Source organism: Pollicipes pollicipes, unplaced genomic scaffold, assembly GCF_011947565.3.
Source record: "Pollicipes pollicipes isolate AB1234 unplaced genomic scaffold, Ppol_2.1 Scaffold_7231;HRSCAF=8579_pilon_pilon_pilon, whole genome shotgun sequence".
In the NCBI taxonomy this organism is placed as follows: domain Eukaryota; kingdom Metazoa; phylum Arthropoda; class Thecostraca; order Pollicipedomorpha; family Pollicipedidae; genus Pollicipes; species Pollicipes pollicipes.
In genome coordinates, this window is record NW_023597034.1 from 29,123,916 (window position 1) to 29,193,636 (window position 69,721).

Here is a 69,721-nt window from a genome sequence, read left to right on the forward strand (position 1 = left end):
AGTCGGGCAGCACAATCTGAGAGTCCGACGGGGACAGTCTGAGAGTTCGTAAGAAACGGGCTGAGGCCGGCGGAGACGGACTGAGAGCCACGCTGAAAGTCCGGGGGACAGGCTGAGGGCCCGGCAGGCGCAGACTGGCAGTTCGGCGGGGACAGGCTGGGATCCCGACGGGAACGGGCTGAGAGTTGGGCGGGGATGTGATAGGAATCCGACGGGAACAGGATGGGAGTCAGGCGAGGACGGGCCAGGATTTCAGTGAACATGGACTCGGAGTACAACGCGGACGGGTCAGGAAGCCCGCGCGGCCGGGCGCTTAGATGCTCACAGTTTGGAAATTCACGAGTCATGAAATCAGTGCGCATGCACGGGGGAAGTGGAGCGCCTTGTGGTTGGGAGCCCTGACACTGAGCTGTGCAGGCACGGATTTGGGAACGCGACACCTCATGTACAGAGCTTTTGATGTTGCGTGCATTGCCGTGCGTTCTTCCATCGTGATCTGTACTTCTTCTCTATCTGTCGCTGTTCCCTGCTGTGAAGCACACAATCTGGGACAACACGCGGTTGTACGTGCCAAGATTTTCGAGGTATGCAAGTGCTTTGGATTCTGCGCTGGGTGACCACCGGACATTTGGTCGTTACACACTTCAAGCACCACGTTGGGCTCGGCGTAGGAGACATACGGCTTCACACAGTCATCTCTTACAACAGGGGCTCATTTGAATCCAATCCCTGCGTCGCTGGAGCATATTCAGGCAGCATGCGTACGGCGTAAGTAGGTGAACGTGACGAAGTGCTGCAAGGTACGAACTTGGTTTGACCAGTTCCATGTTTACACATGACAAGATCTCATTTTGCCTCTTCAGCCGGATCATTGGCAAGCTGTTGTATTATGTGCACTACCTGCAGGTAACCGGTGGCGCGTATAACACTTTTGCGATGTTCTACATTCCTTCCACTGTAGTGAGTGGCAGATCGCGTGTGCTTACCCGCTTACGGCTTTGCTAAAACTGCTTTCACGCTTGCTGTTGCTTGCTTGGTTGTTTTACGCTTGCTGGCAAGGCAGGAAAATGTTCGCAACTCCCGAAGCCCCTTCACACCTTGCTCCCGGCCACCCGACGTTGTCTATCCACGTACCAAAACTTACCCTAGCCATGAGGGCACCCCACACATATCCCACGCAGCCCACACTCCATGGTATGGTGATAGTCAAATGAAACAAGTTATACGTACCGCGAGCACTCCAGCCGCGCAGACGCTAGTGCATACGAACCAACAATGCGCAAGGAAAATCGTACAACTCTTTCTTGATGCAGGTTCCGCCACTAAAATCGCAAGAAGTTAAAATGTCAATGCAAACCTCGCTGAAGCACTTTCATCAAAGCTCTACTTATGCGTGTCGCTGTGCACAGCAAGTGCCATTTTCCAGAGCAAGACAACGAAACGATGGCTATTTCAAAAGACGAGTTACCATTTTTTCAAAAAGATGGTCACTTATATGTTACTTTATAGATACTATACCATTACATTTGTTCAACAGATACCATGCCATCGTGCGGCACAGGCCACTCATTTCCAAGCGCCAGATTTGCATTCTTCTGACCGTCATGGAATACGTGACACGCGCGCTGTCACAGCCTCCTTGCCTTGCCTGCTGAGCTCGGTCCTACCCTCGCGCGCTCGCGCACCCCCAGCCCGCCCTCACTGGTCAGGGTCTCATCCGTTATCCTTGCTACACATCCGCGCGCTCGCGCCCCTCAGATCGCCCTCACTGGTCCAGGTCACGTCCCCCTTCCTTGCTACACACCCGCGCGCTCGCGCACCCTCGGCCCGCCCTCACTGGTCCAGGTCACGCCCCTCTCCCTTGCCACACACCCGCGCTCTCGCGCACCCTCGGCCCGCCCGCACCGGTCCAGGTCACGTCCCTCTTCCTTGCTACACACCCGCGCGCTCGCGCACCCCCAACCCGCCCTCACCGGTCAGGGTCCCATCCGTCTTCCCTACTACACAGCCGCGCGCTCGCGCACCCTCAGCCCGCCCTCGCTGGTCCAGGCCACATCCCTCTTCCTTGCCACACATCCGCGCTTTCGCGCACCCTCAGCTCGCCCTCACTGGTCCAAGCCCCTCAGTCCCGCCCTCACGCGCTCGCGCGCCCCCAGCTCGCCCTCACCCGACCAAGCCCCTCAGTCCCGCCCTCGTGCCAGCGCACCCTCAGCCCGCCCTCACCGGTCCGGGTCCGCTGCTGCTGTGCTCGGCGTGACCGGCCACGTGACCCGCTTTCAGTGACGAGGACGCCCTGATGCCGCGACCGGTGAGCCGGTCCTCCGTGGCGCCGTCGCCCGACTCTCCCGAGCCCCACCCCGCCGCCGGTCACCCGACTCCCGAGCCCCAGTTCACGGCCGAGGCAGCGCCGTCGCCTGAGCCCGAGCCCCCAGCGGAGGCGGAAGGCGAGCCGGATCACGCGTCGACTCACGTGGCGCCTCGCTCGGCGGCCGAGCTGGCGAGGGCGTGAAGGCCCGTCCGTTGGCGATGTCGCGGGCCGGCTGACACGGGAGGCGCGAGCGGTGGTGTGCTTGGCTGCAGAGACACTCGCAGATCACGTGTGTGTGCGCCCTCCGCAGCACAGATTTGCACGCCGTAACGACACGTAACAGAACGTTGACACCTGCGACGAGCGTGCATTCGCGGACACAGTAGCACATATCCAGAGATTGTATCTAAGTAGCTATGGCGCAGCTGGCACCAAAAACCAACCAAGGCACGCTTGTGATTAGTGGTAACATGACAATAACAAGACGTGAGCGTCAATCACTATATCAAACATCAGCGTCCGCTTGATCCATTGGAGCCACTGACGTGGCGCGAATATGCCCCTTCCTTAAAACGAAGCTTGGTCTACACGTCGCTACCAAAACGGCACGTAAGTACGACCGCTTCCGTGTGCGCAACGTGCGTGCTCTGCATCGTGACTGCCCGGCGTTGGGTGCACTTGCGTGCAGTTGGCGCTGGCACGGAAAACGGAAACAGCCCAGCTGGCTTTGCATGCCACACAGCCATGTCTACAGTAGGCTACGGACGAGGGTTACGGGCGAAATTACCACAGTCGGCAGTAACAAAGCTTGCAGCTGTACATGCGGATCCCTGGTGGTGGATCCCCGTGAATCCCTGGTGATTATCACGGGATGTCGGTATTCTGCAGCCGAACATGCGGATCCCTGGCGGCGGATCCCTGTGAATCCCTGGTGATTATCACGGGATGTCGGTATTCTGCAGCTCACGCAGCAAGGGGCATGGTCATTCTTCGCTTTTTAATGAGCGATTGGCCTGGTCGTCGACAATCGAAAACCAAGATGGTGTAAATTTCGCGACCATCGCAGTCCATTTGCCAGACTTTTTGTCCTTTGCCTAGCAGCGATATCCCGCCGCACCCAAAAATTGTTCTGCCTGCAATACCTTACACTTGCAAGCTGACCAATGGTTATACACCAATCAGTTATGCATTTCATGATTTATCTTGGCACATTCATGACAATCATTGCTGAGGATCCACCGTTGGCTATGATTGGAAGTAACTGTTCGCGAAGTTTAAACGACATGTCGTTTGTTTGACGATAAATTGAAGTCCCTTAGAATTGATTGGGAGTGGCCCATTAAACACCATTTGAGACTTGCCCCAGCGATCGTTGGAAACAGCTGTTCGCAAGCTTTAACGACATATCGTTCGCCTTACGGCGAATTCAACTCACCTGGGACTGCGTGCATTCTACCAGAGGCCAAAACGTTTGGCGGCCTTGTACGCTCCCAGAGCAGTGTAATGTGGTAGACTTCCGTTTACCATCGCCACCTACAACCGTGACGTGCCTCCGTCACCGTATACGGTCGCGTGGGACGTGCTGGAAAGTTGGCGAGTTGAATCAATACTAATTAGGTGATAATTTACGAAATGAAATGAATAAGCGTTACGAACAAAACTGAATAAATATAAGGAATTGAGCACGGGAAATGAAAATGGAATCCCCTTGGGAGGGAACAATGATAGGATTACAAACATACATAAACGTAATAAAACACTGACAAACATGACCAAACATAAGAGTTCTAGGGTTCATCTTTGCCTGACTTCCACCTAGCTGACAAGGAAATTTTTTTACAAACGATTTTAACTCCTACCAAGTTGAAAGATTTCCTTAAATATTTGAGCCACATCGCCAGACAAACCAGCGTCTTATGTCTTGACATTCGATAGCAACTATCAGGTGTTGAGCTTGCTTTTCACTAGCCGGTTTTTCAGGCTGTTTTGAATGGTTCAGGCCACCCTCATTGGCAACTGTAATGACCCTATGACTCCCGATATTTTCTGGGACAGGTCATTGTTAATGAATGGCATTTCGCATGTGTTTCGCGAAGAACTATCGTCGCGCACCCCGTTTCGTGCGCAGCTGGCTGTCTGCCGCGCATGCGCCTGACGCGCCCGCCCGCTGCAGACTGGACGAGTCCTCCGAGATGGAGCTGCAGCTGGAGGAGAAGGGTGCCACCGAGGTGGCTGACAGCGGCGCTGGTGCCGGCTCCGCCGCCGCGCCACCGCAGGCCGACTCGCCGGAGCCGCAGTCGGACGTCCTGACGGCGGTCCAGACGACCGTCCAGCCGGCGGCTGCCTAGGCGGCCACGCACACGAGCTTACCAATCGACTAATCTAAGACCAGAAACCCAGATCTGGAGCTGCAGGAGCTTACGCCTCCAACTCCAGGAGCTTCGGTTTATGAGCCCAGCACTGTAGGTCAAAATGTCTCGAAGCTTAGGCCCCGTAGCCCAGAAGTTTGGACGCAGCAGCTCATCAGCACTGAAGTTTAAGACATGAAGCTTAGTTCTGGACGCACCCACACCGCCTGCAGAGTCACTGTCTCGCACCGCTCTGCCGCAGAAACGATGAGCTGGAGCTGCTGGGCGCTGCACCGGAGCGGGAGCACGGGGAGCAGGGCGCTGTCCGACCGAGCGGCCCCGAGGACACACGCACCAGCACCGTGGTGATCCAGTGACGTCACGCGCGCGCCGGCGGTGTTTGCCGACGTGTCGCGAGCGGGATGGGTGGTCGAATTAAGCAAAATGTGAGGCAAAGTTTGGCGGAAACTGACTCCGCATGAGATGATGGTGAAATGGCTGGCCAATCAGTGCACAAGCGCCGTGAAAGTATTGTTTGACGCCCCCAAATCAAGACAAAAAGATCATACGCTTAGTCATTTCAAGACCACCGCTGCAAAGTAAATTTTCGAAGTGCGCTAAAAAGTAAAATGCAAAGTAAGTTAACTACGTGCCGACCGCAGAGAATGAGCAAAAGAACTACTTAGCTCGGAACCAAAGTTAACTGTTCACATCGCAGAGGCATGAGTCACCGGCGCTGTTGACGCTCTTTTGGCTTCGTGCCAAAATCGGCCGTTGACATTACAGGGACATGAGGCACAAGCATTGTTAGGCATGGGGTGCACGCATATTGACACCAGCCACCAACTGACCACTGCTCCGGGTCGATGTAGACCAGCACCGATTCCGTGAGTGAAGTTTTCTCCACACTAATCTCTGTTACGAGAAGCCACAGATATTTTAATTATACTGGACAACAATAAAGCGTGTAGTGAGTCGCGTATTCGAAATGGTTTTGGATGCCTCCGTACGCAAAATGGGAGCCTCAGCTAGCACAACCAAGCCACGGGTGGTTTGAGACCCCAGTCTTATCACACTTTAGTGTACTACTGACCACAACACATTAGTAGGCAAGACATAGCATCGACTGTGTGTTAAGAATTCGTTTAGATCGCGGCCTGTGCAGTTCATGGACAGATGCACTGGTTCCTACATAATCCGTTGCCATGTTCTTCAGTCTGACACCAGCTAATGGACAAACACCATCAACTGGTGAATATGTTTTGGCCTTCAACATCTCGAACAATGAAAAAGGAGATTCTCCGCCTGATATTGGAGGATTGACAGTCCCATACCACGCGTGACACAAACCGCTTTTGCCAAGTGTAGTACCAACTAGGTCGGAGCATCCTTACTGCTCGCGATACCCTCTTTTTCACAATGCGTCGCTTTAGAGCATGAAATCGAATGTTTCCGGACAAGTGATATTGCCACGAGGTATCATTAAAGGACTCTGCATATTTTTTCAAGAGGTCTGATCTAAATCTGAAATGGGACGACCTGCCCACAGACCAAAATGTTAACAAAGAGAGGAAAATTACGGGAAGAAAATATTCCAACAGAAACCTCAATGACGCAAGAAGTGATAACACGTGGCTCCTCCTACTGATCGCTGCGGCCACGGATAGCTGACGGACACTGTGCGAGGCTTGCACTGCAGGGGTGCCGGTAGTGCAGCGGTCAAGGCGTCTGCGTTAACCACTGCGCGTCTGGGAAACCAGAGGTACGGGTTCGATTCCCCACGGTGCCCGCCCTTCCTGCCAGGGTGAGAGGCAGGCGGCGCCATATAGCCTTAGTAGCTGAGTGCGTCGTAAAGCCCCAATGACACACGCACGCTTGCATTGCAACCGACAACGCAGGTGCAAAACCGCCTGAGAAATTACACGTATTCAATGTCTGCAAGAATTTGAAAGAAGTGTGAGGTGGACCACTATTTAACCTTGTCATTAGGCTGCTTGTTTCATCGTTTTCATTGCCCAGCCATTGAAGAACAATTATTTGCATTAAGTTAGGAACCCATTGCATGACAGTATCTGCCAACATCTTCTGCACACGAGTTTAAGCACACTGCTGGGAGATGTTGAATCCACAGATACATGACAAGCGTAGGCCGTACGATGAATGATATGGCTTAGTTACTTGGGCAACGGGAGATAGCGAGGGAAATAGTGAGAAAAGAGACAAAAAATAACACATGGTTCCGTTGTCACGCATTATGGACACTTTCAGATATATTCTACGTTGCTCGTTAGGTCTCCACTTCTTGTCTGTCCCGAGGGGTCAGTTTACCAAAACGTCTGCCTTCCGATCCACACACACGTTGCAGGGTGGGTTCGGGTCGTTTTAGACGCTCGCTATTCGCCCCTGGCAGACATGACCTGCGTCTGGAGCGGCTACGCTAAAGGTGATGTGGCACTGGAGGGCAGGAAGACCATGCAGAGCATTGTGGCACGTTAAGCACCAGCCGCAACACTCTGTTATTAATCCGTTAACCCGGAATATCACGACCGGATAGTCGGGTCAGGACTCGCGTAACAAGTGTGATCCCATAATGCATCCGATCGCGAGGTTGGGACAACATATTTGAAAAGGTCCACACTCCTCCCCGGCTATCCTGCACCAGAAGTAACGCCCGGCTGTGCAGTCCAGTCGCGTGCCAGTGACGGCCTCGCCCGCACCAGCAGCACACTCAGCCGGAGAAGAGTCCTCGGCACCACGAGCACCCCTGTCTGACCAGTTCACCCGCGCGCCAGCCCCGCCCGCCGCTGACACAGCAGCACAGGTCGCTGACTGGGCTTCCACGGCCTCAGTTGGCGGGTCCAGCCCCGTGGTCGCAGCCGACGGCTCCGGTTCCTCGCGGGCGGCCGGCTCCCCGCCGCCGGCCGCGGCCGGCTCAGCCAGGTCGGCCGGGTCGTACACCACGTGCTGCAGGTAGAGGCCGTGAGGCGGCGCAGTGGCGGCGCGCGGGTTCCAGCTGTCCTTGCTGGGCACGTCGAGCAGGTGTTGCACGTCCTCCAGCGAGAGCCGGCCCTGCGCCACGGCCACCAGCACGGCCACCGTGCGACGCACCTGTCCAACGGAGCACACGGGTCAGCTGCCGGCCGCGCCGCTCCACCGGCTGCTGACGACCGCTGCACAGCCCGTGCCCCACGACCGACGCTGGTGAAGTGGACCGAAATCTGGGGTTCAGTCACGGGGAAGCGCCAGGAGCGCCACCGACGCTGGCGAAGCGGGCCGAACTCTGGGGTTTCACTTACGGGGGGAGCGCCAGGGAGCGCCACCGACGCTGGCGAAGCGGGCCGAAATCTGGGGTTCAGTTACGGGGGGAGCGCCAGGGAGCACCAACGACGCTGGTGAAATGGGTCGAGATCTGGAACACAGTTATGGGGGGAGTGCGAGGCAGCGCCGCATCCCCCACCCCCAAATCGAGCGGAGTGTCTAGTTGTAAATATTTTTCTAATCACCAGGCTATGTCATGAAATTACCGCCATTGCGTAACATGTTGGGCCAGTCCTCCGGCAGGATCTTGGCAATCCGGGCGTTGCTTCAGAACTGGACGGGTAGCTATGGACTAGAGCTGAAAGTTTTGAGCCTACATGCCAGCAAGCGCGGGGAAAACCCGCAGGACGTTAAGTGGGCATTGACAACGAGGTTACGAATTTGACGGGGCTTTCGGCAATCAGTCAGGACGAAATAATTATTTTTAGATCCCTTAAATCACCTTACATTGTTTTCACAAACTTTAAATAAACCGGTGAATTACACCACCCAGAAAGCTTCAAATCCCCTCAGCAACGTCTAAATCTAGCACAATATCCACGCTGAGCGACAGCCAAGTAATGAACAGCACGCTTATCACTCTTGGAGTGACACCTTCTCAATGAATTGATGCATTCCACAACAAAGATAAGCACGACGTGACACGTGATATGGTCATAGCCAGGAAAGCAAAAACTAGAGCAGGTAATGAAAAATAGCATGCCTGAACAAACAATAAACTTAAATGGAAAGGGCAATGCTCCACATTTGAAGGCATCCAAGCATACATCAGATGTAATTAAATAGGCTCACTTAGACCTTTTGGTATACTTTTGGTGGCAGAACTACTTAAAACAGTACAGTTTCTCCATGAAGTAAACATGCTCCTCAATACGTCGTTGTTTGACCGCATCATGGGGCGTTTGTATGACGTTGAGGTGCTGCCAGGCTAGCCGTGCGAGCCTGCCACCAGTGCACTTGAAAGAGAAGTACTTCAACTCGCCGAGAGATGGCAGTTGCAGTGCTGGAGATGTTCGCTGAGCCAAATATCGTTGTGTCCGTGTTTAGCCCTTTCTCGTAGTGTTCTTGCATATCTATCCGTGAGTTTAAGATGCTCGCTTGTATTTACATCCTCGATTGTGACGCTATTCTTGAGTTTTTCGATTGTAAGCCTTATTTCCGTAACAACTAGCAGTCCTATCCGACTTGTTATATTATGTATTACAAAACATGCTTAGTGGTTGCAGCAAGCACAGCTTACACAACATCAGTTGAAAGCCAACTGATGTTCACCACATTTGGGTATTGTGCTCACGGACGCTAGATCTGAACGGCTCGACATCACTTTTATTTGCCCTGAGGGCTACATGGCCTAGGGGTGGCAGGGTTTTAATGATGTTGGTATGTCATCATACATGCATGAACACCTTAAAAAAGTCTGCACGCAATAGTCTGCACATGTTCGCAGACGTGTAGTTTAGAAGCTAGAGTTTTCGGTCTTACGAAGGGCAGGGTTGTTAACTGCACTGAATGATCTTCAACTCGGCTATTTCAACGCAACCCCCCCTCCCTTCCCACAAAAGTGCCACACTCCCTTTAAATATGTGGTGAATGCTAGGCAGAAATACCCTGGTAAAGACATGTTCACAGGCGTCAGCATACGCATCTGACCACATAGCAATTGAAGGCAACGGTCCACATTTGAACACATCAAGCAAGCATCAGATACGATAAAATAATCCCTCTAAATATAAGATAATAATAAGATAACATAAGCTCTAAAATAACGCAAAAGAATGCTCTAGACAACACTATTTCTTTGTTAAATGGACTCCTCAATATGTAATTTTTTGACTAAGTCAATGTACCTAACGGACATTATATATAACGGACGTACCTAACGGACGTACCTAACGGACGTTATATCTAGAAATTGTGCTCACGAACACCAGATACAAACGACTCGGCAACGATATTTTTCTTGACCTTGATCGCAGCATGACTAGTGGAATGGCAAGATTTGAATGACGTTTTTATGGCACATGGATGCCTGAGTGATGTTGAAAGAGTCTCCCGAAATAGTCCGCACATCTTCGCGGCGTGAGGCTCAGAAACTAACAGGGTTTAGGTCTTAAGAAAAGCAGGGCTGTGAACTGCGCCAAGTGACCTTCAAAACGGCCATTTCAGTTCAAAAGTTCATACAAATATATAACGCTTCCTTTAAAATATGTTCTGGCAACATTGGCACGTGCGCGACAACTACACAAATGTGGCTGACAAACAGCTATGCGCGTCTTCTAATATGCGTCAGATTTTACTCTTAATTACCGAGACTTTACTATGACATGACCATGACAATCACCAACCAGTTTTGATTGCTCAAATGATAAAATACCTCCTCAGTTCTCACATCCCCACTACAGATAACCGCATGCCGTTTTCGCCACAAGTCTTTTTCACTTTCATGCTTAGTATGCACCGTTCTGATAGCCCCAGGTAGGCAGCCAGCAGCTGTACGATAAACTAATCAGAACGGAGCCCGGCCTGGATCAGTTGGCATTGACAGCATATCAGTTTTATGGCTATGAGTCAGGCTGATAGTCGAGGGCTCAGGCACCGGAAGAGCGCGAGGACGACCACCGCTCCGCAGCTTCTCAATTGCCCAGTATTAGCCCTATGGCGTTGCACAGTAAGAAATCATCTTTGACTGAACCAGAAGATGTTCCTTCCCATTCCCCTCACGCCGAACGCTGCGGGGTTTCCACTCACGCGCTCCCGGTGTTGAATTACACGTCGCTCCAGATTTGCAGCGGCAGCACGAAACTGCCGCTACTGACACGCAGACTGCGCCGCAAGGACTTTGTGTGATGCGGCACAGCCTACGCACAGACATATTTCCTGCGGCCTGCCCGCCGTGCTTCAGTGCCTCCGGGACGGGAGTAGTTATTCATTTAGATGTCATAGAGATGACCCTGATAGAGCTTTATCGAGAAACTATCCAGACAAAGTGATAGCTGATCACCTGTAGTGAAGCCACCAAACGGTGGATTCCAACAGCGCCGCAGCTACTCGCCTGGATTGAGTGTGCTAGGCCTGAGTTGGCACGCACAGGTGCGGAGCGAACTGGGCCGCCGGGGAAGAGAAGAGCGGACCAACAGTGCAAGCCGGCAACACAGGCCGTCAAGTCAGTGGGCTCAATTACGAACAGCAGGTTCACTCTTGGTCAGTTCGACGAGGAACCTTTCCGGTTATCTTGGTCATTAATCCTGTCTCACTCGTATGTTGTCCATCTGATATGCGGTATTTGACTCCTCAACGACAGCACGGAGAGCAGCCAACTTGACCTGCTTAATCAAATTTTCATACAGGCCATTTTGTGAGTTCTTCATGAATCACACTACGGGAGTGTCCCACATCTGTATTGGATTTTGTACTGAAGTAGCCATCTTGAGAATAATTCGGTGCTGTTCACAGTCCTGCCTTTCTTAAGACCTACACCCTTCCAGTTTTTGGGTTACACACCCGCGAAGATATGCAACTTTTTCGGGGAATATATGTCATGGCCACCCAGACATCCACGACGCCATCATAACGGCCTTTATATCCTGCCCACTTGAGTCGTTCATATCTGGCGCTCGTGAGCACAATGTCCACGTATCATGGCCGTCAACTGGCCCTCAATCAATGTTGAGCAAGATACAATGGCGTAATCAAATAATGACGCATTGAGGACCATATTTACTGAGCAGAGAAATTGTGTTGTCTAGAGCAGCCTTTTCCACTTAGAAGTATACCAATGGTTATAAGTGAGCTTACTTACTCGTATCTGATGCTTTCTTCGATATCTTCAAATGTGGAGCATTCCCTTTGAGCAATTGGCACTACAAATCAGCGCGGTCGTCTGGTATTTCCACCGATACAGAATACACGCTGCGTGCTCATTGTGGTCCAAAGCGTATAGAGCAAGCTGACGTGGTTTCCCAATGTAGTCAGCTCTTTGTGGCCAGTTCAGTGTCTGAAATTTGGGTGCTTCCTAGCGTTTTGTTTTGCCCCAAGAGATTTTTGCCTCCACAAATATACGCTGGAAAGAATATCAAAACTTGCCATTTGTGTACAACGTGAGATGTAAAGAAGCCGTTCCCGAAACTTCGACAGCATCGCGTGCCACACTCACCACGACTAGACGAGGGATGTTGCTAGCAGGTTTCAGCCGAATCTTGTTATCATATCACACACAGTCCCTTTCAATGCACTCAGTCCTTTCAATCCACCTTGCTCACCAGCACAAGCATAACCGACCTACTGTCCACCAACGACACCACCGCGCTCAGACGCCGGACCACGAGCGCCGCACTCCAAACACCAACCGCCTCTCCTCACAAGGCGAATAGCCAGCGAGAACGGAGAAAACAGAGAGCATCCCGTATTCGTCAACGTTTTAGATTGCACACCTAAGTCATTGCAGCACAACAAAAATTGGTGTGAAAATACATGACGTCACACTAGCATATGCATATCAATGTAACGTAAATTGATTATACATTGGGTGAACACAACTCTAGAATACATTTTTAATGTTACCTTTATTCAATTCCCATTTGAAGCCGTAAAAATGAAGATTGTATACAAGGTATAACAGTGACGTCAAGTGTCATCCTAAACACTTGCTTTGGCACGTAAAACCCGCGGCTCCGCAAGGCTCCGGTTCTTGGGGAGGAGTTAGCAATGGAGAGAAGGCACACTGCCCACCATGTAATCTGAGTTGAATACGGAATAAAAATCCACAAGAATACATTAGATCAAGGCGCACCATTCTTTCTATCCATCTACGAAGCGTGGCCACTAGATTGTGGCGTGAGTGTAAAACTACAGCAGGGTTTCTTGTTCCGCGTTGGGCAGAGCTTTTGGCGTTATATCGACGTAGTTATTCGGGTTTATTAATGTAACTTACATCGGAACTGGCTTTTGCTATTAATAATCTATAGAGAATCATAATCATCCCAAATAAGCAAAAGCAGAACTGATAAATAATTGACGGCGGCTCTGTTAAAGACTGCTTCTGTGCGCGCCATTTGTGCAGCATCCTGTGTTTCTGACGTTTTTAAGAAGAGCCCCTTGCGGAAGCCGTGTCGGGTAGCGACGGTGGGATTGGTTAAGACTATAGATAACATAATATACAAATTCATCCCAGCGTCATACACTGAGGACAAAAGTGCATCAGAAACGACATCGGTGGGTGGATGAAGCGGATGCTTACTATGCAGGGCTGGCTTGCTCTATGAGGAACTAATTTCCCTGCGTCTGCTCATTGGACTCCAAATGACGACCGCACAGCAGTCCGACGTCACGGACGGTGTAGGTTTGCACATAATTTTGGGGAGGAGGGTGCGCAGAAAAAATGGCCTAACATAGAAAATACAATAAAAATTCAAATAATGCTTTCCCTGAATTTGACCGAATGTCTTCTCAAAGTTGGCGGGAGGGGGTAACGTCCATCCAACTAAATAGGAAACTACGCCCTCGGTACCAACTTAAATGTCTAGGTCAGAAGGAGCCTAAGCGGGTATTACAATACCCCAGCATCTGCCCCTTAGGTGAGATAGATTGCACCTTGCATGAAAGGTAGCTGCATTAACGACTATGTGCCAGATGCTCCTATTTACATTATAGTGACTTGCACGATATTTCAATCACAAATAATGTGTAGTGTAATGTAAATAATGTGTAATCATAATGTGCCCTGAAAATCATGCAACAGGTGCGCAACATTTTACGCAATGGTCTGTATTGGTCTTAATTGAAACTCACAACGTCAGAATAGAATTGTCAATGAAAACAACTTTCTATCACTTCCATAGCTTCAAAAAGTACGGTAGGCATGGTAGGAATGCAAGTAGCCAATCTTCAATGGTCTTTGGCAATCACTGAAACCAACTAGCGCATGGAGTTTACTGCCGACTACCATCAAAAACTTCCCTGCAGTACCAGTTGTGTACACCGTGCAAATTCACCTGAACTATTTTGTTTTGATGCTCAAAACCCGAGATGCTCAAAACCATGTTCAGAGCTTCAACACGAGAAATCGACGGGATCCACGCCACGTCTTAGCCGTGCGTCCGCCCATCGTGCATGGTTGGAAGCACCGCACTGCCGTCGCCGTGGGGGTGACACCACCACACCTGACGATAGAGGAAGCCCTTGCTGCTGAAGACGATGTCCCAGAACTGGAGGTGAGGTGCGTCGACACAGGTGGCGCCAGGCCGGAGCTCGATGTCCAGGTGTCGGCGGGTCACCAGGTCCTCCGTCAGCCCTTTCCTGGTGCCCATGAAGGAGCGGAAGTCGTGTTCGCCGGACAGCAGCTCGGCGCACTCCCGCAGCCGGTCACGCTGAACGGCTGGCTGCAACACCGACCACGCTCAGCCACACACTGCAGACGTGCCGCAACACCGACCACGCTCAGCCACACACTGCAGACGTGCCGCAACACCGACCACGCTCAGCCACCACTGCAGCGCACAACACCGACCACGCTCAGCCACACACTGCAGACGTGCTGCAACACCGACCACGCTCAGCCACACACTGCAGACGTGCTGCAACACCGACCACGCTCAGCCACACACTGCAGACGTGCTGCAACACCGACCACGCTCAGCCACACACTGCAGACGTGCCGCAACACCGACCACGCTCAGCCACCACCACTGCAGACGTGCCGCACCACCGACCATGCTCAGCCACACACTGCAGACGTGCTGCAACACGACCACGCTCACCAGCAGACGTGTGCAACAAACACCCGCTCACCACACACTGCAAACGTTGCAACACGACCCGCTCCCACACACCATGCCACACACGCCACGTCACACACTGCCACGCACCACCACAGCACAGGTTTGCATGGCCACTGTTTTGGCGTGGCGTGTTGTGATAGAACGAACACCTTACGAGCTTCTGACACCAAAAATGGGATGTGCCAGATGAGATCACCTGACAAAAACGATAGACAAAGACTGGCAGTATCGTGACACGTCATGGGAGAGGAGCCTGCGTCACGAGGCCGGGCGGCGCCAACAGATGGCCGCACACGACACACAGGAATCTCGAATTTTCGCACTACGCTTACGAAAGGGCATGGAAAGCATGAACTTAACCTGCCCACTATCCCTCCCTGTCCTCAATCGGCCCCAGCAAAATGGCCCTTACAGCCGAAAGCGCTCGAAACGTCAACTGTCACCGCCTTCCCCACGTGATTGACCGGTGCCGCCGGCGCCAGCTCGGGCCCGGCGGTGCACGGACCCGACAACCCAGCTGCGTCCGAGCTCGGTGATGGGCGTCAAGGGTCCGCACAGGCGGTGCGGTCGGCGTCGGGTGGCCACGCCTCCGCACGCACCACCCCCAGCCGGAACAGATAGGCGCGACTGACGGCGCTGAAGCGCGCGTGGAACGTCTCCGGCACGCAGAGCACGCGCTGCACGCTGCCGGGCGGGGCGCAGCGGTCAGCGGGCGTGAAGCAGTAGCGGTAGCAGTAGCGGGCGTGTTCCAATTTACTATCGGATGACTGGTTAAAAGACGACAGTAACAACTGGAAGCAACGCCTCGCTGCCGCCGGGACGTGCGTCAGAACAATGCGCTGATGTATTAGGTGTAAAGACTGACGTATGACATATAACCACTGACGAACTGACACATGACGTGCAGTACAAATTCGTATTTATCGAGAGCGTAGCATTGCACTTTGACACCCAGCGGCCTTTGACACCACGAGCACAACCACACACCCACACAGAACTGGTCAGCACCGGGCGACTCTGGTAGCCGGCTCACCTGATCTCGGTGGCCGTTTTGTCGAAGTAGCGGTTGAGCTCCCTAAGGAGCCGTGCCGGCCGAAAGACGCGGCCCTCCTCGTGGTACGGGTGGGCCAGGTCCACGTGACCGCTGCTGGAGAGAGCGTGCACGCCCGAGTCCGTCCTGCCCGCAGCCACGAACGCCGTCACAGCACGAAGGCAGCGCGTCAACTGGTGACGACGCGCGCGCACGTGACTTCCAGTGAAAACATTTTGTTACTGTAAGGCGGAACTTACATTTGACTTATATCGCGTGTGTACATTGCTTTGTTTTGTAATGTCGTTCCTATTACCACCCCCCCCCCCCCCCCCCCCTCTATCTCTCCCTTGCAAGGCCTTCCTACTTTGCATAGCGGCCGGGTAGCGATATTTAAGACGGAAAGCCAGCGACCAGCTAGCCGGGCGAGGCGTCTGGGCGCACAGGCCGTGCCAGAAGGACAACGGCGGGCCCTGTCTATAACACGATCATCAGGCGGCGAGACGTCCCGGCCGAAACGCAGCATGTGTCCCGGGATGACTGCTTCATGCCCGAAGTGTTAAAAGCATGTCCAGAGCATGAGGCCACCGGGCTGCGGGGCATCCGGCGGAGTCGCGTCCCACGCCGCCTGCGTTTCCGCCGCACCGGGGTAGACACACCACCAGGGGACGACCGAGAAGGGTCCGTGTAGAGCCGCGCAGCACACCAGAGTGGAGCCAGGTGATGCAACCACCCGCCCCACGGCTAAGTGCGGAGCCCGAGCTCGAGCCCGAGCCCCAGCCGATCAGCACGCAGCAAAACGCCACAACAAAACCAACGGACCAGGCACCACCCGGGGCATACCGACGCTCGCCCTCCGAAGCCTTGGGCCTGCCGCTGGCCAGGAAAGAACGTATGTACAACGGACCTGAACATGGGCACGAATGGGGGCGAGCTTAGCTGATGGTCGGAAGCTGGAAGGAGGGATTTGTAGAACAAAGCCGGCAGGAGGGTCACATTCAGGAGGAACATGAATAACCCCTCACGGGGGACAGAACGACAGGACAACAGGAGGGCAACGACTCACGGGATCAGCGCAGACTGTAACCGGCGACCGCAGTCACCAACACGTCAGTGGAGGAGCTGCGACGAGGGGCTGAGGAGCTGCAGTTTGCTCTCCGTTTCCATCCCTCCCCGGTCATGTCTCCTTACCTTCTCCTCCCCCCCCCCCCCCCTTGCTACATTTGTCTGACGCCAACTAAGTGTGAAAACTATCAGGAAATCGCCGGTTTAAAGGGGAATTTCGTGGCCTGCCCGACGGCCGAGGATTTGGAAAATTGTTCCGAAAAATTACAATGTCGCAAGAGTTTTACGGCCAAATGAGGCAAAGTAGCGCCCCAGGATCACCTTCAGTGTTCTTGTCAAGTACAAAAACTCCTAAATGAGAATTTAAAGACTGTTGCAAGATTGAGGAGCGTTGCAAAAACACTTTACCTTAAAAATAAGCACCCTAGAACTCCAGGGCCACTTCCATTGTTATCCCCAAGGCCAAGAGCCCGCTAAGAAGCAGGAAAGCTTAAGCTGCAATTTTTTTTAACTTGCATTGCACAGTACTTGCTCCTTTGCAACGCTACATTACCATCTGCATAGCCCTGCTCAAAGCAGAGCCAGACGCCAAACGTAACAGTGTCTGGTACTCACTCAGGTGCTTAGTTTGCGTGTCTGACCATGTTAATGACTGCATTGTACTAATGCGCACGCAGCCGCGTGCAAAGCAGTCCGCCGTTCCGCTCCAAAGAGGAGGGGGCTGAGTTCGGACGCCCCGTACCATTTCTTGCACCGAAGAACTAGACAATGACACGGTGCCCCTCTCTCACATCAGCATACGTACATCAACTTGTCGGTCGCTCGGGCCAATGCTCTCAGAACATGCAGTTAACTTTAATCCAGTTGTTCCCGAACGGCCTCTCTACCTTAAAGGTGTCAGTCGCCCATGGTTCTGTCATCACCCGAGAAGCACACTCGAGTTGGCACTGGAATCATGTTCATACAATGGTGTTGGTGCCCGATGGTGGTCAAATAATGGTGCGCATGGCGTTACTGTACAGTGTGTCGGTAACACTCGCCAGCGTGTTTGAAAAAGCAAAGCGGAAACTTGGCATACACGACCCAATGGCGGTTCAAAACGGACAGCATTCGTAGCAAGGGAAGATAATGATGGGTCACCGATCTTAACATGATTGCAAATGTAGGTTTTTGGACAACATTATCCAGGGAACGTCGGTACATTTGCAAGCTATCGAGCGATTCCATAAATAATTGCGTCATATAAATGAATTAAATAACTGTAGGCATAAACAAGAGCGGCTGTCAGCGCGGCAGGCAACATTTTCGGTCTGTTTGTGACCAGCTTAAACGCTACCCGTTCTACAGATTAGTGTTTTAATCCCACAGTCAACAGCTGGTAGCAGTGCTGTGTAATTTGGTGCCGTCCCTGCACGGACACGCTGTTGAACACGACGGCGGAGGACACTGTCACTGCGCACGTCATTGAAACGACGACGGCGTCCTCAATAACGAAGTGATGGATTGGCAGCACAGCACTCTCAGCACTCTCCGACCTACGAAGCGGAGAGCGGACCAGCTGATGACCTGTCCCGCTGATGACCTATCACCTGTAACCTCCCACAGGTGACACGTGGGTATAGAAACTGGCTGAGCAAGGCATCAGTCTTATTCTTCCAGTGGTGGATATGGAACAAATAGAAACGATGGTCATTTCGACCCCAACTGCAGACAGCGCACGGACTCCAGGCACGTGACCTGCCTGGGAACTGGGAACGAACAGACTTGTGTTCGGTGTCGGGCTGGTTCCGCGTTCATCCCATCCCTTCGCAAAGAGGTGCGAGGGGTCGGGCCGAGTCGACCGAGATGCCCGCTATCCCATGCAACACCTCTATATGCTGGCATGTCTTGGCTCCATGTGGACTAGTGTCTTCACCAATGGCTTGGGGTGATACTCTTCGCCCCCTGCCCCCCCCCCCCTCCCCCCCACCCAGTCCGCGAACGGTTCAATACAAGTGGGGGTGATGCGACGGCGTTACGCCACAGGCCAGTAAGTCTGAAAATAAGCAAAACAACTATATCCCTTACCGGCTGGAGAGCACGAACACAGGTGTATTAGCCGATCTAAAATGGCATAGTGCCAGATTGAACATTCCCTGTACTGTGCTTCTGTCTTCGTAAGGTTCAAGTCGTGGGCCCGGTGGCAACTGGACTTGGGCGCCCCTGAAACAGAAACAGGCGCAATTTTTGTTAGCCCACATGATTGGCCCCCTTCGCAATTCCGGAGAGACCAAATGCGACTGTTCGTCGCTCAATACATCATGTTATAACCACTTCATTAGAACGGCTCATTAGCTCAGTTCGACCGCGAGCATTTCCATGACTCATTTGTTCATTAAAAATAGTCTGTTGCGGCAGCCCTAGATGGCTAGGCCAGACGAGGCAATCTTACATTGGACAAAGCTTTTTAATTGTCCGCAGCGTAAATCCAGCTCAATTCGGCGCATCCTATTGTGGTGCGACGGACTTTTATCTATGGACTAGTGCGCCAGCCGGTGTCTGGTCGGAACTAGATTATTATCCAGCTGAAGGGCCGAATATCTAACCTTGCGCCAAGCCTTTTATGGTCGGCCATCGAAGCGAGTTAACAATTCAGCCTTGCACAGCAGCTCTCGGACACTCAGAAAGCTGACATTTATCGATCCCACGTGAAGGACCGTTAAAAAGTAATGGGAATGAAGTTAATGCTAAATGAAACCAGTTTGTATAAACTACTGAGACAGGGTACCGGCAGATGTCTATCTCACACATTGTGTCCAGGTTCTTTGGATGTTAGAGCGACTGGGTAAATTTTACCATACAGTTTTAAAATATATAATTATCCGTTCTGAGCCAAACTCGAGAAATTAGCTGGGTCGTGAACGAAAGGGCCGACGACCAATGCTTTACAGTCATTCTCACAGTTTATCCTCAGGGCTTAATCGTGAATTTAATATCCGGTCCTGATGGCCCCAACTAACGCGAGCCCAGACCCCATATGACCCAAGTCCAACAAGAGGTACAATGGGCGGTTTTGGGTATGCGTTACGGCCATTCATAACCCCGCAGGTTCGAAAGCCGCCTGATTTCCGGATTTCCTGCAAACAGTGGCGTCCTCCGGATTAGCCGCAGCCTTTAACCCACTGGCTGGCGATCGTCAGATCGACTGGCGACCCGATCTTGTGTCAGTTATGGCCTGTCGCTTCAATCGGACCCGGACTGTCGCTATGTCGGCGGAGTACCGGAACAGTCGCCTGGCCGAATGGACAGCGGCTTAGGCGAGCACGGCAAGACACGTGTGCGGGCGCTTGAAATAGACGCCACAGGGATAGCCATTGCGTGTGCCTCAGCCTGATAATGCCGCTTTTCAAGCGGGTTAGTCATTTCATGCAATAATGAGTACGTTCGTTTGAAAAATATTGTTCCACGGGTCGTCGAAAACAGTGATTTAATTTGCGACGCATTTCAAAACGTTGTCATTTCAGCTAGCCTTCGTACACCTGGGCAAACATTTCTGGGCATACGGCTTTTCTGTGTTCGAGCTTACCTAGCCACCCGTCCTCCTCATTAGAGGTGCGGCCGTTCATTTGTATTTGGCTGGTCAAGGGCTATTTCAATAATATGCGCCATTTCATCCACCTATTCAGAACTGACTGTCGTGCTCTGCTATGTACCGACTTGCGATCAACAATATTCAGGCATGATCCAGCGCGGATGCTGGGAAAGGGAGGCATCTGTCTCACTGGATACGGGAAAAATGCTAAATTCGTGCCACAGAAGGAGGTGGCCTCATCCACTGCGCTCCACGTCCATTCACAAATCCTGCCGCAAATCACCAAAGTAGTTGACGCGTCCTAAACCACCAATATATATATATATATATATATGCATCTATGCATGTATATACATACGTATGTATGTATATGTGAAGATATTGTCTGAAACCCTCGCACGCGCTGCTTGCGTTGCCGATCAGTGTTTTATGCTACGCTGCTTTTTCTGAGCAGAAGCATTTGTTACCGCCGCCATACATCGTGCTGTGTGATTCTTGCCACATGCCTTCAGTTTGTACATGGATAACTATAATTGTATGTACCTGTGACGCTTGCCCTGACAACCCGTTTTTGCCAAAGAGGCAGGCATGAATGATGATGCTGATGCCAATCACATATCGACCGGTGGTCGCACCGCACCCCGGCCTTGAGTCCCACGCGCTTCGCTGGCGGGGGCTGGCGGGAGCCACAGCGAGGGTTGGCTTCGCTTCCGACGACACCGCTGAGCGCATCGGTCGTCCAACTGTACTCCGGTAAAAACACGGCCCTCGCCGCCGCCACCTGTGTTTCGGTGGCGGTATCCGCCTGTCCAGGTCGCCGGGGTCGCCCGGGTGTCCCGGGTGTCCCGGGTGTCCCGCTGCGACGGTGGTGCTGCGTCCGACGATCGACGACGCCGCCGTGCCGTGCACTCCGCGCGCCGGCACCCGTGCACTGTGCAGTGGACACTTCGCTAATGGCGGCCCAGTGCACGCTATCACACTCATATGACAGCGTTGCCAGCAGCAAAAGCGAGCTGTCATTCCGCGGTGTTCCTGTCACGCACCCATGGTGACGTCATGCCGGCCCGAAGTTGATGGCCATCGCTGCAGGGCAAACGTCTGAGCGTACCACGGATGTGCCCCCTCCCCCCCCCCCCCACACACACACTTGTGTGCGCCTGTGCGTCAAGACCACGTAGTTCGTGTTTTGATTCGTGGCAGATGGCTTGCGGCGCGTTCAGAGCGTGCGTTCACTTAATGACGACCAAAAGTAAACCGACGACTCACACTGTGCAAGAATATGGCCACAGTGTGGGCCGACGTCGTGTCGTGTCGGCGACCATGCCACCGACCAGCTGGTGGTCGTATCAAGCTGTAAAGCCGGAATGTAATGTTCACAAGCCACGCAAGCCCTTTTCCTGCCATGGCACCGACGGTAGCGCCACCTATATCCCCAGTGGGAGAGAAAGTAGCGCCCCTGCTGGTGGTGCCGCGGGTGGAAGTGACGGAGGGATTCAGTTCATGATCTAATCCAATACTGACAATATCTTTCATATCTTGCGCGGGCACCGATGCACATGCCAGTCTTCATTCTTCCATTATGCTGCCAGATAGCACCTTTCTGAGTTACTTATGCAGGCCATTTGTGTATTTTGATGTCTATGTGCTCAATAATGGCTGCAAATCATAGCATCTACAGATTTTTTTTGCTTTTCAGAATCATTACATATCTATCGTAAACTGTTTCAGTGAATGCCTATTTATACAACATTTGGTTACCAGCACTTCAAGGTTTGAGGCAGTGCTAGTCTAGTATGAAGAAACCAGTTTATTACTTCTGCAAATATCAAGCTAACCTGACTAGTGAGTCTACATGTGGTGGCCAATGATAGGTTGCAAGACAGAAGGACAAGGCTAATTGGTTAAGGCTTTGACATTAAATCAGGTGATATCACTTCATAAGTGAAATAAGAACTGTAGCACAAAACATAATCAAGAGGTGTTTCTGCATAAAATACACTGTGTCAACACAAGATCAACCAAACAGTATTGGGTAGCTCAGCAGTACATTTCAATATTTCAATATTGTTATTATCATGCATCAGTAATTGCCTAGTATAACAGATGTTTATTTTCACTCTTTTTAAATGTTGTGCCCCTGCTGTTTGGTCTCCCTGCCAAATGAAAAGTAGTGTGCATGCTTATTAAACATAGCTAGGAAACTGGGTGTTGATCGGGTGGAAAATTGCTCCCATTATCTAAAAAACAGCACATAACATGAAAATGTGCAGGATTTCATGACACTATGGCACAACCCAAAATGCTTGACTGAAAACCCATTGTATCATGCCAAACACACACACAAATCCCTGCATGATGTCCTTGATCACAAGTTTTTGTTCTACCAATTTTTATATGGTTGATGTCTACATCAGCACAAGACAGCACTGTCGATCTTCCCTAGCTGCCAGCTAATGCTACTGAGCATTGATGCATTGTTATTTGCGGTATGCTGCAAGTACAATATACTATAGATAATGCTACAGTACACCGTGATAGTATATCTGCATTAATATTCAGAATGCAGAAAAAGTCAGGTTCCGCGAAATACACAACCAACGGAGACACCCGCTATGCTTGGCAATGGTCCTTGTAATAAAATTAGGCACTCCTGTAAAAGAGGCATTGTCGATTGATCATCAAATGACAGTGGCCAGAGCTACCCACCGAAACCTGGTCCCAATGTAGGAGAAGAAGACCAGATATCTCTGCATGGCGAAGCAGGGACTTCACAAAATCGTCGTTTCCAAAAGGAATGCCTTTTCATTTTACCGGCCTTCACTATCGTAGTGTCTGCGCCATATCACCCCCAATTAGAGGCTACCAAACATTTGGTATATACCTAACTTGCAGTGTGTAATTGAAATCTAGTATATTTTTATTCTTTCTTCAGGAAATGTACTGATTTTGAACCACTGCAGTAGTTCAAAACTGCAAAATTGTCGAACCACTGCAGTGGTTGCACGCTGCCTCGTGTACAGTGCACTGGACCCAAGACAGCAGTGAAACTAAAGCCGCACAAGAAGAGCGAGACGGTGTTGTTTTACGACCGCATCAGTAATATTACGTGCATGGGGCGCTAATACGCATTTGTATTCGGCCGAACCCATGGCGTCCTGACCTTCGTTCTGCGCATCGTCGACAAAAAAAAAAATTGTTGGAAATTTCTTTGAATGCGCACACCTACTGAAAAGCACACCGCAGTAGTGACTCCAAACCTCCCTTTGGTTTATCAACTGTGAAAGAGTCCGAATAAACGTACCATGCTCGAAAAATGAGCGATATATGCGGGGCAGTGACGCGCATATAATTACCCGGCTGATCAACACGATGAGTGGCGCAACACACATTTATTCACAGCGTTCCAGTAAACAAAGCCAGCTGGGGACACACCTGTGGCATGTGTGCATTAAAGCAAACACTAACGGTAGACCGCGTTTTTCACCCTGACGCTAAGTGTTGGGAAATAAGAATGCCTAAAAGCACAAAAAATGGGTCACCAAGACACAACACAGAATCCCGAGCCTAAAGAGCTCCTCAATAAACAACAGAAAAACAGATAAAAAAGACATGAGCGAAGGGAGGTGGCCCCTTTTGCTAAAAGAATCCATATAACCCGATTCTGCCCCTTCTGAAGGGATGCTTGGCTTCGGCACTCTGAATGCAGCGCATACATGTGTTTCCTAAAGGAAGCTTTATATTGCTTCAAGGCCGACGGCATATCAGTGACGCACTATCTTGCCTCTAGCGATCCCGGTTACAGCCTCAGCCAGACCACCTACCTTAGCACGTGGGTCATGGCGTTTCGGCACTGGTCAGGAGCCAGGCCAGGCCTGCCTTGATATCGGTGTTCCTGCTCTCTCAATATGGATTATCTAGTAGTGGTTGCCGATCAGGGGCGCCACTTGATGTACTTTCAGGGGGGGGGGGGGGGGGCTGAGTCACCCCAGTGATGACTTGACCCTCCCCTCGCCGTGCTCCTCTTGACCAGCTTTTTGCTTTCAATACATATAACCAAAGAGGGAATGCGAGGCCAAATAAACGCAACAATTTTTTAAGTCATGGGTATATTTGGTAGAAGGTAACTAAACATCATTTTTAGGATCGCGCATATTTTGTATCAGGCCACATCCTGTAGATGCCTAATATTTTGTGTCGTGCTAACTCCTTCACACGCTAAGCCAGTTTGCAAATATTTGACGGATTTTCAGAATAATGGCGCGTGGATCGGGATAAAAAACAAATAACTGGAGAATATGGCAACTTTTAAAAGTACAGGGCGGCAATGATAAGAGTTAAGGCATGTTTTTGTCCAACAGTGGCAAGCGTAGTTGTCAAATAATCGTGGCTGTGGTGGCTATACAGCACGATCGGCGACAGCGATAGTCATGTGCGATTTTGTATTAAATCTTGCTGAAATGTCTTTTTCCTGTAAACTATACCGCATTGCAAGCTTCTTACGAAAAGGCGGCTCGCATTCACCAGCAATGATAAGTCATTGCTCCGCAGAAAAACAATTTTTGGTCTATGAAACATTAAAAAGTTATTTTCTTAAATTCCGACATCAGGGAAGGAAATGACCCGAATCCAGGAAGAAATGAGGTTTTCGGATAGGTCGGGTCAACCTTTTTGGCTGACCTCGCCTCCAAACCGATTTTAGAAAGTGATCCCTCTGCTTCCCATGAAGGTAGTCCTTTGATGAAACCTCTGAAGCTTGGTATCTTTTTTGACCTAGTTACAAAAGGCATGATGGTTTGATCATTTCATTTCATTTTTTGAAATGGTAAGCTAAAAAGCGAGCAGCAGGCAAAGGATAGATGCCATATGAATCAACACGTGGTGCCTTATTTGCATCCCTACGTTTGTAATATAAAGTTATTATTTTACTAGAATAATTATATTGTGATACTTGTTTGCGCTGAATGTGTGAACTTGTAGGCCAGCTACCGGGCATTTTATGAAAATTTTATGCATGAACATCCATCATGTTGCATCATGGTCAAAATGGAACTCAAGCTTGTGATCTGACGTAACTTTACCTGACCGCCCACTAACAGGGGCAGGTTAATCACCCTTCTGGTTTATGGTACACATTTGCACTTGCTTACGTTCGTAAGGGGGTTGTCATTACATTACGTTATGAATTTTGACGATTATTCAACCGGCCCTCCCCCTGGTTACGCACTGGTTACACAGGATCTTCCCCTGGTTACACTGTGTTGGGCGATAAACGTAACGTCCAAAAAAGCAATGTCCGTTTTGTCTCTAATTGAGCTAGAGATAAGAAACAAATGAAGTGGATGTTTTCTGTCATAAAAGAAAGAAAATAGAAGCTAGCATGAAAACTTTATTTTGTTGTTTCTTATGAAGCTGTTCGCATGATTTCCAGCCACACCTGAACGTAACATTACCCTGTCCGATACCTTACCCTCCCTCTCTTGTCACACCTCCGCAACACCCCATCATCCCACCCACTCTCCCCACACGTGTAACATAATTTATGGACGATGCCTCATGTTTTTAATTCGTATCGTTCCTCTATCGCATAAGCTATGACATCATTTTTGTACGTAAAGCGACATTTAACCTGAAAACTCGCATTTTGTGGATGGCATGTGGCTAAATGATGGTGGACGGTTACTGTAATTTCTCCAGTCCATGGGAAACATGTATGTTATAGGAATCAGCCAAACTTACGGGACGACTCCACCGGTGACGTCGTCAGTCAACCCTGGATCAGCAAGGTTTTTTTCTCCTTAGCACGCGCCCGGATGGCCGGCTAGATACCCTTTGCTCGGGTGGGGGGGTCAAGTTGACCCCCTCCCTGAGATCTGGGGAACTAAAAAAGTTAGAGACACCTAATTCACAGGGTGTATTGACCTGTACGTGAACTCACTTAGGTCAAAGTTTCAGGTTCCTAGGGCATATCCTTCGGGTCAAAAAAGGTCAAACAAGTTCAAGTTCCAGGCTGGTCTCCAAAGTCCCCCTAGAACCTAGATAACCATTTCTAAGCAAAGGGTCACATTCTCATTTAAGGTCAGTGACCGTGTTTGACCTTTTGAAGGTCAAGGTGACCAGAATCATACAAGATTGATTTGAGTTTTGTATTTGACTAACCGACAAAGATTAAGCTAGGAAGTATGTTACTAAAACAAAACATTGAGAGGTCCATGGAAGATGTATGTGTGGTTCCTGCTATCAATAATCTCGAAATGAGCACCAGAAACTATCCGATACAGCAAGCCCTAGAGTAATAAAACAGGTTGGTTTTGACCTTGGTGTGACCTTCATACCTGACCTTCAGTCAATGCAATTTGTTCATCCAACTGTTGTGGTGCCTAAGAAAGTATCTCAAAGATGTTTGGCTTCGTCTAGCACTCCGTTCTTGTACCAGACTGAAGGATTCCCTAGAAATTGCCTTCGCTGAAGCCATGCCCTGACTTTGACCTGCCATAGGTCAGTGACCTTATAAGCTACGCATAAATTCTTGATGCCAACCGATCCGTTATTTAATTTCTACAGCTATGCAAAATTTGGCGCGGCTACGCCGATTCTGGAAAAACCTTCGAGAGATCAATTTGCCCCTCACCCGAGCGCGTGTTAATGAAGCTGGATCCGCTGTTTGACGTTTTTACCAGTATATTTGACTAATGCATTAATTTATGCATTCCGTTGATTGGTTACTAAGGTAGGGATGTGAAGAAAACATATCCCAATGGGTCTTTCCTGCCAGTTACTTATGAGCAAACAAAATACCCCATCAATTGTCGTGTTTGCGCGGACGCATGTCAGTGCATGGTTCATAACGTGTGGAATCGTTATGCGCGTGTAAATTTTATGAACGCAAAACAGCGTTGAGTGCATTGCTTCTGATGCAGTTCAAGATACAAATATAGCATAAGATGCACTCAGCCGCGCGACATCTAACTGCACGCTGCGTTATTGCGGGGCTTCATGGCTAATATCAATATAACGGTAAAAATAAATACCACGATCCCAGTTGCAGTGCTGTATAAACAATGCATGCTGAATAATGGATAATGGAGCTGAATAATACATGAATGCATGGTGACAACGGACCACGCATACAACAACAGCGATTAATGCGGAGACGGGGGCACAGTTTTAAATGGAGCGCTATGTCACACGAGTTCGTGTGACTGTTATATACTAACAGTATATAACAGTCACACAGTTTTAAATGGAACGCTGTGTCACGTAAGTTCGTTGCCAACATCCCATCAATGTGTCACTGCACCTCAAGCCATTTTGGAGCCGTCTAACCGCTTGTAAACTGGTGACTGAACAAATGTATATCAGGCCATAGTACTCGTGAATTAAGGGGCGTCACTCGACGGAGGTCTGCTGCAGTGTCACGCGGGGTAACGACGGAAGTGATGATGCGTGCTATATGTAGCTGAAATGGCCATTGCTTTGAGATGGGTTGCTTGTTTAAGGACAATATGTTTGTGCACAGCAGCATTACACATGATCTTAAATGGTTGTAACCTTAGGTTCTAATGATGTACCTGCTAACTGCCGGTTAATGTCTTGGCGATTGAAAGATGAAGCCAGACCACGAATTTCATTTTCGACAGGAAGCAATATAGGAGGGCATAATAGAGAGAGGCGAAGAGAGAGATGAGAGAGAGAAGAGAGAGAGAGAGAGAGAGAGAGAGAGAGAGAGAATAGAGAAGAGAGAGAGAGAGAGAGAGAGAGAGAGAGAGAGAGATAGAGAGAGAGAGAGAGAGAGAGAGAGAGAGAGAGAGAGAGAGAGAGAGAGAGAGGAGAGAGAGAGAGAAGAGAGAGAGAGAGAGAGGAGAGAGAGAGAGAGAGAAGAGAGAGAGAGAGAGAGAAGAGAGAGAGAGATAGAGAGAGAGAGAGAAGCATCCACACATTCACATATCCACACATTCATAATAATCGCTGCGCTTACCTTCAACTTGAAACGGGTCTAGCGCCTATCATGGTTTTGAACGTACGAGTATCGCTATTTTAATGTCAGGCAGACGTGTCATTTTTTACCAAGCAAGTGGTATTCTTCCGGTGCGTTTTCTACTTCGGCTACTTACTTCTGACCACGCAATACACCTTTTAACGCGACTGTGTTCTAATTAAGCATTAGCGAGCAATATGCGATATGGAGATGATATCTATGTCTTAGGAAGGGTGTTCCATATTTGTATAGTTTATTGAACTGAAACGGCCATCTCGAAGATCATTCGATGTAGTTGACAGCCCTTCCCTTTTTAAGACCTAAATCTACGAACTGCCCGCGTTTTGGTCCCCATGTAAAACAGCGCTGGTTTATGCAAGTTACAACTTTTACGTGAGTCGTGAGCGGCGCGCGAAAATTTCGATCTGAACTTGGCTTCGTGTACGCTCAGCACGGAATCAGATTAAAAATCGATTCCAGCAATATTTTCGTTTTCTGTATCGTTTTTCTTTTTGTAGCTGACCTGAGCCTATAATCATAATCTAAGCTATTGATGTGTCGCGGCTAGAAAAAACGAAAACATTCTGTTACCCGGGTTTGCTTTCTCATGAAACCTTACACCAAAGCAATTTGGGCCCCACTTCAAGTAAAACAATATTGATTCTTAGCCCGCCACGTGATAGAAGACGACATATCGCTTGGAATAAAGGAGCCTGCACGAGACCGAAAAACTCAGAGGCGTCAATATCAACATGAAATATAAAAGGGTTTACGCCAATGTCTTAAGTTACCCCTCATTTGAGGACGTTGGATTGAGGTTGCATGTTCGGGTTAACACATCGCACCATTCATGGCAACATCACTGTGAGTAAATACCCCAAAAGATGATAATTCCTAGAACATTTATTTCCCACGTTTTTTAAAATGTTTCAGCCAAAAATATGGAGGGAGATAGGACACTCACAAAAAAGCAAATCGACAGCCGAGCTACGGACTTGTACGGCGTAGCTCACATAATCTAAAAGAGCCCCCACAATTGTATTTCGTCGTTCGTAAGCCGCCAAAAAATGTGGCATCATAAATACCACAGAATCTATCAGTAATGTATTTCCATCGGCGATAGGGCACCACAATCCAAAAACAAGAATAAATTAATCCATAACGAACTATGCCCGTAACATATTGACAAAACACGCAACACTATGTATGCAGAACAAAATGGCGCATCATCGGGTTCATGCGCTCAGCCGCGATACTACGAAATTTCCAAACAAAAAAGTAATGCTCATAAATCAACAAAGGAACTTTATGCTGTTCCATATCTCCACTTAAGCATTTTCCACTTTCGTGATCGTGATAGGCAGCCCCGGTGAATCGCATCCGAATTAAGCAGACAGCGTTCACTAAACTCGATGTGCTGTTGGACCACGGCAGCCCCCTGTCTAGCCCAAACACACTACAACACGTATCCCGCAGCCCGCTGTCTAGCACAAACACACTACAACGCATATCCCGCTGCTCGCTGTCTAGCACAAACACACTACAGCACATATCGAATGCAATGCATTCAGCATTTGCTGGCAGCTCGGCTGAAGAAAACGAATCCCATGGCTAGCATGCAACAGCCTCAGCTCCTTGCGTCACTTCAACTGGCAGGTGGACAGCGCCTGTGACCAGCGCTGTGGCAGGCGGACAGCGCCTGTGACCAGCGCTGTGGCAGGCGGCGCGGCGCGCTCAGCCGGTGTAAGCCTCGTGCCCGTCCGCCAGCTCGCCCAGGCTCCTGGCCTCCGTCGGACACGTGAAGAAGAATTGGTCACACGCGTCCTCAGGCTCCGGCCCTTCCCTGCAACATCAGCTGTCCGCTCAGCCGGGCTTCGGCGCGCAACGAAACGCTGGCGATAGACATGACTGGTGCATTGCATGACTATTCCATCGCATGACTGTTACGTTGCGGGGACCGCTACATCGCACGACTGTTTCAGTGCAAGACTATTCCATCGCGTTACTGTCACATTGTATGACTATTCCATCGCATGACTGTACATTGCATGACTGTTACATCGCGACTGTTACATCGCATGACTGTTACACTGAGTGACTTTTACATGGCATGACTGTTACAGTGCATGACTATTACATGACATAAATGCCTGAGCATAATGTAACATGACGGCCTGTGCACCGTGTGGGCACATGTCCGTATCACCCGCGTCTACGGTATACGCCTGAATAGATTAGACCTACCGGAAAGTTATCTTTGAGTTAAACAGGTGGCACATCAAGTGTGTCCTCCCGATTCGCGCTTTCCTTCCATACCTTGTCTACTTTTGTCACGGGTTTTCTCTATACGTTGTAAAAATTATTCAAAGTTTGGCCAAAGCACGAGCCCTGTGGAAGACGAATGCACGATACCCGTACTTTCATTGGCCATGTTTAAGTTCATGCTGTCACGGCCAAAAACAAAGCGGAAAGTGGCAACCTTTCAAAATCGGAAGTTTCTCGAGGTCGAATAATGATGTTGTACCATAATATCCTGCTCGTCTAGGAGCACCAAAAACATTTTGGGCAGGCCCAGTCCGCCTGCCGCTCTTTTCTCACGTGTCTGACCGCTGCTGGGCGCGCTGTGCCTTGTTTTCCAGGCAGTCGATCCAGGTGCGGCACTCGACGCTCTGCATGTCCAGCACGTTGACCACCGACGGAGCGATGCCGTTGCCGCTGCGGACAGCGCGGCAGGTTACGCTGCTGACCATGCCAGCACCCCGCACCCACGCAGCCGCGGCCGCCGCCCCAGCCGGTTGTCATGGTGACAGCTACCGCGAGAGTGACGCGCGTCAGCGTTGTGTTAGTAACGCAGCTCCCGTGGGCTGTGAGGAAATCAATAGAGGATTCATTAATGGTTAAATCGGGCCATAGTTACGTGTGCATGCACTGAGTCGTTCTTTAGGCATTAACTCTTCCACCCTTTCCTGTTTTGCGTGGTCTAAGAAAATGAGAACGTTTCAAAAGTCGTTTATCACCTAGTCCGGCCAACCTGGCTTTGGGACGCAAAGTAGTTTTCGCTCATTTTGGACCGGCTCTCTAAACAGCCTTTGTAATAGAATGGCCGAAACATAATCTGTCGTTCATGTAGTTAGCATCACGTTGTGTTATACTTAAGCAAACACTGTATGTTGCAAAATTACAGAACATACGTGGGATTTTGTTAGCAAGCCTGCACTACCACTATGCACGTATCACCTGCAGACGTGACGTCACGATTTCAGCTGCGAATGTGAAAGTTAGCCACCTCCTGCTGTTGGGGGTGAAATTGTGCCACTGAATTGGTATTCACTTCCTTCTTAAATTGCGTCATACAAACGCAAGCGGAAGTGTGCAATTCAGGTGAGGAAATCGGGGATTCTCAGTTTTGAAGAATGAGCGGACACATTTGAGGGTCTGGTTAAGATCTCAGCAGACGCGCACCGCGGCGTCACGGCACGTACACGATCTGGCGGAGGACGGTGCGACCAGTCGCATTGTATGCACCGCTACTCGCAACGTTGTCGCTGATTTGACCCCAGCTTGACGTTATCAAGCTCAAACCCTGCCGGTATTGCAGCCCTTAGCGCTGGGCCCCGCTTCCTTCCACATCCCATCCCATCCACCCATCCACATATGTCCCTCGGTGCGACACGACCGCTGCTGGGCCCAGTCGTCTCACCTGAGCCGGGCCGGGCCTCCAGGACCCCCGCGCAGCCGGAGGGGGGCGTCGGCCGGCTCACCGCGCCGGTTAACGCCGCCAGCTCCGCTGCGGGCCATCACCAGCTGGATAGCGGCCGTCATCCGTCCACGAGGCCGGCGGCGGCGCGCCCTCTCCGACCCGGTCGTAGCCGTAGTCCTCCCCCGCGTAGCCGCCGTCGCCGGCCGCCGCCTCCTCGGTAAAGTAGCCGTAGTCGACCTCCCCGACGTCGTCCTTGCCGAGCTTCAGCTTCAGGTGCTGAATGCGCTGCTCGGCGCGCCGCCTCGCCGCTAGCGCCTCCTTGGAGTAGGGGCCGTAGAAGTAGCTGACGCCCATCAGGCCGTAGATGAGGGCCGTCAGCGTCACGCCGTAGTTGAAGAAGACGCGGGTCGTCCCTGTCGGACAGAGGCGGAGGTGCGATCAGGTGCGAGCTGCGTGCCAGGTAATGTGGACTCCCGGAAAAAAGTCGAATTGAACAAAGTCAAATGGAAAAAGTCGAATAAAAGTCCTCCAATTTCGGTCCGCCCATCCCCACCCATCAAACGCTCCTAGCAGGAAGCCAGCCTTGGAGCCTCCACTACCGAACCATATGGAACGGGCCCTAAGGCTATCAGGCGGCCGATCTGTTGTGGGTACCCTGCTATCAGGCGGCCGATCTGTTGTGGGTACCCTGCTATCAGGCGGCCGATCTGTTGTGGGTACCCTGCCATCAGACGGCCGATCTGTTGTGGGTACCCTGCTATCCTTTATCCTTAGACACTTTCTGGGACGGTCGCGAACGTTGGCTCTCGTCGAGGAAGCAGTATTTTCGTTAGTCCTGGTGCTGGACAAACACGTGTCTGGTTCCCAGCGTTGATGCTCGGATTACAGTTTTCCCTTCTAAAAACGAGATGTCTTTTTCGGAAATACAAATGTGGGTTTCTGGTTCCCACTAGTTCCTTCACAAATTCCAGAACCTAGTTCCTGGTTCCCATTGACATTCCACAAATGCCGGACCCTGTTTTCCTGGTCCTCACCACCGCTGTTACAAACACCAGGGCCTGATTCATGGTACCCACCGGTGTTTTGACTTCCACTGGTGAAGCGTTTTCCAGCCTGTTAACCTTACTGAATCGTATTCCCGTCGAATTTATTTGATTTGTCTTTAATCCCCGTCGACTTTGCCAGTCTCGACGTTTTGCCCTTAGAATTTTATCCGCTTCGGCTTTTAACACGGGTCAGTTTTGTTTCTTTGTGACGGGCTTCCTACTTTTCCCGAATCAGACTTTATCTCTTTCAAGCTTTATCCCTGCCGCCGTTTTATCGTTCGACTATTTTCCTTTTACTCCTCCATTCGACTTTCTCACTTAACTTTTGTGTTCGATCACTGGTTATGTTGGATGGCTCGTGCTTTGATGCAGCGTTCAATGTTGAGTTGCCTTCAAGTCAGTTAACTCTCGGTGAAAGTGAGGTTTGTTACGTAAGGCACACAGTGACAGATTTAATCAGATCGCCACAGCTGGAGTTCGGCTGATCACCCGCCGACACCCAGCGCCAGACACGCATGGACTGTAAACCCCCAGAGCTGGATGCTCCGGCACCTCCGCTGGGTGCGGCGCCCGGGTGGGGCTGGTCCGAGGAAGACAGAAAGACATAAAGAGAGAGAGAGAGAGAGAGAGAGAGAGAGAGAGAGAGAGAGAGAGAGAGAGAGAGAGAGAGAGAGAGAGAGAGGAGAGAGAGAGAGAGAGAGAGAGAGAGAGAGAGAGAGAGAGAGAGAGAGAGAGGAGAGAGAGAGAGGAGAGAGAGAGAGAGAGAGAGAGAGAGAGAGAGAGAGAGAGAGAGAGAGAGAGAGAGAGAGAGAGAGAGAGAGAGAGAGAGAGAGAGAGAGAGAGAGAGAGAGAGAGAGAGAGAGAGAGAGTGAGAGGGAGAGAGAGGAAGAGACAGATAGGGGAGAGAATATATGTATACATATATGTGTATATATACATACATATATATATATATATATATATATATATATATATATATATATATATACATATATATGTATATATATATACGTATATGTATACATAATTTGTCGACAAATGACTCATATCTTACAAGATACAGCATGCGATAGTGGCGAATTCTAGTGAAAAGCAAATGAAAACACACCTCGGTCTGCAAACAAACACACACCGCCCGTGCCGCCGTTCGTGCGTGAAGCCGGTCGGTGGGGAGGGGGTGGGTGCGGGCCGCGAGGCCGGCGCGCCGCTGCGGAGCGGGACCTGCACTGGTCGGGCCGGTCAGACTTTCCACGGCGCCGGCGATCCGCTGACCGGACAGGCTCGGTCGGGCTGGCCGGCCGGCCCGGCGCCCGGGACCAGTTCACGCTATGTGTGCCAGGCGGCGACGGAATTGGGTCGGGTCGCCGGTGCCGCCCGCCCTCCACTGCTCCGCCTGGCCCCTCACCCATCGCCTGGCGCCACACCGGGCTTTGCCTGGCACATACAGCCTCGCACCGAGGTTTTCGTCCTCCGCCAGCACACGCTCACAGACCTCACAGATCGCAGATCGGCCAGGTCCCGCAGCGATGCTCTGCCCGCTACACACACTGCCCCGCGCCGAAGCCCGAGTCCGCGCACACACACTGCCCGGCCCGGTCAAAGGTCGCGGATCTGGCTCGCCCCGCACCGAACCGAGCCGAACCGAACCGAGCCGAACTGAGCCGAGCCGAACCGAGCCGAGCCGAACCGAACCGAATCCGCACCAAATCCACGCCGGACCGCATTATGTCTCCGCCGCAGCAGGCGGGTGGCCATTGGCTGGCCTCGGCTCTATTCATTCAAATGCTTCGGTTCCACGGTAAAGTGCGCATGTATAAAAACGTTGCTTGTTTCAGGTAAGGCTGCAACCGTTAGATTGAAGACATTGCACTGGCGTAATGCTCTAGCCGCCGGACCATATTCAAGGGAAGGGTTGGGAAAGAACCGTCAGACAAAAATTGCGAAGAGATGTTGACTGGTTGCTGAGCTTTCGTTGCGGCAAATTTCGCAATTTCATGCGTAAAAATTTGGGCACGTTAATAAAACCTATAAGCCTGATTTAACAATAAGACATTGTGGGCAGACTGTCAAGGTATACACGCCTTTATCTTTAAGCTTTTGAAGGGCTTTCAAGCATGTCAATTAGTTCCGACGAATCGCCCACTTAGTAACAGAGGAATCGCATCAATTGAATGCTCAATGCACGGAGAGCCGTCCGTGCATGCAGCGCACGTTGTTTATGCATGACTGACCGCAATACGCTTGACAACGTGCGTGCTCGCCTTGAACGGGACCGTTATGCTCCATGGTGTTCGCACGGATCGTCTATAGAACCCAGGCCAGATCCAAGCCGGTAGTCAGGGGCTCGAACACGGCGTAAACCCGGATGAAGCCTCTGATCACTACCAGCACATCTACGTCGATGATGCCGCTTTGCTTGTCTTTGAGCTGCACTGCACTAAACTGAAATGATGCAGGGAAGCAGCTGCGTGCGTGCTTGACGTGCTGCAGCAAAGCTCAGGAATTGTCCCCTTGGTCACTCCAGGGCTGCTCTAAGGCTCAATGTTTTCTCGGTTGCTCCAAATCCCGTGTTTTCGTTGCCGCTTATTAACGTAGTCCGACGTAACTCAATTATTATCTTTCGTTCACAATCTACCAATTTGGTTGCTGTTGTTAAAGATTCCCTTGCACTTCGTGCTTTTGGAAGCGCAGAATGATTATCATTACCGACTTGTGCGCGATAAGTTCACATTCACCATGCAGCTGGGTATTCGCGCTCACCGGACGGTGCGGTGCATTTAAACACTAGCACAGCCGTTTAAAGACAGGAAGGGTGAAACATTTCAGCTGCAATTTTTATGGCGAATACTGGATACAAAGACGTCAAACTGAGGCTTTCATTCTTCACGGAATCCAATCGTTTTAAATGCTTACGCGTCGGGCCAAATAGCCCGTGTGGTAAATCACCAAATTCTGCCATTCCAAAAAAGGAAACAAGCACATCTTGGCCAGCCCACATGGCTGAGTATAACAACGTCTTTGAGATTAGAAGACAAATCAAGGTTGGTACAGGAGGGTCAAACTGCCATATGTACGGAGCAAACTGACCTAAAATGGCATTTTCGATGCAAATTGTGGAAAGATGCATTTTGTGGGCAAAATTGGATGGGACAAATGACATCTCATTACAATTGGAGGTTACACATGCCCGCAAACCCTCCATCCCTCGGTGTCAACGCCCACGCCATGGCCAAAGAAGGTTCACTTAGTAGATCGATCGAGACCGAAAAAGCGCGCATTCCAATGATGCTTCCGGTTCCGGCACGAGCTTCGTCATTGTATAGGGCCCAGCAAATGGTATTTGGTAATGGGTCTCAATATGTCAGGCCCGGCGGAGACATTTCGTGTAATGGGGCGTAATGCCTACCGGGATTATGTTGAGAATCAAGGAGAATATGATATCGTAATTCGCCAAAAAAAATCGGGATGTCATTTGTCCCTGATCAAGGCGTCCCATATCGCATGCCTTGCGACACCGCCACACGCACGAGGGCCGTGTCGTGGCTGGCCACCCCAGCTCACCGTTCAGATCGTAGAACTTGGCCTCCGCTTGATCTGTCTGGGCCTGACCGGTTCCGAGCTGAGTTTGTGTGTCACTGGAACCCGTTCCGGCGTCGTCGGCGCCGCTTCCGGCTGCTGCCTGGCGTCCGTTTTTGTCCTGCTCCGAGCCAGCGCCGCTGCTGCCGACCGTGTCGGTCGGCTGAGGTGCGGCCACGGGGCCGGCGCCGGCCAGCGCAACGGCCAGCAGCAGCGCAGCAGCCAGCAGACACCTCTCCGCAGCCATGGCCGGTGGGGAGTGTCGTCCGGCCGGGCGCCGTCTCCCAGCGCAGGCGCACCGTTATGAGGCGGCACGCTCTGACACAGATGGGGAATGGGCGGCGCTCCGCCGGCCGGCGACGCCGCGCGCTGACCCCGCCGCGACCCTTCCGCGTGACCTTTCCGTCGCCGCGGCTGGGGTCAATTGAATTCTTCCGCCGGGCGGAGTGGAGCGGCGGCGCCGGCGCACCGCGGACCCTGTTTGGTAGGACTAGTGTTGCCTAAGTGAGCGCTGGTTTGAACAAGCTGGTAATTAAAGGCAACGGAACCTAACCTCAAATCTCATTGTACGACTTCGCTGGAAGTTTCGAAAGTTATAGGCAACGGTGTCGTGCAAAATTAGGCGTGCATTTATGCGTAGGAAATACCTGAAATAGCGAAACTAGTGCCCGAAACAGACGTTTCATTCACCCCTTCGTAAATTTGGCTACAGATGGGCACACCGTATCACTCGCAACGCTTTTGACGTACAAAAGTCAAGCGTGTGAGATCCTGTTCAACTCTCACTCTCCAGAAATGTTGCCTTTCCAAGTATGAGCAGAACCAGCCAGACCTGACGGAACTTTCTCTGTGAAATTTGGCACGCTCCATGTCTGACTGCAGCGAAGAAGAAAACCGAGCAACGGTACGCAGACATCACGCGACGGCCCGGCCACGGGAGGTCAGCAAGGTCAACCCCAACTGACGCGCAAAGATTCCTACGTGGCCATCTAGCGTCACCTCTGGACAGTTTCTGCACCGGTTTGGTCACTAACAGCGTATCCTGGTTGTGCACTTTCGTCACGTTTTGTCGTCACTGATTGCGCAGAGTCGCACAAGTCGCGCATCAGTGTTCGGTGCGCCATGCAACGCCGCTTATGTCCGGTTCGTGCGGCGCAGTGAGACGAAACGCTCGTCCGGAATTCATGTGGCGCGGCGAATGTCGAAATGATGTTTTGGATGTGCTTTTTCTCAAGAAGCAACAAACCTGTGAAAAGAATGACCATGGCGGTAGGAGAGAGTGGAAAATGACGGATGTAAGATAATGGTGAGCATGACTTTATTAAATGGACTATTCCACATCTACATGAGGTTTTGAACTGATATTCTTAAAGACCTTTTGGTGCTGTTCAAAACCTTGCCTTTCTGAAGACTCAAGCCCTTCTGTTCCAGGGCTACACACCCGCGAAAATGGGAAAAGATATATCGGGAAGGGTTTTCAAAATCACCTTCACATTCATGACGTCATAATAACGACATTTAAATCTTGTCATACCACAAGCGTGCGGCGATCAACGCAACAACAACAAAAAATTGTTGTCGAGGCGCTCATATCTGGCGTTCATGAGTACGATTTCCAGATATAGCGGTCGTCAATTGGCCCTCAATAAATGTTGTTCAAAGTACGATGACGTAATCAAGCGATGACACATTGAGGAACATATTTACTAAACAGAAAGTTGTGCTGTATAGATCAGTCTTTTCCACTTAAAAAGTATACCAATAGTTCAAGTGAGCCTGTTGCATCATATCTGATACTTGCTTTAATATCTCCAAATGTGAAAATTCCCTTTAAGACATGTTGCTGGCGTATAGCCAGCTGACAGTGTTTCCGGTGTCTGTCGGCATGTTGTATCTAGGCGAAGGTCAGCTGCCGATCTCCGCCATCATCAGGCCAACACGGCCGGTCGAGCCAAGGAAAGCGCAATCTGATCGCCTACTCTTAAACGACATGGAAAACTTCACTCTCTAGAACTTGACATCAAAATGATGCTAAACTTGGGTTCTCCGACACCACCGCACATGTGCTGAGGGCATGTACCAAAGACAACCATGCCTTAGTCGTCTACAAAAAGGGGTCCGAGCACTCGGCAGGACGGATAGAGACGACACACCCCTTGCGCCCCCCCCCCCCTTCCCCCCCCCCAGAGCCGCGCAGCTGCGCCGCGTGCTTCCGTCACGGCAGGAGCACGCCGCCGCCGCTGCCACCGCTGACTGCGGGTGCCGGTCAGGGCGAAGGCTTTCACTGGTTGACAGCAGGCAGCGGCGGCACTGGCTGGAGCGGCCGCCCGTCCGGCGCGCCGGTGACCTGGCCGGCCGGAACTGGCACCGGACGCGTCCGGTCGCGCCGGTGCCGGCGCCTTCGCCGGCCGCCACCGGTCGCGTACAAAAGGCGGACAGTGCGGAACGCAGGTCAGTTGCAGGGCGTGTTCGGTGGTAGACAGAAGTGGTGCCGCACAGCAGTGGTATGAAGAGCGCGGTGCTGCTGTGCGTACTGGGCGCTGTGGGGGCGCTGGCCTCGCCGGCCGACATCTCCAATGATATCGGTCTGCTGGAGAGAGAAGGTAATTGGCCACTTGGACTCTCTGGTGGTGGGAGGCAGATGTTTCTCAATCGGGGGCGTGGCTCTGCAAACAAATCCCTGCGTGGTCTTATAAGCCCGGCATCAAGCTGCTCAAATGATTGGGTTTGTGAAATACTTGAATGCTAGCTTTTACGTTTAATTTCGAAATGGCACAACACTGAAATGCATGATAGAGTCAGTTTTGCGCAAAAAATACCGCTTTACCTTTCACCAAAAAACGGGTGTTTTTTTGTTTTAATCCTCAATCTTATTTGCGCAGTTGTCAGGTTTCAAAATGAATTCAAAGGATGTGGTGCAATACATATCAAAACTTAGTCTACAAATATATACGTTATTCGTCACGAATGTGTGTCAGAACTATCAGAAGACCCACAGCCATCGTGCGTGAACCGCAACGTCCTTTAGCCGTTCAAAAGACGTGAAATGTTCTTGCCAGCTGTGTCACAACATCATTACAACCTGCTGCCACTAGCCCTCCAGCTTCGGGTCTGGCTGATTGTCCGGTCTCGGGCGGGTCTGCTGTGTCCTGACGTCCCTCGTGTGCCCCTCAGCTCAGCTTCTCTCGATCGTGGACGGCTTCCAGCAGCTGACAATGCTGCTGCGCGAGTACCGGAACACGGGCGCCAGCATGGCCCGCGCCCTCACCAATCAGCTGACGGTGGACAATCTGGCGCGCGCCCTCCAAGAGTAAGCGGGCTCGCGCGAGGTGCGCGGCTCTCGAGGCGGGCGCGTCGGACTCGCCGCCAGTTGCGGCGACGAGGAATGACGAGAAGGTGGTGGGGAGCGCAGTTCGGCTGCGAGGCGACCCGGTGCAACGCGTGCGCCAGTCGGTATTCGCTGAAGTACTCGCAGAGTTTCCGTGATATTAGAGTTTCTATAGAGTTTCCGTGTCACCGGTAAACTTCTAAGTGGCATGCTTTCTAAGTGGCCTGGTTCCTTACTAGGAGATGAGCTAAAATTACGTCATCATTTGCATCATTTTACCTTTCACCAGCTTCCGCTTCCCCTCTGTTTGCCGACAGCCAAAAGCCAATGACAGCCAGGTCGTTGAAATGTCCTGTTTGAAAACTGACGTCCCCTTAGTTAATGCTGCATTGTATCATCCGGGTGAAACTTCGGACAATAAGTAATCGGTTGTTTAATCGTTCGCTTCCATGGATGTCCTTCTCACTCCCTTCCCTCTTGACAAACCGGACCTAAGCAAAGCAAGACGATCATGCCATAAAGTTGTTTAATCACACCATTACAACCAAATGCCGCAAGATACATTCCGGCCTCAGCCCACGGGCGTCTGGTGGAAGGGAGGCCCCGATGGATCAGTAGTGACCAGCGCGGCCGGGTTGTCCTTGACCAGCGCGGCCGGGGTGTCATTGACCAGCGCGGCCGGGGTGTCACTGACCAGCGCGGCCGGGGTGTCATTGACCAGCGCGGCCGGGGTGTCAGTAAGCAGCGCGGCCGAGGTATTAGCGACCAGCGCGGCCGGGGTGTCAGTGACCAGCGCGGCCGGGGTGTCAGTAAGCAGCGCGGCCGAGGTATTAGCGACCAGCGCGGCCGGGGTGTCAGTGAGCAGCGCGGCCGGGGTGTCGGTGACCAGCACGGCCAGGGTGTTAGTGACCAGCGCGGCCGGGGTGTCAGTAAGCAGCGCGGCCGGGTGTCAGTGAGCAGCGCGGCTGGGGTGTCAGTGAGCAGCCGACTGGGGTGTCAGTGAGCAGCGCGGCCGGGGTGTCAGTGAGCAGCCTGTTGACCTGCCGCTCTGTGCCGCCGGCAGGTCTGACCCGGTTGAGGTATCTCTGAGGGCCGTCCAGCTCGACACGGACGTCTGTCGCAGCCGAGTCATATGCGAGCTGCAGAGCAAACTCGACAGCTACAGCATGGGAGACCTGGTCTACGAGTTCGTCAAGTGAGTCCCAACCATTCTAGTCATACACAGATATTTGGCCATGCGAGATACATGCTTACACAGTCTCTGTAGTTTGTCGGTGACAGGCTCTGAAGAAGAAAAATAGCTAAACCACGGCACGCTCGTTTTAAATGTCACGCTTAACTAGCACTATTCGCTGCTTGTTCACGGCTCAAGCTGTTCAGAGGGACCACCTGCTGATGTGACATGACCTTGTCCGTCTTCTCAGGAGGAAGTCGCCCAAGCTGAAGAAGTACGGCGTCGTGACGGCGCGCGGCCTCGGTGCCAAGAGCTGCTTCGAGGTGTTCCCGTGCCGCGTCAGCTCCTCGCCCCTGATGGAGAACGCGCGGCACCTGCGCAGCCTGGTGGAGGACTTCTGCGACCTCAGCGGCAAGTCCATGACGTCCTCGTTCTGCCGCGGCATCAAGTACACCGTCGACAAGCTGGAGACGCTGTAGAGGGAATGCTGACCACATGACTGCGATAGCTCCGGGAGTAACGGACGCTAGTGGCTCCCTGGGCGAACTGGTGGCCAGCTGCTAACGACATCGAACAACAAGAGGCACTAAACGGACGAAGTTGAGTTGAGTGTCATCGAGGGCATCAACTCCCGTGCTGAAAAATGTCTGCTGTGGCCGCGTGCGTGGTTGTTATGTCATTGTTGTTTGATTGCTGTATTTATTTCATCCGAAGAAAGTTGAAATCTGAAAATGTTTCCGTTCGAATTAGATAATGTTACGTAGACACTTAAATATTGCGCACAATAAACGTGCAAAGCAATATTTCCAATGTTGTTCAAGAACTGAACGCGATAGTCATTATTATGTAGAAAACAATCAGCATCAACATTCTCGAGTCGTATCAACTCTGCGAGTGACAAATACAGTGCATTCGTAAAACGCTGTTTTTTGACGCCAAGGGAAATCAGGGACACAACGGTCTAGATAACCGACCGCAAAAATGCTGTACAGCGTTCAATCGTGGACGATTAAGTAAATTATTTGAACGTGGCGGACAGCTGAAAAAAACGCGGCAGCGATCAGCACGCGGCTAACGTTGGATGCCGGCAATTAAATGGGTAAATTCCACATATGCTGATAGGCACAGACGACGAGAAAAAGCTTCCAAGATCGACTGCGTTCATTTAAGGATCTAAACGCACTATCACACTCCCAGTCATCGGCCCCACACTACACGTCCGCCAAGAGCATGGATAGAGTACGAAGCGTGCAAATCGGTTTCTTATCCGTCTTTGCCCAGCTTTGGGGCTGAATGACAGGAACTCATGCGTTTCCACCAAAGGACCGATTGGTACTGTGATCTTTGGTTTTAGATGATTGGGTTCAAACACGGCCAAGCATCTGTCGGGAGCCGATACAACAAATGGACTATGCGTGACCATATTCACTGCCCTCGTGACATTAACACTATGGATGTCTTCAATTTGCTAAAACCATTTTAGCTCCAGTCATCCAGGCCACGATCCGTTGAATTCATTGCGAAATTCACGCCCTGCATTCTCTGGCTGTCGCCTGCGCTGTCAGACGCTGGTGACCTTTCATCAGCAGGGTACGGCTGATGAAATTGTGTGACCTATCTCGATTGGTAAAGGTTACGAGGCAGAGCTAGCATTGGAGGCTGGGCTTGGCTACCATCCCTCAAAACGGTTCAGCAGCGTTTTCGATGTTGAGAGGATGCTGGTAAAAGGCGTCACACAGTGCATGCAAGTATATAAAACTATGCTTTTGTATTTCGCCTGGCTATCGACTTCGACTATCGATGAAACGCTCGTTTGGACACATTCATGCATATTTAAGCTGCCAATGACTTTGCGCTGAGAATTTTAGGCCTTTATCATACCAGGAGATACAGGATAAACAATATATAAAGCGCTCACTGTAACAAATTATGCGAGTAATCGACGGCTTAAAACAGTGACCCTGGCCACGAAAAAGCAAGGTCGGGCAAGAAATAAGATAAAATCCAAGGCCGAGAAAGACTGGAAATGTTTCGAATCTGAGCATACACTACCAATAAAAAGATACTGTCATAATTAATTGAGCTCACACATCCCAACGCCGGATATGCAGCACTGTACTAAGGACTGCTCGAAACACAGACGGCTGAGCCGAAAGGGCCTGAAGACCTGCACTGACTATAGCGTTATGGATGCACATATTCAATACAACTGTTGCTGATCGCCAGTCGTGCGGACACAGTCCAGCTAATTGTCCATATGCCTTCCGAGGCAATGCTCAGAGCACCGAGCGCTATCTGCCGCTTGTGTCGCTCGCTCTCGATGCATTCCCAAGTCAGGTCTGCAAAGAAGTAACGAATAGGTAAGGCAAATAGATGCAAAGCTCCCGTGTAAAGATGGGGAGCTGTTCAAACAGGTGAGTGCTGCCGTACGATATAACAGTTTGCCCGGCACTGAAAAGCGTGGACAAGTAGACTTATTCTCAAGTTTGTGGTGGTCTGATCAGCTCTCGAGTCCTCAGTAAGCCCAGCTGCAGGTAAAGGTTGTCACACGCGCGCTAATATGCCGGAAGGAAATGCACACCAAAGTAAACGCATGCCATCTCTTAAAGTACAGATTTTAATGGCAGCAAAATACAACGCAAACCTCAAGATGGAATTGCTGCACATCCGTAATCTTCGTTTAAGGTTAAATACACAAACACCGTCCCGAAAAGTCGTTTAAGTTTTTTGTGAGATAGTTTAAAAATAGTTCGCCACTCGCTGCTTTGAGCCTCAATGTTCTGTGGCAAATTGCTTTCTTGGCTTGCAATCCGTACTGGTCATCGAAGCATCTGAGCTTACCCTCTGTGTTTCGTTGCCGTGTATTGGGTGCAAGATGTGAAACATCGGTACTGATTTTCGCGGAATGCGTATTTCTAGCATTACACTCGGTACAGGCCATCGAGACCTTTCGGCCCAGCCGCTTGTGTTTCAAGCAGCTGTTAGTGCAGTACCGTTTAAGTGTGTTATGATATGGCCGCTTGTGAGCTTAATAATTGCGACAGTTTTTCGTTGGTGAAGTCCGTACAGATTCTGAATATTTTCAGGCTTTTATGTGGCTTGGTGTTTTCTTTATATTGCATAACTGTGAGTTTTTCAATCTTAGTTCAGTTTTATGGTGAATTGTCCAGACAAATTCCCGTTGGACCATGTTACAGGCGTATGTGTCTAGAGCATACAGTGGGTTATTTCGGGTTGTCTTAGTGTAACTGCACGTGGTTCTGTAAAAAAAAAAACAGCTGCCACAAAGGCCATATTTATAGCCTTGGGCCATGCTTGGGCCATATGCTGCAGGTATGCTCTCGCATTGTCGTCGATAATCCTTGACCAAATGGCTGTTTTGCACTTGAATTCTGAGTACCCATACTAATGGTTACCTTGTCATTAGTGCCGGCTGAGAAATGAAGGTTTAGTGCACCCAAGGTACAGGCGGCTGGAGCCAACTGGCAATACAAGGCTAACGTCGAACTGCGCAAAAAGCATCTTGCACATCTTTATTAGACTGAACAGCAAGTAAACTATGCAGGAAACAATCAGCATCTCCAATGAGTGCGGATAGCTAGGACCTAACCGCCGCAGCTCTGAAGAAAGCTCTGTATGAATTTGTACTGACTGGTGTATTTGATTTCACAGCTGGTTATTGGCAAGCACAGGTTCTCAGCTCATGCATGCGAGGCTTTTTTAACTAAATTTAGATAATTGCGCCATGTCGAGACTGTGAGCGATCGAAGTACCTATCAAACCCTACTCAAGAGCAATGAGCACTTCAAAGGCCACTCTACCACCCTTGGGGAAGCTTCCCCCGGTTTCACCAACTGCTGACACTTCTGAAACGTTCTCTAGTGTTGTGCAGTCTGACAAAGTTATTTCGTCGGAAAGCTCATCCCCTAAGAAAAATGGGGACGCAGACCATAAGACGAACTCGACCCCAGGCTTCGTGGTTGATGAAAGCGCGCCATCTGCAGAAGAAGATACGCCTTTGAAGGTGCAGCTTATTGCAGAGGGAAGTTTCACTACGTAAGTTCTTACTTTGCAATCGAATCGAGCATGGTCTCTTTTTATATGTTCTGCGTTCGTGGTATCAAGCCATTTCCACTTTTACTAGCTTGACGCCCGTAGACATTGACACCCTCACTTTCTTTTAAATTTGTGGTTACCTTCTGTGTTGTGGTTGTTTGGTATCATTGCTTTCGATTCCTCATGATGATAAATCATTCAAGTGCTGAACTTACGATAGGTATGTTCTATGACCCCTCTCTGTCGTTTCACTTGGGGTAGCTGTTGCGCACATGCTGTTCTTAGTAGGTGTCATGTTTGCTGTCATTGTCCGTAACCTCATTGTAGCATGCGATTCCCACGTTTTCACTTTACCAGCCAGGGGTACGTAGACCCTCACCATGTCTGCTGAGCCTAATTCACACCACCCGTTTAGTGACTCGTCAAAACTGGATGGCGCCACGTACGAGTTCGGCTTCTATCAAGTGTCGAAGGAAAAGCGGTGGTTCCTTTACGGCTCTCTGCTGGTCGTATCGGCTCTGATAGTGCTGCTCATGATTTGGGGTAAGTGCTCAGCATTTCCAGAGTTGTCTCAATACACAAGGGTAGACTGGTATGAATATGTATATACACACACACACACACACACACACACACACACACACACACACACACACACACACACACACACACACACACACACACACACACACACACACACACACACACACACACACACACACACACACACACACACACACACACACACACACACACACACACACACACACACACACACACACATACACACACACACACACATATATATATATATATATATATATATATATATATACATCTTTCTCACTAAAAAGTGACCCATATCAACATATACTGATTAACTTACGCAACTTGCGCTGCCCGCAACGCATTTCACAGAAAAATTGGGATCGCTTTGGTGAATTCATTCTCAGTAGGCTCTCTTCAAACATAAAAATAGATTACCTAGGTTCTGCCAATCGACTGTTGTATACGAGTTTTGTTGTGTCTCGTGTGGGGCATCCTTCATAGGTTCCACCCTTCGGAACCTGGACAGTCGCATTCAGTAGCTTTTGGGTAAATCTGTTCGGAAAGGAAAAGTTTTTCTTCCAAAATCTGACCCCTCTCCCACACGAGAGCACTCATTTACATTTAACAATCCCGTTTTGTCTTCCAATTGTGGTATATTGGGCAGGACACTTGATTGATTGAGAACCTAAGAGTCGAACCTAAGAACCTCACTTGATTTGAGAACCTAAGAGTCGTTACACATTTTTCAGAACTGTCAAGGGATAAGTAAAATGGCATCGACAGTCATTAGAAATTGTGATAAAACAAAATATGTCTGTGGAGTTGGGGTTTGGTCATGTGCCACTGCATGTGCATGTGTGGTATTTGCAAAATGTCTTTGCGTGTTTTAAACGATTATGGCTTACACTGAAGGTGTGTGTTTTCTTTTGCCTGATGATGCAGCTGTTGTTTTGTGAAACGCGTCGCGAGCAATATAATATATATATATATATATATATATATATATATATATATATATATATATATATATATATATAAACATACGAGATTAATGAGCTGGCACCAATATTTTAATCATTCAGTTGTCTGAACTAACTACAAGAATACATTACTTAAGCTTAATTACCGTTGCTTCTCTCCATCCAACATGCAAACAATTTTCATCATCAGAGGTTCTCGCCTATGCAGGGATCATCATGGCAGTCTCTTAAACGAGACAAAACGGCCAAGCATAGAGCCAGCCGTGCTGCAGAACGGGTCCGGGACTGATCGCACAGCCGGGACCAGATCACCGCCGCCGCAGCGAGACGGGAGGGGCTTACTCAGCACACCGCCGTCTATGCGTCTGATACAGGGTATCATGCGCTTTGCAAAACACATGATACTGTGCAAAGTAAACAAGCTATCCGTAGGTGTTTTGCAGCAAAGCAAGGAAATGCAAACGGATTTATGGGGGCAGCTTGATGATATTGGGACTTGTTAAACGGGTTATTTGTAGTTATGTATGCTATCGCGTTGCAAGAGCGCGGTTGTTTGCTGACTTAATGTATAACTTTGTGTCGCCCTTAGGGCCGTGTTCATGACCAGAGATAGTTAATTTGTCGCGAGCTTTTCCATGTTGACATCCTCCAATCCTGCAGTCTGCAACGTTTACTGGAATGCACGCGCGAGTTTACTGCTTCTCTAAAAGCCAATTGTATAGGTACAACAGCTGTTCGTGTGTGATCTGAAAAACAACCTCGAATGATGCTTATGGATTTCCTTGGTGATGACAGCTTAGCGTGGCCAGCAATGGTTAATTTGCATCCGAAGAAATGGAATAAGCGCTCCTATAATCAGTTGACTTTGTTTGGATAGACTGTTCATCCACGGAGAAAAATGGAGCCGCAGTGATTGTCGCGGGGTATCGGGAATGCGAACTATTATGAATAGTCCCATGTTTCATTACGGTCAGGCTCAGCTTGTGCTTTCCTGCAGCCTGTCTCAGCGCCACGGGCACTGGTGGTGGTGTGCTTTCACCCCATGTCACCCTGTCTCAGCGCCACGGGCACTGGTGGTGGTGTGCCTTCACCCCATGTCACCCTGTCTCAGCGCCACGGGCACTGGTGGTGGTGTGCCTTCACCCCATGTCACCCCGTCTCAGCGCCACGGGCACTGGTGGTGGTGTGCCTTCACCCCATGTCACCCGGACACACACAACTGTGAGGCCCCACCCCATGACATTCGGAAGTCGGCGGCGGGGCCTCACCCCATGTCGCTAGAACACCGGTGGTGGGACCCCAGTCTATGTCACCCCGGCACTGGCGGTTGACACCTCACCCCAAGCCACACGGACACTGGAGGTGACACTCCACCCTATGTCACCCGGACACTGGCGGTGACTTTGCACCCCATGTCAATCGGAAAGCTTTGCTGGGGGCGCACACTGTGTCACCTGGGCACTGGTGGTGGGACCACAATCAATGTCACTCGAACATTGGCGGTGGGACCCCACCCCATGACACTCGAGCAACGGCGGTGCGACCTCATCCAGTTCACACTGACACTGACGGTGCGACCTCATCCCATTTTACTAAGGACACCGGCAGTGGGACCTCATTCGATGTCTCGAAGGTCACGGGCGGTGGGACCTCACCCTATGTCACTCGGACACCGGCGGATGGACCTCATTCGATGTCTCTAAGGTCACGGGCGGTGGGACCTCATCCTATGTCACTCGGACACCGGCGGATGGACCTCATTCGATGCCTCTAAGGTCACGGGCGGTGGAACCTCACCCTGTGCCACTCGGACATCAACAGTGGGACCTCATCCCATGTTACTAAGGATACTGATGGTGGGGCCTCGCCCATGTCATTGGATCCTGCAGCGGGACCTAACACCATGCCACTGCTTCTATTCAGTCCCAGTTCTGACTAGCCAGGGGTGCTGGGGACAGACGGCGGCCGGCCGCCGCTCCGTCCCGATGACCCAGTCGCTTCCTGGACGGCGGTTAACGGTCTCCAGCCCAGATGGGCGCCGATTGGGCAGTGGCGCGGGTCACAGGCAAGGCTAGCGACCCGCCACGGGTCACAGGCATGACTGGCGACCCGACGCAGGTCACAGGCATGACTGGCGACCCGACGCGGGTCACAGGCACGACTGGCGACCCGGTGCGGGTCACAGGCACGACCGGCGACCCGGCGCGGGTCACAGACACGACTGGCGACCCGGCGCGGGTCACAGGCACAACTGGCGACCCGGCGCGGGCCACAGACACGACTGGCGACCCGGCGCGGGCCACAGGTACGACTGGCGACCCGGCGCGGCACCCAACGGGTGGGCGTGACACCCTGCCCCGGTGGTGTGCCGAACACAGCTGTGAATCTTGTCTGTCAGACAAAATGTTTCGGACGTGCTTCCGTCTGCGGACGTAATTGTACGGTTTCTACATAGCTCTCTATAAGCTGTGTACTTTTGTCCTTTGCCATAAGCTTTTGTCGCCCATCAGCTTTCCTGTAAAGTTTGTTTCTTACATGGCCTCATGGGTGCACCTGGAGGGTGCCCCTGAGGCCAGTGCATTTCCCTTACGCCCGCATTTTTTTTAAGCACCACGGATTGCGCCTGATGGAAAGTTAAAAGCCAGCGTGATGAATTCTCTCTGGGACATCCACACGTCCTCTTCAAGAAAACCTGGCTGCGCCCCTGTATGGGCTTATGCGTTATTCATTTCGCAAGTAATCAGATAAGCTCGAAAGCGAATTCACTCCTGGCCTACATCCGCCTCACGACGCGACGCTGCTATTGGCAATGCCCAATGACTTTGGTGAGACGGCAGATTGGTTGAACGAGCAGGTCGAGAACGAGCTTGGTCACTCACATGGACCATTTGTGAACCCAATCATTACCAGTCTATCAGGTCGCGAAAGGCCTTGAAACGGTCGACACTTCAATGGCTATCGGGGTCGGGAAGATCCGAAGACGAAGATGGAGTCTTCCGGAAATAAGCTGTCGGGCCAAGGCTTTGCACAGGCATTTTTGAGCTTTGTGGCAGGTCGCAGAATCACTCAGGGTATCAAGGACCTGCCGAAACAACGGGACGCCGGAAAACTTCCAAAGGCTTTCGACGACAGCGGTGTTTCGTAAGCTTCGGGTAGAAATCAATTGCGGACCTTAAACTGACCGGACTCTTCAGATCGTGACGTCGATCAATAGAGCTCGTATCACTGGCCTTCTGAAGGGTTTCGTATAGCTGAGGCGTCCAAACGAAAAAAGAACCCGCGGGCCTGTAGTGAGCCCTGAGAAAGAGAGTGAGACCCGCGACGAGCGCCGGGTCACGCGACTACTCGCAGCCTGCCGGCGGTCTGCATCGATGTGCTCAAAAAGGGCACCTATGAGGTCAGCTCAGCGGCCAGGATAGTGGATGAGTTATAATCATGGGAGGCCTTGATAAAGCCTGGCGGTGTTTCCAACACAACCGTTTCATCGAATTAGCCTCACGCCCTTCAGATGACTCTAATGAAGGAATGAGGACAGATGTCGCTGGCAATACTCGAGATCGGAAGGGTTTGATATTGTTATCGACATCAGGCCGTGCCGAGACAGGGGCCGAGCCCTGCGGTCGGTCAATAACCCGGTCTGGATCCTGGGCAAGCCGGGAGGCCCAAGCGAAACAGCACAGGTCCAGCTACGTATGGGCAGCGACAGTCGGGGTCAGGCACCGGAGCGCAGGTCAGACACACACAATAGCCCATTTGCAGATGGCTTTGGGCCGGCAGATTGCAGGTAATGTCCCGTCTAAATCCACTCGGAGTCAGCCCGCCCACCGGAGCTCCTAACCGCGCGTCTTCGCGTGCGCGCACGCAACCCCGGCGCCGTCCCCGATAACCGCCGACCTGCCCAGACAGCTGAGCGCCGGCACCAGCCGATCAGCTGATCTGGCGGCGGCGGCGGCGCGGCGGCGGCGGCGGCGGCGGCGGTCGGCCCCTCGGGGATCGATGCGGATCGAAGCCGGGGCGGAGCGCGGCCGGTGGCGCCGCCGCAGCTCGGTCCTCGGGATGCACGCACCGCGCACCGCCGACCCGGCCGTCCACTGACCGGCCCGACGAGCCTCACGTGGCGCCGGTGCGGAGAGAGCCGCCGCTCCCCGAGACCTGAGCGGCGACCGGGTGCGGTGCTCCTCGCCAGCCGCCCTGCCGCCGTCGAGGCGGTCGTGAGACGGGCGTGGCCGGGTTGTCCCGAGCCGCGCCGACAAGGTGTGGTCGGCACGTGACGAGTGTGACGAGGGCGGCGACTTGTGACGCCGTTGTGACGCACGCGACGAGTGATCAGCGGCCGGACTGAACCGCTCGAACGGCGAGGTTGGCGCGTACAGGGGACTCCAGTGGTGCCGTGTGTGACCTGCGCTCTCCGCGAGATCAGCTCCTCAGAGCTCTGATCACCGAGCCCGGCGGTCCTTGTGTGACGGTGCTGCGCTAGTGGACGTGTGGTCGTGTACCTGCTCACCCTGACGTTGGGCCATCAGCAGGTGGTCGTACCGTGCCCGAACGAGCCTCAGGGCGCCCTGCCGAACAGACCCAGTAGCCGGACCGGTGAGCACGTGTCGCAGCGTACCACCAGCGCCGACGGTCATGAGCTGCGTGTACCCACTGCTGCGGTACATCCGCGGCGAGGAGCCGGAGCCGGAGCCGGAGCCGTGGCGCGAGCGGCCGGGCCCGGGCCTGCGCCGCTGCCGTCGCGGCGGCGGCGTGGTGGTCGTGTCCGCCGCCGGCCGCCTCTTCCTGCCCTACGCCAGTGTCGGGCCAGACGGCCGGATCCAGCTCACCATCTGCGACGGTCAGTGGCGCCGCCGAGGCCGCCGATCTGTGTGCTGTTTGGTGACACGGTGCTGGGTGACCCACGTACGGTGTTGGGTGACACACCGCGATAGGGTGGTTGGTATGCTGCGGGCGTGCATGGTGTGGTCAGATGACTGCCGTCATGCTTTGCCATCGGTGTGATGGGAGTGTCCACCATGCCCAGACACGGTCGGTCAGGGATGCTGTAGGACAAGGGTGTCTAATTTAGATGGTCGTTGAGTCGCGAGATGGCTAATGTTTCGAAGTTTGACGCTGCCAGCCGTCCTAGCACGGCAAATTGACGTTTCGCGCTCTCCTAAATGGCCGTGATCAGAGGTGCGAGGAACTTTACTGACATTGGGACATTACGCGTCCGGGTATATGGCCTATCCTGTGCTCAAACTGACATTTGCTCTCCGACTTCGACTACTTTGTTTGGGATTTATAAAATTAGCTTAGCATTTGTTTGCACTTGACCTACCATATTACTATTCTGAGCTTGAGGGGAGGGATGGGGGGGGGGGGGGGGAGGGCTCAAATGCAGTATGAGCCACCTGTCCCCAACCAACCAGACACAGTATTGTGGATGCCTTCCCACCCTCCAAGACCTCACGGCACCCGCCCAATGCGTACTCCGAGAAACGCTCAATGCTTGTTCCAAAAGCAGCGCGTTCGGGCGTTTGTGCAGACTGATGAAATAGAGCAATGCTCCATTTAAAATATTAAACTAGGAAAACGGCCATCCCTGGAGAATGCTGAGAAAAGAGAGTGAGACAAAGCTACCGGAACGAGAGTCTTTCAATGGCGAAGTGATAAGATCTTATTACATTTTGATGGCAGCTGGTGTGGCCACTGGCATACCTGCCATACCATATTCTCAACAATGGAGCAGCCATACCCATGCCCATACCCGCCGCAGTGAAGGTGATCGAGTATCGAATACCTTTGTTTTTGCCTGTCTTCGCCTCTGAAACATGGCCATTGTGGATGCACACGATGGTGGTCGAAATACAGGACACTCTGGTCGTCGCAACCCACCCAATGACGTTTTACGCGCAATTTTCCCGTTTGCTCGCACATTGTGGGTCACCTGCATCCGTTTAAGCTTTTTAGCTTTCGATAACCGTTGCTGGTAAGATGGCATTACTATCATAATCCACCTGGTGCAGCTTATGTGAGCATCGTGCACCCAGCTTTCCCAACCCATGTTGTTCCTGGATCCGCCACTGGCACATGCATCAAACATGCGATCAGCGTTGATGCATCAGATTATCTTGTAGCCGCTTCAGTCAAGCACTGGCAGGGTAAGCAACCTTGAACGGCACATTCGCTCTAAGCCCTTAAACACTACGTTATTCGCGCTGACAGTTCCCAGTAACGTTTCCTGGAGTCGCGTTTTAATGGTGAAGGGAGCTCACTTACGTCACACGTCCACCGGTTGTTTCGAAATGATGTGGGGATAAACTATCAAGTTTTAGAAAGGCGTTTTTAATTATTTTCCATGTGTACCTCCAAAAATCCCAGTGGGGTAGGCTCAACGCGCTCTCTGGAAATGAACGGAGGAAAGTCGTCTATTGTGGGGGTTGCGTCGTCCTAGTGTGCACGGTTTTCATCAGCAGTCACATTTGCATACTAACGGTGCGACATTCCGCCGGAGTCCGAGCACAGTGCGAAGCTCGGGTGCGCGAGAACAGCGCGCTGTGAGAAGGATGTTCAGCCCGCTCGCCTAGCCTCGGCGGCAGGACCGGCAGGCCGCCGGCACCTGCCACTGAAGCGTGAGATGATCCACGAGACCACCCACATGGTCCTCGTCTTTACTGGTCGGCCGATGCTGTCGGTTCGCAGGTGCGATGACGCTAAACGCCCCCATGAACGCATTATCATTTAGCAAGATGTGCGTGCAGCGTGGGATTCACCATGCCTTTTCCATCATGCATCGGTGAAATCCACCTTTTAGCACCCTGCGCCTTGTTGACTATTGGTGACCTGTTCCAGTGACGTTCAGTACAACTCCTCTTGTCAAATTGTAACAAAAGAACCATTTACGAATTACATAAATCGTTTTTCTAGATGTCAGCACTCTCCGTACATATAACTTTTAAGCTCCCCTCATCCACAAACAAGCGAACGTGCCATGAATGGCGTCAAGTGATAAGAAGTTGTAACAGGCACCGCGAAGATCTCTACCTTTCACCCGCGTCACCGGCGTAATGAGGGTCCCACACCCGACGCCGCTGACGTCACTGACAGATGTGGACGTCAGACACTCGCGCAAGGCACGTCTCGCTTTCAGCTCGCGAGCGACTGCTCCGCCCCCCCCCCCCCCCCGCCTCCCCAGCATATGCACACGGTTCACGTTCTGTCGCAAAGCTACTTTTTGTGGAAAGGGGTGATGTCCCTTGCCTGCGCTCTGTTTAGTACGGGAGTTTGAAGAATATATGTGCATTTGTGCCGCATGGCCTGGACACGCTTTTCGTTGTTACTGCTGCATAGAAGTCGTACCACTGCAAAGTGCCAAGACATGCCTCTTTCTCACCTGCGCTGTGATCGCACTGTTACTGGAAAGGCTTGAATCTATGCCGTGGATCGTCACGAAAGTTGAGTCCCTCATATGCGGAAGTTTCACGACAATTGTGCAGCCGTCTGGGTTGTTGGTTTGGCCGAACAAATGCGATCAGACAGACAGACAGACAGACAGACAGACGTACACACGGAAATCCGTGAATTAGGCCAGCACGCTTTGCTGCGCGAAGAGGCGACGCCGCTTGTGGCGGCAATGCTGTCACTACCACTGCAGCGACATGACATAGACCTGTGTTTCAGCAACGCATAGTGGATCTCGGTTAACATTTCGAAGCGGTTTAGCACTCGTGATCGCTCCGATCCATTGCGCGTGTAGCGATGTTCCACGCATGCCGGATATCGAAGAGAAACGTTCTCGCACGAATCGGCATCGTATTGCGGAGGTGGTCGCGAGAGCTCCGCAGTAGGATTTCGGTGGTTTTAGTCATGCATGCGCCGTTTCTCCTGCGCGTAGGAAATGTGACCGAAACCATCAGGTAGCCTACCAAATGCCGAGATATCTCCGCTGTCACACACGCCGTGGTGACCGGCTGTGTTATCGGATGGACGCCAATATGTCATGGGTCGCCGTAAAAGCTGAACCCGTCGTATGTCCAGATTTAACACCAAACCCCATTCAGCTGTCGTATTGTGCTCCTGGCTAAACAGCGAGGACAGACAGAGACGAACGGTCTTAATTCCGAATGTGAGACAGGCAATGCTCGCTTGTTTCACCGTCTTGGGAGCCCACGCCGTCGATCAGCTATGGTCACCGCCCAATGACAGGAATTACCATATTAGGATTATGGACGAAGGAGAGACGCTTATGATGCAGGACAAAACTACACGAACTTGCGGATCCGACCATCGAGAATAACCCCGCAAGAGACTTCTTTACGTGGTACGGAGAGAAAAGAGAGAGAGACAGAGAGAGGGAGAGAGGGGGAAGAGAGAGGGGAGAAAGAGAGGGAGAGATAGAGAGAGAGAGAGAGAGAGAGAGAGAGAGAGAGAGAGAGAGAGAGAGAGAGAGAGAGAGAGAGAGAGAGAGAGAGAGAGAGAGAGAGAGAGAGAGAGAGAGAGAGAGAGAGAGAGAGAGAGAGAGGGCTCGCTAAGCGGGCGTAACTTGCCCCACATGCTGTGAGGTTTGGGCTTTATCCACTCCCTCTGCAAGTGTGTCTCAGTCCATGTGGGTCCCCGCGCGGCACTGCCTGTCGGTCCTCATCCTTGTGCTCGGTTAACTATGCGCTACCTGGCGACGCTGGGTCACCAGCTAAGTGTCTGCGGTGACAAATGGGCCCCTAATTTGCCGCTCGGATTCGGTTCAGTTGAAGTACCCCCCGAAGTTCCCGAAGAGAGTGGCTTCAATCCGTGGAGAAAATTGGGATACATCCATTCACTTCCGAGCTGCCTCGCTCCCTTCTCCCCCGAAATTATTTTACTAACAATGGCAACCCCGGTGAAACATTACTGCGCGCTATCGGTTGAGCGCAGCTTATTCCCCATGGACAGAAAATAAAGGAGGTGGTTATCCGCATGGAAACACTGGTCAACACCACGGGCGACACCACGGCCCGCTGCTCCTCCGCCCCCCCCCCCCCCCCCCCCCCACACACACACCTGTACTGTCAGTGCCAGGGTGACTGAAGTATGGAAATGAGTGCGTACTGTAAGGGTGACGTCTCTTGTCCCCAAGTGGGACGACTCAGCAGTCATACAAAGGCCCAGTGACGGACTTCGGGCCAGTGTGCCTGTTGTGCGACTGAAGTTGATTTTGCCGTCGTCATGACGACAGCGGCTGTCCCTTGGGGGCTACCAAGAAAAGAAAGGAAGAAGTGTATTGCTGTTGCAACGCGCTGACAGCGTAATTTGGACCCAAAGATAATCAGAATGTAATAACTTGATATGCCTTGACGGCTCTGCAGTGATACTACCCAGTGGTATTATTAGACTGATTGGTCCTGACGCTTCACAAGAGAATGTTTTTGAAGCATGCCCCAAAAGTGGGGCACTCGCTTCAAGGACCACATCACATGGACTGGTCAATCATGTCCAGAATCCAAGTAAAGCAGTCTTAACAGTTCTAAGCTGCAGATGTCGCACCAAACTTCCGAAAGACTCCGGAGACCTTTCTGGGGACAATAATACAGAACCTCTTGAGGAATTAGAACGCGAGTTATCCAGCTCACAGTTCCAGGGCCTTAAACTTAATGAAGAGCACGAAATTTTACCAGGCATGTTTTCCTACTTGGAGGAGAAGCATATCTGAGGAGGAAAGCTAAGAGATTGTCTCGTTTTACAAATTATGTGCAGTTAAAAGGAGGTGTCTCGGAAGAAAAAAACTATGTGTCCGTGGAGAGATGAACATGCTGATAAGGGTTAAAAAGCAAAAACAAGTAATTCCAGGCAATCTGCATGGGATTTTCCAGCTACATAAGGCAGTCGAGAGCAGGCCCATGAGTCGGATTTTCCAAGTTCGGTAGTCTCCGCCCGCAACACTACATCCTGATGGGTAGCAGCGGCACTCACGGCTTGCGTGTGCTGTTATCACCAGAACGCTATGCTACAGCTTGGATCTCCTGGCCTGCGAGATGTCACTTGAAATGATCAACTGAGTCACGACGTGTGTGAATGTTAAGAGGGAATCCTGCATGATGTAGGAGTATGAGAATTCTCTGGTTTAGGATGGCGTGCGATCGTTTTTGATCGACGCAACCAATGCGCAAGTAGAGGACATTTTGGACTCGGTTCACGAAATCAGATTTAGATAGTTGGCGAGCACCGATCGCAGCACTTTGACTGAACTTGGTCTGCCAGTGGATGAGATTTTGGCCAAATTGTCAGAAGCCATAGTTGCAGTGATCATGCATCACTTAACGGCCCAGCACCAGGATGATTTTTTTCGATGACCTTTAAAACGACTGCCCGAGAACGAAGCTTTGATCATTTTAGAGTCTTCATAAAACTGCACTTTCGTCATCCAAGACCAAGTTCGGCGGTTTCATTGGGATGCACCGCAGTGCGCGCTGCATCCTTTCGTGGTATATCGACCAGAACCTGGAAAGATCACGCAAAAGTTATTGCGCGCTGCGAGTTGCAATGAAAGATGAGACTATTGCTGTCCATACCACGGGTGTTGATTTATATTATTTTGGGTGGGCCACTGCCCCTCCCCCCCCCTCCCATGTCCGATTTGGCCCCCAACCGTGAGTTTGGCCTCCCGACCTTTTAGAGTTAAAGTACAACCAGGGCAAAATCACGTAAGTTGTTCAGTGCATTAGCGAGAAACATTATTCACATGGATAAGACAGTAGCATTAGCCTTATTCCGCGGAAAAACCAGGCGAATGGAGATGTAGTTTTGTCGATATTTCGGCAGCGTGCCTTTATTGAAACAAAAGCAGAAGCTTCTGCTTTTATTTCGATAAAGGCATGTTGCCGAAATATCAACAAAACTACACCTCCATTCTCCTGGTTTCCGAGGAATAAGGATAATACTACTGTCTTATCTATACAGCCAGGGCTTTACAGATGGGGCATCAAAGTAATATCGATGTCAGAGAAGGTTATCACTAATTGCTTCACAGGTAAAGGGACAAAGAAAATGAAAACTGCGATGTTATGTTCAGTTGAATGCAGCTGACTGAGCTAGTCACACTGTAGAAGCTCCGCGCTCGCACCGTGTTTGCCTAAATGTTTTCCTTTTCTTGCATGATGCATGCTTTTAATTACACGATTAATGTGTATTGTTGAACCTGATATCATTTTGTGCTATTCCGAATGTTTTTGAATTATTTAATGAAGGTTTAAAGATTCACGGACTGCACCTAGTTGAACCATCTTGCAACAAAATGATAACATGCCTTTTCAAAATTGACAACGAGCCGTTCAAACGTTGGCATCCAGAAACGTGAACAAATCTTTAGCCGCCAACGTTCGGAAGAACCCTTGAGATGTGCCAACCTCCAATTGGACGTGAATATTCGATGGAACAGTTATGAAAACTTGACGATCGACGCCAGCCGACTAAATCGACAACGGCAGTCGTCCGACAATGACCACCAAAATAGCACTAGCTGTGTCGAACATGCCTAACGCGAGTGCTGAGTTGCAGTCTGCAGCCCGCCTTGCGGCGACAAGCTGGGGGTTTCCGTGGCAGCTTTTAATAGTCGCGCACATCAACTCACGCTCTTCACCCCCAAAGCCATGCATGTCCACAAACGTCTGAAGCCGTATAACATCTACCCTGCATCGATTACTGAAACATGGCATCGTCGATCGACGCCAAACAAAATAATACTGATGCCCAACGGTAACATCTTCCGCCGAGACGGAGCGAAGGACACGTGTTAGAACAGCGCTGTAGTTTCCTGCTTAATTGAACCCTTGTTCGACCCGCTAAAGCAAAGCAGATTATTTTCGGGTCGTTGTACCGACATCCCACTAACACAGCCCGGCAGGTGTCTGATGATCTTGATGATTTGGAGAACCAGTCACAACGTATAATGTTCGCACATGACTGCCCAATAGTGATCGCCGGTGATTTAAACATCAACCTGATTGGCTCGAGCACAAGCACCGGCTATCAGAAATTGATGCAACTGTTGAGGTCTTACAATCTGCATATGTGTAACGATTCCTTTCCAACGTACCGTCCTGCTGGTGGCTGTCAGATGTTACGATCACAAATCACAAGGACCTCATCCAACGCTGTGGTGTCACCGCCTGTCACTATAGTCCGCATGACTTCACGCAAATATTGCTGAAAGTATCGAAAGGGAAACGCCAAATCAATGTCATCACATCCCGCTGCCTGAATCGAGTTGATTTTGATTATTTCAATGATTTGCTTGTGAACACCGACTGGTCTCTCGTCTATGGAAGTGCGACGACGTCTGAGAAGTGGGACTCTTTTCTAGGGGTGTTTACACACCATTTGAATGCCGTCGCGCATGCCCGGCGCGTTAAACTGCGCTGTCAATCCGCCCCACCTGTCTCAGCTGATACGCGTATGTTGATGGTTCGTCGCCGCGTCGCTCTAGCGTGTTGTTCGCGTGCTGAGTACAAGGCACTCAATAAGCAGACACGGGCAGCTATTAGACGGGACTGTCGCGATCATATTAGGAAGCAGATTTCTGAGGCAGGTCACTCCGGCATGTGGCGGTGCGTTAAATCGGTTATTGGCAGTAAACTGGGTACGTCAGCCACACCTAACATTCATCCTGATACTTTGAATTGCTACTTTGTGAAGGTAGGGCCTACGACTGTCGCCAGCGTGCCGAACCGAGGCACGGCTTTGCCAGTCAGGCTCCCCCGAGTTATGACCTGCTCATTTAAGGTGCATCCTGTGTCATGCGATGAGCTGCTTGCAGCTATGTCTACGATGAACCCGACGACATCCTGTGGACTAGATGAACTTAGTACGGAGCTCTTACAGAAGTCTTTTCGTGGTGTCGGCTGTCCTCTACTTGACGTCATTAATAGCAGTCTCATTGAGGGAACGGTGCCCAGCGCCTGGAAACACGCTCTTGTCACAGCGCCCCCGAAAACCAGTGATTTGAACGCTCCTACCAAATTTAGGCCAATCTCTGTAGTGCCAGCGATAGCAAAAATAGTCGAGCGTATTGTTCATCATCAGCTTAGCTCATAATTTAACGAGCGTGATTTATTTTCGCATACACAACACGGATATCTTACGAATTTTTCAACAGAGACCGCACTTACTGTAGTGACTGACAAAATACTCACCGCGATGGATGCTGGGGAGATCGCTCTGCTTGTTTTGATAGATCTGTCAAAATGTTTTGACGTTGTGGATCACCAGCTTCCCTTATCCAAGCTTACGATATACAATATTGACACAAAATGGTGTAAAAGCTAACTTTGCGGGCATACCCAACAGGTTCAGATCAGATGTTCTTCAGGGCGTACTGCACGCTCTCGCGGTCTTCCGAATGGGATGGGGGTATTTCAGGGTACCGACCTCGGGCCGCTCCTATATTCCATTTTCTCGAACGATCTAGCGTTATATTCGGAAGGTGCCACAGTGATACAATGTGCCGACGACACACAGATTTTGGTTAGATTTTGGAAAGAAAAGTACAATGCAACATCTTGTCGGGACCATGGAGAGTACCTTGTCAGTTGTATTGGACTGGTTTAACAACCACTCTATGAAAGTCAATACAACACAAACGCAAGTTAATAGTTTTCGGGACAAAGGCTATGCTGCGTAATATGCCTCCTGTGCATGTCAAGTTCGGGTCAGCTGTCATTACTGAAAGCAATGCTGTCAAAAACCTTGGTGTGGTGATGGACAGAAATCTCACATTTGAACCGCACATTGATCAGCTTGTTGCCAGGTCGACGGGCGCTCTGATGGCCCTGTCCCATGTCAAGCATGTACTCCCAAGAGACACCCTCGTTCGCATTGTCGGAGCTCTAGTTCTTTCCTCCATTAGATACTGTATAGCACTGTATGGTACTCACGGAGCCACCCAGCTCCATCGTGTGCAAAAACTTGTGAACTTCTGTGCGCGGGTTGTGAGCGGAAGGAGAAGGTTTGACCATATATCGGATGTTGTCAGGGATCTACGATGGCTTAGTGCTGATCAGCTCGTCAGATATCATATGTTGTGCCTGCTCAAGAAAGTCTTACTCACGGGTCAGCCACCAGATATAGCCGCGATGTTCACACGTGCTGAGCACACTCATGAAACGCGACAGGCTAACCAGCTGAGGCGCCCCTGAGCGGTGAGCAACTCTGGCACTCGCCGATTTAGCTGCAGAGCATCGGATTTGTTTAACTACCTGCCGCCCGATTTGCGCAATGTTCAGAGTCTAGGCCGCTTCAAGCGCCAACTTATGGGGTTGCTTCTGAGTGAGGCGAATGTTGGCACATGATTGTGTGTGATGCTACGATGTGAATGCAGTAGTGTGATTCACCGAGATGATCCCTCGACCGATGTGTGATGTGTTAGGCTATTGTTATTAGGTTTCACATAGTCTCTTTTATGCCGTTTTTATCAATGATGACGTGTAACTTCTAAAAAGCCACTGGATCTTGTGGAAAGTTACGAAATATATGGACATGGACATGGGTGGGAATCAAACTCCATTACGTTGTGAAGAAAGTGGGTCGAATAGGCAAGAAATCTGTTTGGTGTAGTTGAAGCTAGGGCTTCCCTGCTCAGCCCCGTTGCCTATTTTGCGAAACTACACCTCTGCGGTCGCGGCTTAACAACCCTGACACGGGACGGATTCGCAACCAGATTACTCCAGCGTCAGCTGTAGGATTCAGGGCCCATTTCCCAAGCAGGGACATCAAGGCCGGTGTCCACAGTTTACATCGGCCGGGGCCCCTGAGACAGTGAAAGGCCCCTGTATGGATTTGGAGACCACAGTGCATAACAAGGGTCATGTGTGGCAAGAAGTATAGGATCGGCCCGGGGCAGTGTTCGAGGGGGCCTGCAGAAGGGCCTTCGATCAAGCGTCTGGTTGGAAGGTACGAGGGGCTCGCTGTAGGTCACATTAAGGACCCCGTCTGCAGGACCGGGCCTGATACGTCAGTCAGAGAGCCCCTTGCATCTTTTGGTGACACCCAAGGGCGATGAGGGCCTTTATTCTGTTCAGAGCCAACAACAAGCAGCCGGCTCTGTGTCGGTCCGAGCCCTGGCAGCCCATTGCCCAAGCAAGGACAAGGCTGAGAGCCGCGATTTGCGTTGGTCGGGACCCCTGAAGCGGTGAGGCCGTGTCGGTCGGGGGCCCACAGTACCTGACAGGGGGTTCTGTGTCAGTAAGGGGCTCCGAGTCGGCCAGGGTAACATTTGCTGAACAGGACAGAGACTGGACCCAGAGTGCTAGAGGGCCATCTGCGTTGGTCGGAACCTCTGGCAATGAACGTGGATATGATCATTTACGATGTGGGTCCACAATGATACAAAAGAAGGTCAGGTCCATGTTTCAATCAGCCAGGGGTTACCTTACAGCTCGCCACCCCCATCCCAGCCAGATGCCCATTATGCTGAACTGGAGTCTCCGTGCCGATTTTGAGACGCTGCGTCGGTAAAGGATATGGTTTGCGTTAGTGAGAACCCCTGCGTCGATCTGGGCCAAGATTTCTAGGTCAGGGTGTCTCTGGCGTCAGGCAGGCGACCAATGTACATGCAGTTTCGCCAGAAAACCAGAATACAGCCCCTGTTTCACCGGAAGGCAGTCGGTGAGCACCCCGGGCTAGGACGGGACGACCCTTGAGCCCCTGACCGGGAAACCTAATGTGCCCCCAGTGTCCTACCCACTAGGCCCCTTGCTAGGAAAAAGGTAAGAGGTTTGCTCAGTTTATGCTTATGATGGATGGTCAGAAACCGGAAGACACGTGGACTGTGTTCGAGAAGTTTTTCGTACCTGACCTCTTATGGCAACTTCCGAGGCTCTGCTCCTCCCCCCCCCGCCCCAATCATCTTGAGAAATCGACACTCATGACCTATACATGTATGCAATGCATTTTACTGGACATGAAAATCCTGATTCAAATATGGAAAAAGTGTATTAGTTTTCAGATGAATCGGCTGGGTATTACAAAACCAGGTCCAATTATTTGAACATTTGCTTCAGGACTTTGGCGTGAAGTGCGAGTGCATTACGTTGCTATATCCAGTGTGAACAAGTCTTGTGCCGGCATCGGTGGACCTTGAAGAAGCTTACTACCACTGCCAGTCTGTCGCACCTCCATTCCGATCATATTTTCTCTGCTGAGAAGTTATACCAGTTCTTGCAGGGCAAGGCTATTTTGCAGACAGTGTGTTCCGTCATACCAAAAGGAGAAATCCGTCGGGTAGAGCATGAGCTTAGCATCAGACTGGTTGTGGTCAAGACTGTCGAAGAGACATTTAAAGTTCACGGATTAACCCAGTGATTGTGCAGGCTGTCATTGTCCGTAAATAAGCGTCAGGCGTTAAGAGGGAAGTAGCGGTCGCTTGATTTCAAGAATTTTGATGAGTTAGAGTGAAGTAGACCGAGTCACAGGTGCAATGAGTCGACTTACACGTGCATGTGAGTCATCGTTTTGTTACGCTTAATACTGTTTAACAACGCGCTATTTTCCGCCGCCTGAGCGGACAGACGCACATGAGATACTGAGCCGGCGGCCGCCAGCAGGTGACGCGAATGAAGCGTAGTCCCTTATAGTGGCATTATTTCCAAACCTTTCCAAGCCGCTAACCACCTTGGAAATTTTAGGATGACGAAATTCAAGCTACGCTCTTTCACATGCAGATGAGAACAGTTTCAAAATCGCGCAGGAAAATGGTGATGCATACATTACCAATGTTTTAAATGTCAAATGAGTGCTTTTTGTGAAATGATAGTTCAGACTACGACGCACAATTAATCTGGAAGTTTTTTGAGTCACTTTGGCATATAGGGTTGCACGGTTTTCTTTCATCGCGGCCAACAAATCTTCGCCGAACGCCCTTTAACCACACACCACGAAAATGCCGGAGGCGTTAACTACGAGACCGCTCAATTGAGCGGCCTGAGATTGTCACAGGTGTCTCCAGCGTCGCTGACCATCCTTATCACCACTATTCACGCAACCTGAAAGATGAGCGCGCAAAATTGGCTATTTGACCTGTCGATTTGTCGTGGAATACTCCGGGAGCCGTGAGCTGAAATCAATTCTTTCCATGCAACGCCATATGATGTCAATGACAAACGTTTAAAAAATGGAGGTCATGCCCTTTTCCCTGCCACCACACCTATGCCCTGATTTCAGTCATCCGAAAATAATGATGCCACATGTAAACTGCACCGAACGGAACCGGTCGATCCGCCCATGGTAGTTCCTCCCCTTAAGCTTACTTGGACCCGCCCGAGCTAGTAGCGTCGAGCAGCCGACGCCATTTTCTGTCGGCCTGGCGTACGTTTGGCGATATTTCTCGTCAAATATCAGCTTGGAGTGTTCTTTTGGCTACAAGTTTTGAATGCCGACACCTGTGCATGAGCTTCCGGCAACATTCCAGATACGACTGATCGTCGACGCAAGTGAATGGTGCGTTAAAGTCGAATTGGTAAGTGTTTTCTGGGAGTTTTGGTCTTTGTCGACGAGCTCGCTTATGACTGCCTTGATGCACGCCATTTTGGCCCTTTTCGACGAGCAATAAGGCCGACTTTACTCCGTTACATTAGGGATTGGTAGGCAATGTGTTTGTGTTGCATCTGCTTGATGTATTGTGCCACGTGGGGATAGATACGTTATTTTGCCTCGGTGACCTCATTAGGCGGCGGTATGATGTTGATTTATCACGCCACTGCCGAATCCTGAACTGAGTGCGCCCGCCTGTGGCTTGACAGGAACTTTCCGCGATCATATGGTAGTGAAGCTGCCGCCGTGATGGTTTGTCATCGAGCTTGCTTTGTAACTATCCAAGGGAATTCAAACTGGAGATGGGCAATGTTTTGCAAAAGCATACAATGCTAATAACACAAGCTTTGATCAAGCCATGATTTGATGCATGAACCATGCCTTGCTTTGTGTTCAAGTAACTGGGTAAATGGTAAATCATCTAACCTCCAGATGTGTGCAATAAAAACATCAAGATAAGGTGTTCATGCTTGCAGGGCTGACTCATCAGTTTTGGTCATAATATATTGCTCTCAAAAGCTCTCATGTTGTGTAGAATTGATGGAAGACACCTTTTTTCATGAAGTTTGTAGGGGGCCTTGTAGATGGTGGCAGCATACCTCTGCTGTATGTCCTATATTGCTACCCAAGCCCTGCATATTCTGCTTGCAGGAAAAGCAGACATAGCTTAGTATATTTAAGTCTACATCCAGGGTCATACTGGGGAAAACATCCTTGATCTGACAACCATTTGCAACCAGAGCACCTGGGACCAAATTCTATGCAGATATTATGTTTCAGCCCTGTAGAATGTAAGCCACTTGGATTTCAGTGTTCCTAAACTGCCAGGTCAACACTGCCCTCTTTTTAGTACCAAGGAGACAATGGAGGAGACCACGGCCAGAGAGAAGGAGGTGCTGCGGTCACTCCTGTCCATGGAAAGGGGTGACATGTCATTGAATGATGTTGGACGGACTCAGCCCCAGCAACAACAGCAGCAGCAGCAGCAGCAACAACAACAACAAATCCACCATCATTTTGCTCAGGCAGTGGTAAGTGTTACTGGAATTGTTAGTAAAGATAATTGCATCATGTATGATTCTTTACCAGTCAGGAACACTGAGAAGTTAAAATGTGAACCGGCAGATGTCCACTCCATATTTGACATGTATGATCACTGCATGCAGGAGGAGCCACACAACTTGTCCACATCACAACAGCAGCAGCAGCAGGCCAGCCAGCAGCAGCAGCAGCAACAGCAGCAACAACAGCAGCAAGCCAACCATCAGCAGCAGCAGCAGCTGACATCCATGCAAGCTGTGGAGGCAGGAGAGATGCAGCACCACCACCACCATCATCATCAGCAGCAGCAACATCATCACCACCATCACCCAGGTCACCACCCAGCAGAACACCAGCAGCATGCCATACAGCCACAACAGGGCATTTACAAATGTAAGTTGATAGAATGCCACTGGCATCTGAAGAGGAACTGCCATGATTAGGGCCAGGCTGTACTTGGCATGGTTCACTAATGGGACACACATATTTTCCTTCAGGTGACAGGGCTGCCATGTTGTGGCACATCTATAGACCGGACAGTACTGCCACCATCCAAAGGAGAAAGCTGTGTTCACATCCCACAGTGTGCTGGAGGTGACTGTTGGCCTGTTTAGGGCAGGACATTGTCATGTCATGAGATCAATTGGAGCACAGGCACTGTCTGTTGGGGCAGTGCAGGAGATGCAGCAGAGCTCACCACAGCACACTCCCAAGAAAGGCATCTTTTACCAACTTTTTGCTATATAGTTAATTATGGCTAGAATAATTATTTGTGTTGTGCTCATCTGAATCCTACTATCTACAGACAGTTTTGGCAAGTCAGTTCTCTGGCTGTCTTCAGGTATTGCTGAGTTTTAAAAAGGACTGAACAGTATTTGATTTCTAACATTTTCAGCCATCCTCTTTCACCATGTTAATTGTTAGGGATTTATGATGGTATTGTTCTGGGCCTTGTGTTCCACCATTGAGACAGGAAATGGTGGTGTGTTGACATTCAAGCTTCCTGCTGTTCACCTCATGGAGGATTTTTGTTCTGAATTGGGGTCATATCAGACACACAGCTGGAGTGATGTTTAGCGTATCGTCCTCGTCTGGTATTACTATATCCACAACATTTCGGTCGGTGAATGCTCCGGCTGCCGTCAGGGGCACGTCCTTTGGCAGACAAAAGCCCAGTCAATAACCTTAGTGAGCCCATTAGACATATAACGTAGCCACCTGACTTACCGGAGGTGCCAACACCGAAGCCCCTGCTGCTTACTTGACTGGGGGGGGGGGGGGGGGAGTAAGTGCATTACATCTTGGTTTGTGTGCCAAGCAACGGATAACGCGTGCTGACGGTATGGGGGCTGGTAGATGGTGTGATCGATGTTTTCGCACACATTGCTTGCCAGGAACTATGTTATCAAATACGATCAGAATACGTCGTTGCTGCAAATTTGCAATCATCATGCCATCATTAGATCATATTGAGTTGAGGTTAGCAAGTTCAGGGGTCAAAAACATCATCTTCGACCATGCCATCCATATGCGGTCGAGAGATGCCATTCGCCCGACATAGGCGATGAGCAACACATTTTGGCCGCTGCTAGACGCTGTCGATTGTCATGTCGACAACCGCGACCTACTGTACTCCCATCGGCTTAAGGCCAAGTTTAACATCGGCTTTTGCAGCGATGTCACGGGCAAGACAGGTGGCCGCGTCGTAGGTCGAATGGACGTACCTGAAGTAGTGCATGGGCCTCCAGTTGTCAGTGAAGGGCGGTCCCGTGAGCCGAGCTGAGGCCCCAGCTAACCTGCCCTGATGGCACCCTGGCCAAAGTCAGGGTCAGGCCGCCGGTAGCCGGGCTGCGCGTCCTGTCATGATCACCCACATACAGCGGTGTACAATGCTGCCATTGGCAACTAGAAGGCTATCATTGTCATGACTCCATGCCAGCTGAGTGAGTGCTCGCGTAAAACTATTGACTAGCGGCACCATTTTATTTGTGCAGCGGGCGCGCCCCAGCACGAGGCGACTATGCATGGTCACGTGCAGTGGATGACCCAGACGCCCACCTCTGGCCATCAGGTCATCATTCTGCACGCGCCGGCTGAACAGCAGGTATGGGTGGCGCGGGACACGCCAGGCTAGGTATCCAGACGGTCCCGTGTCACGAAGCGTGAATGAGATCCAGTGATGTTTTACCCTTCTACCAAATGCTCGTTTTAGTAAGGCTGGTGTCCTTCTACTTTTATCGTGGAATGTTTTGTACCCTATCATGCTCTCTAAATTTAGATCTAAGCGGATTTGTACCGAGGTCTGCGGTTTTTTTTCCTAGTAATCACTGTTGCCTGTGACGCTTTGGCCCAGGGAGATGAACCACCAAAACCTGCATTTCGGCTCAGGTTATCTGCAACCGCATCAGCATTATGATGTGAAGGACGCCGTTCTCTGAGGCGTGCAGTCTTGCCTGATCCGATTATTGTCGGTCACGTATTTGGACGGCGGCTCCGACGGTGTGCCATTGGTCGGCGCTCGTAGTCCGGGGGCCGGCTCGTCTTCGGCCCGTCGGCGTGCTGACTGTGCCGCGCCGGCCGGCGACGCCCCGCTGCGCCTTAACGTGGGCGCCTGGCCGCGTGTCACGTACCGCCAGACGGACGAGGACGGCGGCGGCCCTATGGCCGGTATCCTGCAGGCGGCCGAGCAGGGCCAGCTGGTGGGACAGCAGGTGTGGGAGACCCAGGTAGCGGCCGACTACACCACCGGCGTCCAGCTGTCGGACGGCACCATCATCCCGGCACATCCCGACTACCAGCAGCACGGCGCGCCGGCGCTGCACGCCACCCAGCCGCCACCGCACCCGCCGCCGCCCGGGTACGTGCTGGTCGACAGCAAGCAGGCGGCGCCGGCGCCGGCCGGTCCGCCGCCTGCCGCGCCCGCCGCCGCGCCCGTCGCCAAGGAGCGGCCCGCCAAGCCGGCCAAGAAGAAGAAACGCAAGTTGGCAGACATGCTGGCCGAGGGTATTGACCCGAGCAAGCTGGAGGAGAGCGCCGACGAGGTGCGTGCGCGCTTCGGCAAGGGCTGCGAGTGCGCCGAAGAGAACTGCTTCAAGAACCTGAACCCCGACTTCGTGTACCGGCACCGGCTCAACATCGCCGAACTCTCGAAGCACGAGCACGACATGTACCTGATGGGCGTGACCATGGCCTGCCTGGCCAACCCCGACGAGACTGCGCGCCACAAGGAGCGCAAGAGACTGCGCGCCAAGTACGTGTTCCAGGGCAAGGAGGTGTGCCTGGACGCGTTTTTGTACCTGGAGAACTGCACGCACTACCAGCTGAAGCGGATCCGCAAGCACGTGATCACGCACGGCGTAACGCCTCGCGTGCACGGCAACCACGGCAAGCGGCCGCACAACACCCTTCCGCTGGACATCTACAAGCACGCCAGCAACTTCCTCAACGAATACCTGGACAAGTTCACGCACAAGACGGACGGCAAGAAGACGACCAAGGTGCAGAGCAAGCGGCTGCCCGTGTGCCTGCCGCAGGACGTGACGCGCAAGAAGATCCACGAGGAGTACGTCGACTACTTCAGCCGCTGTGAGCGGGATGCCCAAGTGATGTCCTACTCGGCGTTCCGCTACTTCCTCAAGGAGCAGTTCCCGCACGTGCGCTTCCCGAAGCTGGACAAGGCGCCGCTGCCGGAGCCTGGCGTGAAGCAGGAGACGGCGGCGGCGGCAAGCACGCCGGCGCCGGCGCCCGTCATCATCGACCTGGAAGGGGCGCGCCAGGCAGTGACCAGCTTGCTGCCGGCCGAGGGCGGCTCGCCGGCCGCCTACTCGGTGCCCGAGCACCACCAGACCACCACCTACACTGTCACGTCGCGACCCTACACCTCGGCCAACGGCCAGATGCACTACGCGGGCGCCAACTACCACTACAGCATAGCCATGTAGGCGGGCGAGGGCCGCCCGTGCGTCGCTGCGGGCCGGCATGGGGCGCTGAGGCGGCGGGCGGCGGTGCTCGCCGGTGGTGACATCTGCGGGCGGGTAGGCGCGGCGGCCGGCCAGGGGGCGCGGTCGATCCTCTCCGCTGGAGAGGCGGTCCCGGCGGCGTCCGCGCCGTCGAACAGCAGCATGTTGCTGCGCTGTTTTCCCACCGTTCTTCTGGCCAGAGCGTACTGAACCTCCGTGCGTCCCGGTGCTACGCCGGGGCTGGGGCTGTGATCTCAAGACGGGGTTTCTGTTGTACCTTGTTACGTTTAACGAGTGGCACGCCGGGTGGCGTGGTCTCTGCACAGGACTGCCATCCTTCCTACAGTTCCCTCGTTTCATGGTTTCGTGCCATATGGTCTTCCCGA

General features: G+C 51.4%; 5 protein-coding genes, 1 long non-coding RNA gene and 1 pseudogene across 12 annotated transcripts in view; 4 read left to right on the plus strand and 3 right to left on the minus strand.

Moving 5' to 3' along the window:
* LOC119109957 (WD repeat-containing protein 86-like) overlaps positions 1 to 2,826 on the plus strand; it is a 9,637-nt pseudogene extending 6,811 nt beyond the window's left edge.
* A 4,223-nt stretch (positions 2,827 to 7,049) lies between these two features.
* On the minus strand, positions 7,050 to 14,858 carry LOC119109958 (tRNA pseudouridine synthase-like 1). Its single transcript, XM_037233702.1, has 4 exons — positions 14,838 to 14,858; positions 14,133 to 14,351; positions 7,589 to 7,764; positions 7,050 to 7,059 (listed from the first exon to the last, which is right to left on the minus strand). The coding sequence occupies exons 1-4, from the start codon at positions 14,856 to 14,858 to the stop codon at positions 7,050 to 7,052; spliced, it is 426 nt and encodes a 141-aa protein (XP_037089597.1).
* Positions 14,859 to 15,291: 433 nt separating this feature from the next.
* LOC119110740 (tRNA pseudouridine synthase-like 1) lies at positions 15,292 to 23,195 on the minus strand. The gene is made up of 4 exons (XM_037234662.1): positions 23,123 to 23,195; positions 18,913 to 19,047; positions 15,784 to 15,927; positions 15,292 to 15,434 (listed from the first exon to the last, which is right to left on the minus strand). Exons 1-4 carry the CDS (start codon positions 23,167 to 23,169, stop codon positions 15,293 to 15,295), a joined length of 468 nt encoding a protein of 155 aa, XP_037090557.1. The 5' UTR covers positions 23,170 to 23,195; the 3' UTR covers position 15,292.
* A 6,285-nt stretch (positions 23,196 to 29,480) lies between these two features.
* LOC119109734 (uncharacterized) lies at positions 29,481 to 37,009 on the minus strand. The gene is made up of 4 exons (XM_037233483.1): positions 36,699 to 37,009; positions 32,092 to 32,504; positions 30,990 to 31,106; positions 29,481 to 30,234 (listed from the first exon to the last, which is right to left on the minus strand). The coding sequence occupies exons 1-2, from the start codon at positions 36,958 to 36,960 to the stop codon at positions 32,161 to 32,163; spliced, it is 606 nt and encodes a 201-aa protein (XP_037089378.1). The 5' UTR covers positions 36,961 to 37,009; the 3' UTR covers positions 29,481 to 30,234; positions 30,990 to 31,106; positions 32,092 to 32,160.
* A 2,152-nt stretch (positions 37,010 to 39,161) lies between these two features.
* Positions 39,162 to 42,135, plus strand: LOC119110394 (uncharacterized). Its single transcript, XM_037234204.1, has 4 exons — positions 39,162 to 39,316; positions 39,888 to 40,023; positions 41,105 to 41,236; positions 41,466 to 42,135. The coding sequence occupies exons 1-4, from the start codon at positions 39,220 to 39,222 to the stop codon at positions 41,692 to 41,694; spliced, it is 594 nt and encodes a 197-aa protein (XP_037090099.1). The 5' UTR covers positions 39,162 to 39,219; the 3' UTR covers positions 41,695 to 42,135.
* Positions 42,136 to 44,534: 2,399 nt separating this feature from the next.
* Positions 44,535 to 47,640, plus strand: LOC119110535 (uncharacterized). The gene is made up of 3 exons (XR_005095507.1): positions 44,535 to 45,271; positions 45,687 to 45,814; positions 47,009 to 47,640. It is a non-coding gene; the product is annotated as an uncharacterized LOC119110535 (long non-coding RNA).
* Positions 47,641 to 64,063: 16,423 nt separating this feature from the next.
* LOC119109138 (atrophin-1) overlaps positions 64,064 to 69,721 on the plus strand; it is a 5,800-nt gene continuing 142 nt past the window's right edge. The window contains exons 1-5 of one of the 7 annotated variants that reach the window (XM_037232702.1): positions 64,064 to 64,261; positions 65,186 to 65,366; positions 65,502 to 65,769; positions 67,371 to 67,480; positions 68,013 to 69,721. The exon at positions 68,013 to 69,721 is cut by the window's right edge and continues 142 nt beyond it. In XM_037232702.1, the coding sequence (XP_037088597.1) occupies positions 65,199 to 65,366; positions 65,502 to 65,769; positions 67,371 to 67,480; positions 68,013 to 69,317 (1,851 nt within the window). In that variant the 5' untranslated portion in view covers positions 64,064 to 64,261; positions 65,186 to 65,198 and the 3' untranslated portion in view covers positions 69,318 to 69,721. The other 6 variants (XM_037232701.1, XM_037232703.1, XM_037232707.1 and 3 more) reach the window with 6 other exon arrangements.

What these genes read in the sequence shown, in the direction of transcription:
- LOC119109958 (XM_037233702.1), bottom strand. Translation starts at nt 14,858, where the DNA reads ATGCAAACCTGTGCTGTGGTG. An exon ending in TGCAAACCTGTGCTGTGGTG is followed by an intron (nt 14,352 to 14,837) that starts GTGCGTGGCAGT and finishes TCGGTGTTGCAG; the next exon opens with CCAGCCGTTCAGCGTGACCG. An exon ending in AGGGCTTCCTCTATCGTCAG is followed by an intron (nt 7,765 to 14,132) that starts GTGTGGTGGTGT and finishes TCCGTTGGACAG; the next exon opens with GTGCGTCGCACGGTGGCCGT.
- LOC119109734 (XM_037233483.1), bottom strand. Translation starts at nt 36,960, where the DNA reads ATGGCTGCGGAGAGGTGTCTGCTGGCTGCTGCGCTGCTGCTGGCCGTT. An exon ending in CAAGTTCTACGATCTGAACG is followed by an intron (nt 32,505 to 36,698) that starts GTGAGCTGGGGT and finishes TCTGTCCGACAG; the next exon opens with GGACGACCCGCGTCTTCTTC.
- LOC119110740 (XM_037234662.1), bottom strand. Translation starts at nt 23,169, where the DNA reads ATGCAGAGATATCTGGTCTTCTTCTCCTACATTGGGACCAGGTTTCG. An exon ending in GTGTTCGTGCTCTCCAGCCG is followed by an intron (nt 15,928 to 18,912) that starts GTAAGGGATATA and finishes GGCTGCGGGCAG; the next exon opens with GACGGACTCGGGCGTGCACG. An exon ending in AAAACGGCCACCGAGATCAG is followed by an intron (nt 15,435 to 15,783) that starts GTGAGCCGGCTA and finishes CCCGCCCGGCAG; the next exon opens with CGTGCAGCGCGTGCTCTGCG.
- LOC119110394 (XM_037234204.1), top strand. Translation starts at nt 39,220, where the DNA reads ATGAAGAGCGCGGTGCTGCTGTGCGTACTGGGCGCTGTGGGGGCGCTG. An exon ending in CTGGCGCGCGCCCTCCAAGA is followed by an intron (nt 40,024 to 41,104) that starts GTAAGCGGGCTC and finishes TGCCGCCGGCAG; the next exon opens with GTCTGACCCGGTTGAGGTAT. An exon ending in CTGGTCTACGAGTTCGTCAA is followed by an intron (nt 41,237 to 41,465) that starts GTGAGTCCCAAC and finishes CCGTCTTCTCAG; the next exon opens with GAGGAAGTCGCCCAAGCTGA.